Below are 72,089 nucleotides of genomic sequence, written 5' to 3'. Positions count from 1 at the left end.
TAAGCGCCACGGCAGTCTGCGGGACGGTATCTGTGGGGTAATATCCGTATAAGACCCTTTAAATTTAGGACTATAACGTAAATTTAACATGTGAAATATGGTCATAAACGAAATACAATGAAAAACGATTAAGCACAAGAATTAACCTTCGGTCCTAGTGCAATTCGGCAATGAGAGATCAAAGTAGACCTCCTCCTAATTGTTGCACCCAAGATCGTCTAAGAATATGCCCTTGTGCTAGAAATGCGTTCTCTAATTGCCTTGCAATATTGAGAGAACTTGATGTGAGTTTTTCGAGATGTGAGATCTAGGTTTCAGAGAGAAATAATCTCCAAAACCCTAGTTTCTTTGCAAATGAAATGACTAGGTTACAAAGGAGAGGGAACCTCTCCTTTTGTTAGCCTCGGTCCGCGGGTCACTAGAGGAGGGAGTGGGCTTTCCACTTTCTCCTCATTTAACTCGTGATCCGACTCGTCTCGCTAAAATGTATATGACGCGGTTTTTATTATAAACTGTCATCGGTTATCGGTTATTAATACATCGACTAATAACACGGATTAGTTGAAATATTAATACATGTCCGACAAAGACAATATTGTATAATTAATTCAATATACATTAATCAAATATAAATCGTTTATATTTAATTTACGAATTAACTGTTTAATTCGCCTTAGCCCATTTTATTTAATCCGTATAAAATATCTCAACATCACATTTTGACTAATTACTAGTCAAATAACTCAGACTAACCGGTTAGTCAAATTTGGCATCTACATGACTGTATTTTCATATCGTCACGTCTCTCAAACGTATCCTATAGGTGTGACTTTTAGGGACCAGTTGATCACCGCCATCTGTATGACAATAACGTCAAACTTATCTAGCAAGCCAACCGTTATTGATAAACGTGGATCAACTGATAATAATACCAAAAGTATGCCCTTTGATCCTTTTAGAGATTTATAAGTCCTTGCACTAACTGTTAAGGACACCAGCCCCAACAAGCTCCCACTTGTCCGTACAAGTGTATGTGCAATGACGTTGTCCGCACTAACTGGAGGACACAGCTCCAACAAACTCCCACTTGTCCGTACAAGTGTATGTGCGATAACCGATTCTCATATTCATTTAAAATTTCTCCCACTCAATGTAAAACAATTTGCAGATCCGGATCCGCAAAGGTCGTATTTTACAATCGATCTGTATCATGAGTAGTTTCCCCGACTAGAGAGTAACTTAACCGATAAAACGAATCCGTATCCGAGCATGGCCATGCATTTCGATTCTGACTCCTCGAGTGGTCCCGAGAAATATCGAGTAACTGATAAAGGCTGAATATTTCCTTCAACTCGACTCCTTCCGATCTAAGCACACATGAAATGACCCGAAAAAATCTACTTGGCCCCCTGTTACGGATGACCGTGAGAAAGAAACCAAAGTCACCCAAAATCTGCCTTAGTCTCAAGAGAGGCACAACGATAGTCAAAAGAATCGACTCTTAGGATCACCATGGAGGTCCTATCCACGACCGGGCACCGAATGTTATAAAACATTTAGGACTCCACGTCGATGTCACAATTGTGTCCTATGAGAAATCCGTATAACTCGCCTCTGTGATTGGTCAGTCAACCGTTTGACTTATGGCTCGTTGAACCCACCATCAACCAACGTCACAAAATAATTACCTTGAGTTATCAGCTCACGTGGGCAATTAAGGACCAAAAATATAATGTTTGTTCAGTTCACTTTGTGGTGTTCAAAAATTGTCATACAATTCCACATGAAAAACAAAATATATATAAATATCAAAACGATGATGTTGTATAGAGTACAAAAAGAATGAATCTAATCCATAAAAGAGTACTACAACTCAGGAACACGTTTAATTCCCATGGAAAGAACGTGCCCTTCATGCTTATCTTGTCGTAATGGTTTAGTGAGAGGATCTCGCTATGTTATCATCTCGTAGCAATCTTTTCTATCACTACTTCCTTTTGCTCCACGTAATCTCAGATTAGATGAGCTTTCCGTTGTACATGTCTAGACTTGTTGCTAGACTTTGGCTCCTTAGCTTGGAAGATGGCACCACTATTGTCGCAATAGATGGTGATCGGGTCATTCGAACTAGGCACTACAGATAGTCCATGTAAGAATTGACGCATCCATATCGCTTCCTTTGTAGCTTCGACGCGGCATAGTACTCGGACTCGATCGTAGAATCTGCTTAATGTGATTTGTTTGGAACTCTTCCAGTGATCAGCGCCATTAAGAGTAAAAACGAATCCAGACCGAGATTTCGAGTCATCTCGATCCGTTTGGAAGCTAGCATCTGCAAATCGGCGCATAGCTTTTGAGGGCCTCCATAAGTCAATGCCCAATCTTTAGTCCTCCGTAGGGACTTAAGAATGTTCTTGACAAATGACCCAATGTGATTCACCTGGATGCTGTTGGAATCGACTTGTCATACTCAATGCATATGCCACGTCCGGACGTGTGCATATCATGGCATACATCATTGATCCTATAGCCGAAGCATAAGGAATCCGTGTCATGCGCTCTTTCTCTTCCGGTGTCTCTGGTGCCTGAGACTTGCTCAAATGCACCCCTGGAGCCATAGGAAGAAACCCCTTTTTGGAGTTAGTCATGCTGAATCTCTCTAGGACTTTGTCTATGTAAGACTCCTGACTGAGAGATAACATTCGACGTGATCTATCTCGATAGATACGGATGCCCAAAATTCTTTGTGCCTCACCCAGATCTTTCATCTGGAAATGGTTCTTCAACCATACTTTCACCGAAGTTAAGAGAGGTATGTCATTCCCAATCAGGAGTATGTCGTCAACATACAATATTAGAAAGACAATCTTGCTCCCACTCGACTTGATATACAGACATGGTTCCTCGACCGATCGAATGAATCCATTTTCTTTTATCACTTGGTCGAAGCGATGATTCCAACTCCGAGATGCTTGCTTAAGTCCATAAATGGAACGCTTAAGCTTGCACACTTTCTTAGGATTTTCTGGATCAATGAAACCTTCGGGTTGTACCATGTACAACTCTTCCTCCAAAAAGCCGTTTAAGAAGGCAGTTTTCACATCCATTTGCCAAATTTCATAGTCATGAAAAGCGGCGATCGCTAAGATAATCCGAATGGAACGCAGCATGACTACGGGTGCAAAGATCTCATCATAGTGCAAACCTGACACTTGGGTGAAACCTTTAGCAACTAGTCGTGCTTTATAGATATCTTGTTGACCTTCCACATAATGCTTTATCTTGTAAAGCCATTTGCATTGAAGGGGACGAACCTTAGCAGGTAAGTCAACAAGATCCCACACGTTGTTCTCATACATGGAGTCCATCTCGGATTGCATGGCCTCAAGCCATAGCTTTGAGTCAGAACTAGTCATGGAGCCTTTATAGGTTGCGGGTTCACTACTCGTTAAGAGTAGAATGTCATCTATGTCATGTTCCTCGACCATACCAATGTATCTGTCCGGAGGAATAGAGACTCTTCCCGACCTCCTAGGTTCCTCAGGAATATTAACCGCAGCCGGGATTGAAGGAACTGGTTCCTCCAATGGTTGCTCGGTAGTTGGTTCTGGAATCTCCGACAGTTCGAAGGTTCTATCACTCTTTGCATTCTCGAGAAATTCCTTCTCTAAGAATATCGCACTAGCCGCAACAAAAACACGTTGTTCGGTTGGCGAATAGAAGTAATGACCAAGTGTTCCTTTAGGATAGCCTATAAAGTATGTCTTGACCGATCGCGGGCCGAGCTTATCCTCGTGTCTCCACTTGACATAAGCCTCGCAGCCCCAAACCCGTATAAAGGACAAGTTAGGGACCGTTCCCTTCCATAGTTCATATGGAGTCTTGTCAACAGACTTTAGACGGACTTGATTAAGTATTAGAGCAAATTTGAAAGAGCATAACCCCATAATGAATCTGGTAATACCGTGTGACTCATCATGGATCGAACCATATCAAGAAGTGTTCGATTTCTCCGTTCGAACACACCATTCAACCGAGGTGTTCCAGTGGAGTTAACGTAAGGCAATCCCACAGTCCTTAAGGTGTTGATCAAACTCGTGAGAAAGATACTCGCCACCACGATCCGAACGCAGTGTTTTAATCTTTCTACCCAGAGGTTCGTACCCTGTTCTGGTATTCTTTGAATTTCTCAAAGGATTCACTTTTGTGCTTCATTAAGTAGACATAGCCATATCTACTTAAATCGTCCGTGAAAGTGATGAAATACCTATAGCCTTCTCGTGCGGTGATTTACATAGGCCCACACACATCCGTATGTATGAGTCCTAATAGGTCAGCAGCGCGCATTCCAACACCTTTGAAGGAAATACGAGTCATCTTACCGATGAGACATGATTCACACGTGCCAAATGATTGAAAATCAAAGGCCGAGATAGCTCCATTTTTGATGAGCTGTTTTACGCGTTTCTCATTAATGTGTCCCATACGGCAGTGCCATAGATACGTTTGATCTTTGTCACCAACCTTTAACTTTTTATTCATTACGTGTAATATTTCGGTGGTCTGATCTAAAACATAAATTCCATTCATGGAGACTGCCTTGCCGTAAATCATATCGTGTAATGAGAAAATGCAAGTATTATTCTCTATTACAAATGAAAATCCAAGTTTATCAAGTGCAGAAACTGAAATAATGTTTTTAGAAAGACTGGGTACATAATAGCAGTTATATAAAAATAACTCAAATCCGCTAGGAAGCTGGATCACATATGTTCCCCTCGAGACGGCAGCCACTCGTGCTCCATTCCCGACACGCAGGTCCACCTCACCCTTTACGAGGGGTTCGATGTTTCGGAGCCCCTGCACATGATTACACAGATGAGAACCACAACCAGTATCTAGTACCCAAGTTCCGTAACTTGCGTGGTTAATCTCAATCATATGAATAAAAGTAGAAGGAGAAGACATACCAACAGGTTTAACGCGACCTGCTTTTATTTCCTCATGATAAACAGGACATGTACGCCTCTAATGCCCAGTCTTGTGGAAATGATGGCATTCCATGTTTTCATTCCTGCTCTTTGTCGCGCCTGATGAGGTGCTCGACTCACCAGGCCCACTCTTGCCTGAACCTGACTTCTTAAACTTCGCCTTACCTACTGCTAGGTCTCGCTTTAGCTTTGCCCTTACCCTTGCCCTTGTTTGACACAACGAGAACATCCCGTTTCATGCTCCCACCGAACTTCATGTCCTTCTCGGTGCGTACGAGAAGGGAGTGCAGTTCATGGGGACTTTTCTTCAAATCATTCATATAGTAATTCGCTCTAAAGAGCGCAAAACCATTGTGGAGTGAATGAAGCATGCGGTCAATCACAATGTTCTCGCTGATTTTACAATCAAGCGTCTCCAGCTTCTCGACATTCTCAATCATGCTGAGAATGTGTGGGCTAACTGGTTGGCCCTTCTGGAGTCTCGCATCAAAGAAGCGAGTGGTATGCTCATAGGTCACGATTCTCGGTGCTTTCGAGAATTCCTTAGTGAGCGTGGTGAAAATCTTGTTTGCACCATGGGCTATGAAGCATTTCTGCAAATTGGGTTCCATTGCAAAAATGAGTACGTTTTTAATCGCACCCGCTTCCATACAGAAATCGTTAAACTTGGCGATCTCATTAGCTCTAGCCGTGGGACCTGGGTTTGGCGGGATGGGCTCAATTAGATATTTGAGCTTTCCGTCGCCAGCGGCGACATTCCGTAATGCCGCCTCCCGGTCCGCGAAGTTTGATCCATCATTCTTCAGTCGAGTAGACTGATTCATCTGATTCATGAAGATCCGAAGCCAGGACTCACGGTCCAATGTGGCACTTGGCATTGGGTCGTTAGTAGGACCAGCCATTTCGTTATAGCAGTTTAAAAATTCGTGTTCTACACTGAAAAAGAAAGAAAAAACAAAAACGAAATAAGCAACTCATCGAGGTGATTTAAGTCTATTTAAAATGTATTTTAACGTGTAGACTCAAGCACTTGCATAATTGATCTTCCTCAAGAATGATACAAGTGATCCCAAGACTCAATTTCCGTAAATTGATAAGCCAACTGTTTAGCTAATTCTTCCGTAAGAACTCTTGGTCGATAGATTTCCGTAAATCCTATCTATAGTCCACCATGATCACAGGATCGTTTAGTGACCATAGTGTTGAGATAAAATAGGTCAATCGGTTCCAACTTACCCGACGTAGAAGGGGTCATATTATGCCTACCGACGAAGAAGGGACTCATTGGAGTTTGACCTATAAAGACCGTTCTCAATTTTGTTTATACGAGGAAGATCCCATCAACTTAATTTTAATTCATTTTAAGTGAACAAATAACTAGCGTCTGCGTGAATGAATTAATTTAGGTGATGGCTTAGCATAGATCGTGTGACATGAGAATGTCAAAGAAAACTAACTCGTGACCTCTATATGTGTCAGTTTTCATGCAATAATTAGGTGGTTTGGTTTTAGGCGGAATATGATGCAAATTATCGTTACGAAAAATCAATAAAAGAATGCAATACGTAAATAAAATTCCTAGTGTGGCCTATCCTAGTAAAAAAAAATATAATACAACTTTGGAATCCACCGTTGGACTTGAAAAGCTTGTCTTGATGTTCCATCTTTGACCTTGCAGCGGGAGTGAGCATCCGATCTCCATCTTTGGTCTTCTCAAAAATTACAATTTAAAATTTACAAATATAAACCTATTTACATTCTAAATACGAAAACTGTAATTACAAGTGAAAAATCCAAAATCGGAGATACGAGATCTCAAAATACAACCAAGACCGTGTTCCATCATTACGGTAACACGTTCTACTAAGGCCACACTAAGTTACAACCGTTTTTAAAAATAAATAAATACGTAATAAAAGCATTCAAAAGCATTCAAAATTAACGATAAATAAAATGCATCAACTAAAACAAATTTATTCGTGACATAATTCCGTAATTATGTTAAATTTATCCAAACCACCTTTTAACGATTAAAATTTATGTGATAAAACTGCTTCTATCAGTTTAATTTTAATCTATTACAATCCGTTACTTTAAATACGCTTTAAAATGACTCAATGGTACGTGTGTGAACCGTTTCACAATCATAGCGTGTGTACAATATCCGTATAAAGTACATATTAAGGCCAAAAGAAAATTTAAAACAAAAAGAATAAATTTTCAAAGTCGCTGAATAAAAATCCTCGATCCGAGAGACATGAGTGCTCGATCGAGGAACAAAAGGGCTCGATCGATCGAATCGCTAGTCGATCGAGAGGTATGCTAATCGTAAAAGTACTCGATCGACAAGATCGGAGGTCGATCGAGGGCCTTTATCAGCAAATATGCTCGATCGAGTACGAGGACTTCTCGATCGAGCAGTGGGGTTTTAAACAGAGGTCGATCGAGTACTGCAATTACTCGATCGAGCAAAAACAACAAGGAAGGGCTCTCGATCGAGTAGAAACATGCTCGATTGAGGGCAAAAACATTCTGAAAACATGAAACCCTCGTGAAAACAGTTTTGACGAAACAAAACCATCTCAATTTTGATCAAAACCGCATCAAAACAATTTTACAATCTGACAAAACTTGACATATTGCTATAATCTCCGTATAAAATAACAATATGTAAAAGAACAAATCGAAAATAAGATAAAACAACCGTGTAAAAACATGTCACGGTTTCAACAAAAAAACGAAACAGCCGTGTATACATGGCACGGTTTTCGAGACAAAACAATCGTTTCAAAATCGTTTTATGAAAAATCACAATGAAAATTTACGTGGCCTCGCTCTGATACCACTTGTGGGGTAATATCCGTATAAGACCCTTTAAATTTAGGACTATAACGTAAATTTAACATGTGAAATATGGTCATAAACGAAATATAATGAAAACGATTAAGCACAAGAATTAACCTTCGGTCCTAGTGCAATTCGGCAATGAGAGATCAAAGTAGACCTCCTCCTAATTGTTGCACCCAAGATCGTCTAAGAATATGCCCTTGTGCTAGAAATGCGTTCTCTAATTGCCTTGCAATATTGAGAGAACTTGATGTGAGTTTTTCGAGATGTGAGATCTAGGTTTCAGAGAGAAATGATCTCCAAAACCCTAGTTTCTTTGCAAATGAAATGACTAGGTTACAAAGGAGAGGGAACCTCTCCTTTTGTTAGCCTCGGTCCGCGGGTCACTAGAGGAGGGAGTGGGCTTTCCACTTTCTCCTCATTTAACTCGTGATCCGACTCGTCTCGCTAAAATGTATATGACGCGGTTTTTATTATAAACTGTCATCGGTTATCGGTTATTAATACATCGACTAATAACACGGATTAGTTGAAATATTAATACATGTCCGACAAAGACAATATTGTATAATTAATTCAATATACATTAATCAAATATAAATCGTTTATATTTAATTTACGAATTAACTGTTTAATTCGCCTTAGCCCATTTTATTTAATCCGTATAAAATATCTCAACATCACATTTTGACTAATTACTAGTCAAATAACTCGGACTAACTGGTTAGTCAAAATTGGCATCAACATGACTGTATTTTCATACTGTCACGTCTCTCAAACGTATCCTATAGGTGTGACTTTTAGGGACCAGTTGATCACCGCCATCTGTATGACAATAACGTCAAACTTATCTAGCAAGCCAACCGTTATTGATAAACGTGGATCAACTGATAATAATACCAAAAGTATGCCCTTTGATCCTTTTAGAGATTTATAAGTCCTTGCACTAACTGTTAAGGACACCAGCCCCAACAGTATCGAGCTTCGGGATCGTCTGCTTTAGTCCAACCTGTCTCATCATCCTTTCCGGGGAGATGCACACCATAAATTCCAAGCCAGGAATGTGCACAGATCGGGTAGGATCCAAAGAAGACACTCCAGTGACAGATTTGAGGTGCCACCACGGTACAACCCACCTAATCAAAGGGCCATCATCACTCTTCAGTTTGTTCTCCCAATAATTGCAGACTCAAGTGAAGTCCACCATGTAAAGTCTGGTCCTCATTGCAATTGAACGAGCGTGATAAGAAGGAACGTGAACTGGGGGCTCGATCAATCGAAGCCGTTCCATAAGCCAAACCTACCCAAAAGCAGGCATTAGACGGAAAAAAAAACGAAAAAAAAGAAGAAAAAGAAAAATAAGCGTTCTTTTACCTGCAGAATGACGGGACTTCCCAAATAAGGTAGGTCGCGGTTGGCTTTTCTATTATCCAAGCCCAACAGGATCTCTCCTAGACATAAGCAAGTTGGGCTCCTGCGCAACTCCATTTGCTCAACAAGGCCCAGAAGACGGGGATCACCTCTCAAGTCTTCATCAACATGCCCTTGGAAGACATACACATGCACAAAACCCAAATGCCCTTCGCCTAGAAACTTAAGAAACGGTGGGGTCGGCTTTGTTAATAAATCGGTCAATGAAGTCCAACATTTGCACTCCCTTCGAGGTCACTAGACGGTCCACCTCGAGTCTAGTCAACCCAAGCAAGTCTCTAAATTTGCTTTTATACCCTTGAGAAGTAGAAGGAATGGCAGGCAAGTGTTCAGGGTCCCACCCACCAATCGCAGCAATTTCTTCAGGAAATGGGCAAATACCGCCTTCAGGGAACGCAAAACGTGGAAATTCGGGTCCCAATAATCAAGACAAGCATCCAAGAATGGTTTGACAACCTTGATAAGCTTCAAACTCAACAATGATCCAAGATTATAGGCGCCCATATCATATTTCTCCATGTTTGAAAATTTGTTGGTCCATTCTTTCAGGCGAATCTCCAAAGTATTCATGATGAGAGATTATTTTGAGAATTTTATGTAATAAGACGAAGAAGAGACGGAAGAATTGTGTGAATAAAAGCTCCGTCGACGTCTCTATTTATACTAATTTCTGTTTCCAAAAATCTGCCAGAACGGAACCACCTGGGAACAGGCGCAGCACCTGCTGCGCCTCTTCAAAGGGACGCAGCTCATGCTGCGCCTCTTCCTCAGCTAAGCTTATGTGATTTTCCGCGTTGGATCTTTCCTAATTCCGTGATGAATAATTTCCTATTCCTACGGGTTATTATTTTGGTAAATACGTGGAAGTTACCATATTTCGTGTTTCCTAATTCCGCGAGCACGCATCTCGAGACGACATCGACATTTTCGCCATTTTACCACACTTGTACATATTCATTTTAGGAAATAATTTTCATTATAATATAATTCATTTCAAAATTTATATATTTAAATCATTTATATTTCTTTCATTTGTTTTTTAATCATTTCATTCCTAACTTATAGGTTTCTATTTTTCTTTTTTTTTTAGGGGTAACCCTCCCTACCGTCCGGTCATTTCCGGCAAAATTTTTGCATTTTCTTTCACACTCTTTTGAGTCTTTCGTTTTGTGCTAATTCAGGCCATGTGTATATACAAATGTATGTTTTGCGTAATTTCTATGTAAATTTCGGCAGCATGACGGCGTAAACCGTCATCTACCAAACCTATTCAAAGCTAACCTGCAGATACAAGCAACACAACCCAGCAGCAAAGGCACTCAGGCCATCTTATATACAACCAAAAAGGGAAATGTACAACAAACTGGGGGCTCGAGCCCCAAGCAAAGTCCAAAATGTCCAAAATGAAGGTCAAAATGTACAAATGTACAAATACAAACAAAAACTACACAAAACTACTGCTGGTCGCCCTCCAGCTCTGCAACTATTGCCGCAAGAGCAGCAATCTCGGCGTCCCGAACCTCGAGCTCCCTCAACAAGCGAGCTGTCTCCTCCCGAGACTGAGCCAACTCTCGCTCCAGCTCACGGTCCCCCTGTAAACAACAAAATTGGCTCACGTCAATCATTTCAAGCAATTACACGATAAGTTGGAAAATCAAAATTCAAAAATGGGACAGGCACAAGGTTCATACCTGACGGCCTCGACGGCAGTAGCTCGCAGCCGGTTGGCCACCCTCCATAACGCCACGAACCGAGACGGTGCAACCTTCATTTTCATAAAAAGAAGTTCTCAATAATTGAACAAACTCAATCAAATGTGTTCCTACACAAAAATTATGCAAAACTAGAGGCTCACCCTCCGAATCGATCTTTTCGATCGTCCAGGCCAGCATCCGTCACAGCCACGTCAAAGTCACGCAGCTCGGAGATCGTCGTCCTCCCAGTCGCGTCAGTGTACTCGAGGGTCTCAGGGTACTCTGGGGGCTCGATGCCCGCCGCCTCAACTTCCTACAAAGCCAAATATTTCTCATTAATCGATGATCTTTCATCGTAGTCTCAAAATCAAGAATAAAAAAGAGTAAAGATGCTCACCACTACCGGCCAGTACGCCAACCTCCCGTTGAGGAACGCCGAGTAGTCCTCGCCAGGAAGAAGGAGGGCGTCACCACCGACGCCAGCCAAGTCAGTCTCCCTCTCAGCCTCAGAAGGCTCCCTGAACATCGCCCTAGGAGGATCGATGGGAACCGTCAACACGTCCCGGGAGCACTGACGAGCCAAGCGCTCGCCCAAGTACCACACAGGACCCATCGACGTCCTTAACAGCAGCCGGCTCGAGCTCCTAGGTCGAAGGACCTCAGCCGCAAAAGGAGGCGCTCCAGCGTACTCCGCCCAAGGCCTCGGCACCCACTGGGATAAGACAAACAAGGAATCATCCTTATGATCAATTTAAAAGCAATGAAGAAGCAAATGAATATAAGTGAGATGCTTACGCTTTCTAGCTGAAGAACGTTCACGTCCCGCCGGTAGACACCGTGAGAAGAACGCTTGCTCTTCGTCCTGCACATCACCCAAATCCCTTACCACGGGATAGGCTCTCTCCAGCGGCTCCGTCCTCTTGGGCGCGAGGCCCGGAAAGTAGGAGTACACCCACGCCTGTGAAGCAAGATAGTTAATAACGATCTTTCGTAATTTGACAAAGAAAGGAATTGATTTTAGTCTAAATGAAAGTTCATACCTCCAACAGTAGTCCAGGTCCGACAGCGCCTGGAGAAGTCCCCTTCTCCATCAACTCCGGACGAACCATGGCCCTCATGAAGCGGATAAAGACCGCAAAACCAGCAGTGACCCAGACCCAACGCCCTAGGGAGCTCAGGTCAGAAAGGAAGGGAAGAAGCTTCGTCGACAGCCTCTCTCCCTTGTCTCCGAGGTAAATCGAAGACAGAAACCACCAGAGCCACAAACGAGCCCTCTGCTCACCAGACAGGGAGGAGGAGCCGTCTCCCTCCGTCAATCGTCACCGGTAGCGAGATCTTTCCCGCAAAGTAGTCTCGAACGTAGGAGCTGGTACCAAACCCAAGATCGTGACACCTTCGGCGACAAGTTCCAGCTGATTAACCTCCTAGCCTCGGCCGAGTCCACCCTCATGGCGTCTCCGACCACTCCACGACCTCGGACCCACACGCACCGAGAAATCATGCCGTAGTCCTCCAGAGTGACTCCCACCTCACCAAAAGGCATGTGAAAAGTGGAAGTCGTATCCCAGAATCGGTCCAAGAAAGCGCAGACCAGGCTAAGGTTATCCCGCAGCTTCCTCTTCGTGATATCCCTCCAGGCCTGCACCAAGGCACCGAACGCTCCGCGCTCGATCATGGCGCGCTCCTCCGTCGACAGCCGCTCGTAGCACTCCATCGCTGTCGTGTAACCCGAGAACGACCTGATGTTCCCAACCTTCTATTGTGATTTGAAACAAAAGCTATCTTTAGTTTTTGAATGAAAATTGGAAGAAATATGAACAAATAAACGAAATAAGATGAATAATGAGTAGTGAATTCCTATTTACCATCCTCTTCACCATCCTGTAGGACAGGTGACCCTCTGTCGCCCAAAGTAGGTGCCTACTCTCCCAGGTCTCAGCCCACGCGGGTGCTCCCCTCAGCTGACGACCTCCTCGTCCAACGTTGGCCCATCTCGGGCCTCCTCCTCCTCAATAGCTTCCTCCTTATGGACCTCGTCCCCAGCAGCCATCACCGCAGTGGTGAAGGCCTGCTCTAAAGCCTCCTCGACAACAGCAGCATCTATCTTTATGGGAGTCCTCCCAGAAGTAGAAGCCTCATCACCTGCAACATTAAAGCAAATTTAGGCCGTGTCACGTGACGACGAGCCTCGGTTAAGGGATTTTCGAGCCTTCAGAAGCCCTGAAATCGCTCTTTCTCGCCATCTTTGGCCATATTCTCACAAACCTAATCACTCATGTCGTAATTTGGGTCAAGTCAAGCCTAATTTGAAGCCTAGTCATGGGTTCGAGTCGAAATTTCGGCAGCATTTCGTTATAACGGCGATTATGCCATAAAAAGTGTCCTGAAAAAGCTGTCACAAACCAAAATTCCGAGATGGTAGGAAGTTTACCCATCATCCAAGGATCCCAAATATCAATTTTCATCGGAAATGGGCAATCCGAAGGCTATTTTCGAAGCAATTTACGGTTTAGCTGTGAAACCGTCTCAAATTCACTCAAATGCTCAAAACTCAACAAAAGTTCGAGACAAATACATGTTTATGTTCCTTATATTGCCAATTATCCGTTTCTAATACCAATTTTACAAGGCAAATGCATTTCGGGGAAAAGCCCCAAATTTTCGATTAATTGGGTCATAAACCCTAATTTTTTGATCCAAAATTGAACAAATACAGAAGATTAATGCAAGAATGAGACACATACCTCGATTAGTCATGATTAATGCAAGCTTTTGGATCAAACCTTGGCGGAAACGGTTAAGATTTGAGAGAGTATTGTGTGATTTATGTTTCGAAACAAATGAAATAATCCCTCTGTTTATCGCGTTTTTACGCAGCAAATACGCCCTTAGGAACAGACGCAGTAGGCGCTGCGCCTATTCCAAGAGACGCAGCTCTTGCTGCGCCTCTCCCTGGTGTTCCCTCCATACGAGTTTTCAAAAATTCGTTATGAGTTCGTTATTTGTGGGCCCATCTTTGGTGCGCCTCTTCCCCGATGCAATTTTATCCTTTTGGTCCATTTGATGATTATCTTTCGTTCTGACCCGCATTTCTAAGCCAGCAGCAGACTATTACACGTTATTTATTGCTTCCAAGACCCCTACTTGTCACAACGAGCAGATATTCCTTCACAGGTGTTTCGACACGCCTTCATTATATTTCCCCAACGAGAGTAAGCGAATAGACTTTCCCTCTGGAGACACGGAGATTAATTCCCGATTATGTTCCCCAACGAGGGTAAGCGGATAGACTTTCCCCCTCGAGAAATGGAGATCAACATCAGCCCCTATTTTCTTCCGAAGTTTGTTCGAAGCTGAACACGAACAGATTTCTCCCAGCAGTTCCCGACTGTGTCCTGTCGTCTTTTCTCAGAATCATCATTTTCTTTTAATTCTTTAGATACCCCTTTTCAGGATAAACCGTCATATCTTCAGACACCAAGTTATCTTCATGCCCAAGAGTTTCGCCGAAGCACCTTCAGTCCCGTTTCGTCCGGAAGTCTCAGGTATGGTCTCTTCTTATGGCTGGCGAGCCTCCTTACGTAGTCTAATGGACTTTAAACGACCCTCCCCGATAGTCGACAGACTCTAAAATGTTCCCGACGACAGATCCTTGGCTCAGACCCCTTGAGCCGCCTCGCGTCGCCATAGTCGTCAGGTTGTAATCTTTGACTGACCTGATGGCTATACTTTGACTTTCGCCTTGTCCAAGCCTCAGTCAAAGTGGGGGCTCTGTATATACCTCATTTCTGCACCTCCCGCAAACCACCCGGTGATGATTGGGCCGCATGTTTGTTACGCGGAACGATTTGTGACAGTTCGTAAGTTTATCGTCAAGTGATTGCTCAAATACTAATGTCTACCTCTTAGTTGTCATCTACGTGCCGATACGGTCGTTTTAGCAGTAATTAGAGTACATTTGGAGTCCGGGCCTAAAACCATCTTCATTTTCTGATAACCGTTAAATCCCGAGTCAGAATGTTTTGGAATGTTCCGGATATTTCTATTCCATATTTTATAAATATTTCACAATCTTTAAATCTTTGGTAAACAAATTCCCATAATATTCACACAAAATATTAAGGAAAACCGAATTATTCCGTCCTTCTATAACTCAAACACAGAAATCTTTCTTCCGCAGGAGGAAATCACTTGGGAACAGACGCAGCAGTTGCTGCGCCTCTTCCAAGAGACGCAGTGACTGCTGCGCCTCTTCCCAAGTCCTTTTCTGCGTAATTTTCGTATCTTTTTCATATCTTTCCGAGATTCACTTCCAAAGACTCTCCGAAACCATAATTCCTTCACGTGATTAGTAAAAATAGGAGCCTTCGCTCCTCATATTTCTCAGGCGAGTGTCCACCCTTCTCTTCTCCCTTTGCATTCTAGACCTTTGTTCTTACTTTTTGGCGTCTACGTGCTTGAACTTTCGACCACGTAAGCTCGGATCCTTCTGAGTATCAGCCTCGTTTGCATGACCGACCAATTTGACCAACTCCACAATCAATCAACTTAATTAACTTAATCGTTTTCCTCTTACGAGGGCACTTTCGTATTTGCATTATAGTTCGAGTCGAGCATCGCTAATCGATAACTTAGTCCTTCTCGTTTCATCAAACATGTAAATCTGAGGGTGTAAATCTCTCCTTTTATTTATTGTTATTTATCTTTTTGTACCACTACTGTAAGGTTTATGTCAAAAATACCAATTAAAACCGATTTATAAAACCGTGCTTTAAAACCTCTTTTTACGGATTTCCAGAAGACAGACCGTCGAGAAAGGACGCAGCAACTGCTGCGCCTCTTCGAAGGAGCGCAGTTCCTGCTGTGCCTCTTCGTGAGGCTGCCGCAGTTCCTGCTTCTTTTCTTCTTCCTTCGTCCTTTGTAATTCGTTCGTCTTTTTATTTGTTTCGTTTGTTTCTCGTTAATTCTTTGACATAATAACTTATAATTTCACATGTATATTAATTATCGTCATTAACATGTTATATCCATCATAAATCCGACTTAAATTGCTTATAATCTCATATTTGCGGGTTTTTGTCAATAATTCAATCCGGGTTGTAGGAATTCGATTTGTTCATATCGGGTTTCTGGAATTCGATCTTTGATATATTTTTCATCTGTTTACTATCATGTTTGTCATTAATTCATCATGTTTAGTTTATTTCATTCACCCATGTCACTAATCAATCATTCTTCCATGTAAATAATTAGTAATATTCCGTCTCATCCATGTTTATTGCTTTTATGACCATTAATCACATGTAAATAGCCTGATAATCAATTCTATCCGAGTGAATATTATAAATCAATCATTAAATTAACCCACGAACATTAACGATTTGCAGTTCCGGCTTCACAACCAGAACTCACCCTTGGAACAGACGCAGCAACTGCTGCGCCTCTTCTAGAGGGCGCAGTCCTGCTGCGCCTGTTCCAGGATGATTTCTGTCTCTGTCCGTTGTTGCCTGACCTAGTTTAATTAGCTTACGTATAATTAACTATTATCCGTATTATCACCTTCTGACTTGTTCGTTAATTTATTCTTTATTTTATTCGTTTTTCCAAATTATCCGTTTTAAAGATATTTTCGACATAAATCGCCTAATCCATTGTAATTATTGTAATTTTCATTATTGTAATTTTCTTTTATTGTATTTATCATATTTCATGTATCATTTGTATGCCTTCACATATAATTGAACATTTAATCCCTACTTCGACCCAATTGTATAATTAACTTACGTGTTAATCGACTTAGTCTAATCTTCACATGCTAGGATTAAAACTTGGATGTTGCATTGCATGCATATAATCGACGATATATCGAGTATAGATGATGTCCATAATCATTAGTAGAGGCCGCTATCGAGGCGGGCGGGATTAGGTGTTCGATCAAAAGAGCTTCCTAATACGTACCCTCACACCTTACTCCAGATCTCTGTGAACATCCGTGTTCATTGGCATCCACGAGAGTCATTCTAAACATAGAATGCTAAGGGTAACGATTGCTTGGTGTTCATGTCTCTACTTTGTGTCTTAACATGGCACGAGGTATTCGAACGGTTCCAATTTCTCATAAAAATTGGTGGCGACTCCAACAAAAATGCAAACGCTTGTTCTCTTCCTCCCAAGCGCCCCCGTGGGCCCCCCGCTGTCCACACACGGGAACACATAGCAAGTAGTCATTCGCATAAGAGTATGAATGCATGAGCCTAGACTCGACTAAGTCTCGGTCGGTCTTCTAAATTGGGTTTATGCCAATGATCCCACTTTATCAAAGAAGCCAAGTCCCCCATAATCCCGTAGCAATATGGTAGAACACGTACTTGAAGATTCAGTAAATACCACCTTGGTACTTAAACCGGGCATAATGGACGTCATCTGTTTACCTTGAAATCGACCCAAGGGGGAGATGGTCCGAACCTAAAGTCTCAATTGGGTTATGCATGCATATGAAGCAAATAATAATTCATTCGGTTAGCCATCATTTAACTTTTTAAGTTACACTACTCCCCAGCGGAGTCGCCAAAATGTGGATGTGGGAATTTGTATCCACAGGGGTTTTGAAAAAGGAGTTGCCACTAAGTTTTAAGGAAAACTCGGAAACTATTTTAGAAAAAAAGGTACATGTATGGGTACGTATTAGGATGTTCGTTAATAAGACACCTAACTCTGCCCGTCGTAATGACGGCCTCTACTTCGAAAAATAATGGCTTGTCGAATGAATTGTATTTGTTGAAATGCAAACAATGTTTTAACCCTAACATGTGAATTTGTTCCTATGTCATTTTAATGCATGAATTATTCTAATTCGTCAAAGGTTTATTAGCATGTGAAATTTATTCGAAAGTAATGTGTTGCAACAAGTCACAAGATGGCCTAGAGGAGAGGGGAGCCGTTAGGAGCTAAACTATTAGAACATTAACAATTGAATAAAACAATGAACAAGCAAGTTTAGTAATGCAATAAATACAAGAATTAAACCAAACATAAATAATGTAATTAATTTATCTCATATTCTAGTCAAGTCAATTAACTTATCGATTTGAATTTAAACTAAATTCATTGCATGCATAACTAAAATAAATTAACTAATTATTTAAAAAAACTAATTAAAACGACAGAACTAAATAATTTAACTCGTATCCTAATCAAACCAAGTTAAATCTATGGATAATGATAGGGCGGCACCGAGATTGGCTGCCACCCGGTGGCGCCAGCTCATTTTCCAAAATCTATTACCCTAATTCAAATTTCATGCATAAACAAAAGACGATTAATTAACTAGTTATCTACATGTTAACTAATTAATTAAACAAAAACATGATTTATGAACAATAAAACACTACTAGAAAAAAGGCCAAAGAAACCATTGCAAATTGACCTAAGAAACCAACATAGAGATGGTCTCAAGCTCAAAGGTCTCTTAGGGTAAGAGACCATGTAAATAAAAATGGTTTCTTTGAATAAAAGTTAGAAAGCATTCATCCTAGATAAATGGTTTCTTTGTCCATTAAAAAAGAGACCACTAAAGTCAAAAAAATGGTTTCTTAACTCAAGATTAAAAACCATGGAATAGAGAAAAATGGTTTCTTTACCCAAACCAAGGATTAGAGAAGAATGATCTCTTTGATTTTTTTATTATTATTTTTTCGCCTGACCTATTGCGTTGTTGTTATACGAGTATTACATATGATTGCCACAATAAGTCGATTGTGTGCATACTCATGTTCCACGCAACAAAACACACATACCATAAAAAGATTTCATATATATAAAATAAAGTGTATTCTTTTTTACAATCACTTGAAGCAAGTAATATTTGGTGGACAAATACAAAAAAAGATGACAATATTTTCCTAAAAAAGTACGTAAAAAATAAAAATCTAACTCCCATTGATCAGCTTTGGTCCATCTTCTTCCTCCTCTACTTCCTTGCGTCTCAGAACAAATGAAATCCACATTTTCCTAACCAACAAAAAAAAATCATAACTGAAAAACAATACTAATAGATGAATTTCAACTTACTAGACTAATCATGTTTAACAAAGTAACACCAAGTCAGCAGCCAATAAGCCAATAAGTCATCTGGTACAATATATCAGTGTCCCTCCAAAGCGCACTATAGTACCTGGAAATTGTTACATGTAAAAACATGGCATCGTAGATTCAAAAGTGTTGACATATTTCATGCGCTCAATGTGATTCTCGACTGGCAAATCACCAAGAAACCCGAGCAACCTCAAAAACGACACAATAAATCAAGAAAAAACAAAAAAAAAGGCAGCAGTAGTAATCGAAGATGTAACAACCCAAAAAAGGCGTGTAATAAAGTAGTAATAAGATGAAAAGGAGTGCAACCTGACATCAAATGTAAAACTTGTAAAAAATTGGAAGTAAAATAAATCACATAGCTCACAGACACGTAACCATTCATATGCTATGCAGCAGAAGAGAAAAATGCATTTGAGGCTACATCAAAACAGTTACAAGCAATAAACGTGTTAAAAAATATAGCAAACGAAACTTGATCATAACAGATTACAAGCAGCGATGTGATAAAAAAGGTGATCGGTACCACCATAAATAACGCAGCGTAATTGGATATCAGCCTAGGAAAATTTAGGATTTTTTGGAAATTGTTACTTTAAAAAAGTAAGATGGTCTCTCCCAAGAGTTTGTTCACAAACAAATAGAAATGCAAGAACAAACAGGAGAACAGAATGCCTTTCAAGTTCCAAATGACTTGTTACTCTAGAACACAAAACAAAATTAGGACGAAAAAAACAACTGTCTCAATCAACATCATTTAACTCAGTGAACTTATGCTTCAAATTTTTCTTACCCAAAACATGATCACAAACACTCAAGGTCACCTTCTTTTGCTCAAACAAAGACACATTTCCACATAGATAATTCCAATCTAACCATCCCATTGTCTACTCAATTGCATCCTCAATTAATCTCTTTTCATCTTCGCTCATTACATCACATGTTGGGTTATTATGGATGAAAAATAAGTAGAAGCAACTTCTCCCGCTGCTATTTGTACAATACTCCTTAAGAGCGATAAAATGAAAATAAAAATACTACCTACATTGATTCAAATATTTACGTTGGACCAATGTCAAGGAGATAGAAGATATGTGAGGGACGTTTTGAAGTGACAAAGGTTCTTTGGGAATACCAACCTACATACTTAGACTACCCAAAGACTCCAACATTGAATAGCATTTTCCGATTGTTCAAAAATACATCACAGGGGTGCGAGTGTATCAAAATCATAGAATTACCTCAACTGTAGGGGTAATCGGGTTGATCAATCATCCTGCATAAAACATAATAGTTGAACATCACTAGTAACTGATGCTAAAACTAAAATATCTAAACATGGTTAAATTCCAAAAACTATATGAATTCACATTCCCAATTAATAAACTCCCTTCGGAACCTCATTAACTAAGATGTTCACTAAAATGCAAAAGCTAAATGAATTACCTTCCTACACTTGCCGCCGAGTAAAGTAACACGTCCTTGAGCACAGGCGGCATATGGGTTAGTGCCAATCAAGTAACACACAACCTGTTCTTCCTCTCCCATAAAATCAAACCAATCCAAATTAGACACAGTCTTAGTACAAATTACTTAATGTCCAATTATCCAAAATGAAAATGAAACTGAAATTAATTACTGAGTTAGGGTTCGAGTAATTAATAATTTTAATTTACCTAAACAAAAAAATCAACCCAGGAAACTTAAAATTAGGGAAATAAACCAAAAATATAAGAGTAATTAGTCTAAAAGAAATTATATAATTCAATAAAAGGATCCTATAACCTAAATAAAATTGAAATTTGAGGGGAAACAAACCTTGCAATTGCGAACTCGCAGCATCCACGGAGTTGAGGACATTGTGATTTGCTCACAAAAGTCGACGATAGCGTATCGCGTGTGGTGGAGGTGGCCTAGTGTTGGCGGCGTATCACGGGTCGTTGGCCGGAGAGGAGGCGCCTGGTGTGAGGGAGATCCGGAGAAGTAAGTAGTGAGAGAAAAGGGGGTTGGGAGAAATGGAGTATGGGAGAAGTAGCGAGGATTTGGAAAATGAAGTCTCTAGGTCAATTATTGATAGCTGTTTTGATTTTTCTTTTTTCTTTTTTTTTTCTTTTTTCTATATGGAACCATTTTTCAAGTAGAGTGGTTTCTTTGATATTTTCTAAGAAATCATCTATCTTTAAAAACTGGTTTTTTATACAAAACAAACCATCTCAATACTTACATGGTTATTTATTGATGATTCCTTTTCTCCTTATTCTAGTAGTGAAAAAATCGAGTAAAAAAGAGAGAGATGAGAATTTGTTCATCCTCAACTTACTTGTATGACAAACTCCGATCCGGATCGATGCATGTAGGTTTTAATGAGGGTACGTCATCGGCGGTTTTCAACTCAAAACAAAAGATTAGATTTTTTAATTGAAAAATCAAAAGATTGATTTCGCGGCTTTATACCTCTTACGCAGCGATTTTCAAATTGTCACCACGGGCTCGTTTCTCAACGAAAATTCGATCCGAAAGATGTTTTGGAATCTTGGGGCTCCAAAGATTTGATATGTAGCAACAAAAAGAAGTGAAAACGAGATTAAAACAACTAAAAACGATCGACAACAGAAGCAGCGCGAAACAGGAGCGAAAGTAACTATTCGAGCAACTTAATGCTCAAATCTTTACTAAAACTCGTGGGTGAAGGTTTTAAATGATTTATGAGTTTGTTTATATGGCATATGATAAATTTGTGAAGGAATAATGGAGGTTTTATCGTGGTTAATGGTGATTTTCGAAGATGATGTTACTACTCTGTTTTTGCGGGTTTTCGGGACTGTTTTCGTGTGTTTCTCTCTGATTTTTGGTGTATATTTGTTGGGTAATTACGTCCCCTATGATTGTTGATGATAGGGTAGTATTTATATGAGAGCAAAGACTAGGTTTAAGTCGGTTTTAACAGCTCAAAAGAGAGAGATTTGGTATGAATGCAATCAATATCTATCTATCTATCTATCTATATTAATAAAGGAACCTTTTTTTCGAGCGATTTTAGAGTCTCCAACTTTAGCGAACTACCTAATATATATTTTTAATGCAGAAATATTTAGAGATAATAATCAAGATGTAGAAGATAATATTTTATCACATCATAATAATAACAATAAGATAAGAAATAAAGTCAACTACTCGATAAGAAATAGAGTTCTACTATAACAATATGATAAGAAATAGAGTTCAACTACTCTTGAAATAACTTTGTAGTATAAATACTACCTTGTATTTATAGACTTCACAAAGAAATAATTTTTCCTGTCCAATTTATTTTTAGTTGCAAGCTTAGATGATTTTTTTTTTTTTTTGTATGCGTGTTTAATTATTGTGGACTTGCTAATTTTTAGTTGCAAGCTTAGATGATTTTTTTTTTTTTTTTTTGTATGCGTGCTTAATTATTGTGGTCCAGAAGCAAGTCGTATCTTAACCCCCGTTTAGAGTTATCATTTGTAAATTGTACTAATGGTGTTTTGTGTTTAGATTTCAGGTACGAAAAGAACTAAGAAGATTGCTAAACTCATGTATGGAAATTTATCAACTAATCTATTTTGAGGTATGGTCGCTTTTCGATATTGATGTACGTGATTATCCCTAAAGCATGTTTACAGTTGCAAAGCTTGGAGGTTCTTTTGTACTTAGAAGATATCATAATTCGTAAATGCAAGGAATAATCAAATTGTAAGTATAGTCGTATGACATACTATCTACTTTATCAGTTGCCATGAATCCATCACAATGAATCAGTAATGGTTTTTGATCAAATTGTAAGTACAGTCATATTTGGCATACTATCTACTCTATCAGTTGCCATGAATCCATGAGAATGAATTAGTATTGGTGTTTGCTTTGATTACTACGCAATCATTGATCAACGGGAGTATGGTGGATAAATATTAATAATATTGTTTTTTTTGGTGCTAATATTAATAATATTGTTGACTCAAATTTTATTGTATGACCGTTGTATATACCTATCTACGATAAAATAAAAAGTGACCACTTAAATAAAAAGTGACCACTTTTTACTTTTTAGTAAATATATGATTTAATGTTCGATGATCAAATTATCCATTAGAGAAATGCATAATATAGAAAGGTAAACAAATGAATGAGATATGTAAGAGGAAATGGTAAACAAATGAGCAGAACAGATAAAGTATGAATTGGCTCTTATTATTGATGTTTCAATTGGTTACAAATTGGAAATGTTTATTTAAGAATCTGAACAAGTGTAATTCAGTGGAAAGAAAGTATTATTTCTGGGCTGAAAGAAATGCTAGGATTTTCATGGAGCACAAGAGATTTATTGAGCAATTATAGTAAACCATATCAAATATGTAATTAGTGTATGTAAGCATACTACATAGAAACTTTCATGTAAAGTCACATGAGATTGTAAATAGTTTAAACGGCTACTAATAGTCACAAATTTTAAACATTACGAAAGACTATACAAAGATCAGAGAAATTTTGGACCTATTTCTATTTTAGCTTGCAAATTTGTGAACGTAACAGTATTTAACGGAAAAAAAAAATTGTTAGGGGTCGTCCTTAATGCATAGCTTGGCAGTAAACGTAGCAAAAGCGTAACCGAGTCGGTTTCAAGTCGAGTAATTTCGGGTCGAGTATTTAGGGTTAGCAAAAGTTCGGGTCAGGTCAAGTTATTTCAGGTTTGGGTTATTTTTGGATTAATTTGTTATCAAGTTATCAAGTTATTTGTGGATAAACATTTGGGTCGAGTTAAATAGAGTCATGTTGATTCGGGTTTCAAGTCCTTTACTCGGGTGGGGCCAACTTCGAGTCAAGTTTTTGGGTTGGGTCAGTAAAGTCGGGTAATTCATAGAATTAACTTTAACTAAACATATTGATCAATGTATTAGAATGCGTGATTCAATTAACACACAGTAGAATTGAGTCCTTTCAGGACAGGAATAAAGTTTGTTATAGTATGTATTCAATATCGTTGTTTGCTAAGTAAATTATGTTTTGGAAGTATAAATAATGCCCTTAATTGCTCTCTTATGTAGCCATAACAACATGCCAACCCTATTCTTGCTTATCGTTAGTGTGATTCATGCATACAAGTTTTTTTCCATTATCATTGTATTCGACGAAATAAGACATAAAACGATTTGTGGGAAACTTTTCTAGAATACGACCACAATTTTGGTTATCATTAAGTTAATAGTTATACTCTTTATTCGTATTAACAAGTCGTAGTACGTCATCGTTGTTTGTCTTACAATTCCCAGCCCTTGGATAATCGTTGAGTACATACGGCAATCAATGAGCAAATCAATTCGCATCTTCTTGGTTCATATTTAATACGAGTTATTTCAATTGGCCAAACAAATTAAATATCAATTGCTCCGATGATCATGGATCATTCCGCGTTTCTACACATATTTTAATTTTGTCAAGTGCGCTTTACCCGAATATAGAGATAGATGGGGAATGCAACTTATATAATGTAATAGTAGAACACTTAAGTTAATCAAGAAAGAGATGATTAAGATTGAAAATTTTGGTTATACAAACATTTTTCAGTCACTACATCATACATGATTGAACATTACAAATAGGCTCGTGCATCGAACGGGCATTAAATCTAGTATATAACTAAAGGAGCCTTTTTTTTCTAATTATATTATTAGCATTAGAAGTAGGAGATAATTAATTATTTACATTTTTTCTATTATAATTAGGAATATAATTTTCCTATTAGAAATGAGAATTAATTAATTATTTTACCATTTTCCTATTAGAAATAGGAAATAAGTTAACAATTTATTAAGGCTTTTTTTTCCTAATTATACTATTAGAATTAGGAGATAATAATTATTTAAAAAATTTCTATTATAATTAGGAATACGATTTTCCTATTAGAAATGAGAATTAACTAATTATTTTACAATTTTATTATTAGAAATAGGAAATAAATTAATTATCTACAATTTATTAATATTAAAAAATTATTCATTATTATTTGTTCACTTTTTATTAAATTAGAAGGGAAAAAAAACCTTTGATATATTTATAATATCCAATTTTATAACAACTTCCGATTAAAAAAATGAGGTATTATGAGGCTAAAGGCCCTAGGACGAACTTGGTTGTGACAAATGTGCGTGCATAATACGTACTATATGGAATTTACTCATGTAAAGAGTAAAATGAACGCTGAAATATGCCCCTACGTATTTAGTTATTTCTAATGTCATATTTAATTATACATAATGCGAAGTTTATTTTTCAAATGTCGTATGTATTTCTCCTACTAATTTTAAAGTTATTTCCCTCACAAAACACTTCAACTTCTATTGATAATTTATTATTATATTATTTACATTCATTTGTCATTATATAAAAGTATATTAATCAAAATTTAAATAAAATATTCACAAATTATTGATAAGTACAAAGTTTGATATCTATTTTTCAAGGAGTATTAAAAGATAAAGAAAGTTGTTGCTAATTTGCGAATCGAAATATCATATTATGACAAATGAGTAAATATTTTGAAAAACTTTATTGTGCGATTGTTTTACAATTTAAAGTAAAAATGGTACCATGAGTAATAAAATAGATCTGATGAGGCTTGAAGGTAAATTAGATACACTTATTATAGAAATATATATAAGGTTAAGATTCAATTCAAGCAACGATCAACATTTAAAAAAAAGTCATGAAAAACACATAAAAGGGTAAGAGTAATCTTTCCCTAACATAGTGAAGACCGTATCTCTCAAACTTTTCTTTTGACAAATTTACATGCATAAAAAACGGTACTATTCAATTATATGGAGCAAACTAATTATTGTTGATGCTATATATATTTTTTTTGTGTAAATTGAGCACATCATCATGATAATTTAGGGAGAGATACGAATTGGGGAAGGGTTCATATTCGTCATGCATAATACGATCCCTTAACCACCATTAGGCAAAATTATAAAAATAAATGAAAAAATTTAAACCTAAAAGAGGGTCACGTACTTGCCAACTCTTCTATAGTTCTCTACCGCATTAATATTCTCATGAAGTTTATGACATTTATTTCATATTAATAAAAAAATGATTATACTGCTTCGTACAATTTGTGATTTATAACTTTTAGCTAACTTATTTGAACTTGCTTAAATTTATATATTTTAAGTGAATAATATTAATTATAAATATGATAAAGAAAAGTTTCATCTTTAATTTCTCCAGAGATAAAAAAACTCAATTTTTATTTTCTTATAATATACTAATTAAAGGTGATAATGTAAAACAGAAAACTACACCACAGTCTATTATTTCAATAGGTCGATGATCAACACTCAAAATAGCACATTTGTTATTTAAATAGTGCAAAAAATCTCAAAATGCTAAAAAAAAATGTTCAATCTGTCGTTATCAAACAAAACCTAAGTTTCTGTATTTTGTTGTCATGTTCAACTTAATCTTTACGGAATGTAAAAATGATGAAGTTCAGAAAGTAGCGGTTAGTTTTCTGTTAGTTAGATGGACTTTTCAAGAGAGAAGTGAAAGCTTTACATTTTAGACCGTTTTATGTGTGAACCGAAGGGATTAAGTAGTGGGCTAAAGGTTGTTTCGAATAGGAATGCGGTTGATTACGACGAGTTGGTTGACTAAAGTTTTTCCTACTAGATCTAGAAAGGGGATAATAATTATGAGATAATAAAATTTAAAGAAAAAAGGACAATAAAAATGAGATGGAGGTAGTAAGATTTATTTATGCAAAATGAAATAAATAGCAAAATTCGTGTATATATATAATATTCAAACTTATTCAGTTTATAAACATAGTACCCAAACACTTTGTCTAAGTATCTGGAATGGAGGTAAGGGAGGGGACGAGAAAAAGACTAGGAAGGGAAAGAGAGAGAAATAAGAGGGAAGATTGTTTCTTAAACTTTTCTTTGTTGAAGGAGAAATAAATTATTTTCGATAAGGGAGACGAGGATCCATATCATCTGGAGTAAAGATTGGTATTTCATGGAGGTGAATGTGATTTATGACTTCTTAGATGTAAAACGTGACAGAAAGGTAGTGATAGGGATAGTGGATTGGAGGTTGTTTCAAGTAGTAAGAACTAATCATAGTGGCTGATGTTTTATTTTGCGGGTGAATTAGTTGGGTGAAGGGAGGCTGCATTTGTGGAGGGTGATGAGTTTAATGAGGATAGTGATAATAAATAAGGTTATTTATTAGCAAAATATCGCTTGCATTAAAACATATAGGTAACATGAATAATAACAAGAAATCTCAAAAGATCATACTGATAAACTTAATCTTGATCCCATCAATCCAAATTAAAGTAAAATCTTAATTCTAACAATATTATTGAAGAGCAAGGGTTAATTTCCATTGGATTGTGGATTTTTCTAGAAGTAGGGGTTTAGTTTTCCACTTGTTTGGATAAATTTGAGAGAAGTTTCGAAGACAAGGATCGATCTTTCAAGGGATGAGATTGTTTTAGATCATGTGTGTGAATAGGGAAGAAAAATAGGGTCTGCGTGAAGGATTTTGTTTCAAATGAGAAGATGGGGGGCAAGATTATTGTTATAGGGGGTGTCATAAGCAGCCCCAGTCATATAGTATTGAGTTAGAATTTGGTTCACATTCAAAGGTACGTCTATAATTTGACCGGGAGATATAACATTTAACTACCTAGAAATGTTTTTACGTAATTACCATTTGACCCAACAATGATTAAATTATGTTGTTATTCTAAAGGAGTTTTGTTGCATCATTGAGTTGATCATGTATAGTAGATATTATTGTTTTCCTTGACCAATTGAAAAACAAACAGGTATTTATGAAAAAAATCTAAAAACTCTCAATCCCAAGTATCATATATATAAACTTCATGTTGGTTTTATTTTCCTAAAAAAACAACATTGTCGAGAGCAAGGGTTAGTTTCCATTGGATGGTGAATTTTTCTAGAAGTAGGGGTTTAATTTTTCACTTGGTTGGATAAATTTGTGAATTTGTTAATTTTGACAAATCCACTTTTCAATGCACTAGAAATATTGAGCGTTCTCTTTGTGAATCCTTTAGAGGGATTCTTCATATGAACGAGGAATCTCATTTGGGTAAGTATTTAGGATGTCTTATAATTGATAGCACAGTGACTAAAAATACTTTCGAGAACATTATTCAATCTTCTTGCACTCAATTATCGAAATGGACAGCGAATTCTCTATCTCAAGCAGGTAGACTAGTTCTTCTAAATGCTAATTTAGCTGCGAAGGGAACTTTTCAGATGCAAAGCTTCCTCCTCCCCTCATCGATCCATAATAGATTAGATAAAATTAATAGAGACTTTCTTTGGAATAAGAATCCTTCCCGGTGTTCTCCTAATTTTGTTGGTTGGCATAAAGTTTGTTTACCAAAGTCGGTTGGTGGTTTAGGAATTAAATCTTCTGAAGCAGCTAATAAAGCTCTTCAAATGAAACTTTTATGGAAAATTCTTATGGATAAGGAAAGTATATGGGTCAAAGTGGTATCTAAAAAATACTTGAGAAATTGTTCACTCTTTGATCATAAGCCTAATTCAGCCTCTTCTTGGCAATGGCGTAAACTAATGAGTCTTCGGACTCTATTTAGAAAAGAACTGAGATGGCAGGTAGGTAATGGTAGCAACATTAAGTTTTGGTCTGATAATTGGGATTTTTCACACCCACTTACAAGCAGTATGGTTGATGATGATAGTAACCGTAATCTTAATCCTTTGGTTAAAGATTTCATAACCTCAGACAAGCAATGGGATGTTTGTAAATTATCTAGTTTAGTGAATAACGATATTATTAATCAGATTACTAACATTCCAGTGCCACATAATGATATTCCAGATACCCTCATTTGGGGGTTGTCCGTAGATAGAAATTTCTCTACCAAAACAGCAACTTGGTTAACGCAAAGTTTGATCGATCAAGCTCTTGACAAATGTGAATTTCAGTGGATTTGGAAATTGAATATTCCTCCTAACTTGAAATTTTTTCTTTGGAAAGCCTGTGTTGACGGCCTTCCAACGAAAAGTAGACTTCTCAAGAGTCATATTGATGTCCCGCCTCATTGTGTTCTGTGCAACAATCCTATTGAAAACAAAGATCATTTCTTTTACGAATGTCCCTTGATTGGGTCTGTCACCCAAGACCTGAACATTATTAGTTTCAACGAGTTTTTGTCAAATTACGATACTATTACAAGTCAAAGTTTTCTAACGAAACTTAATTATCTCAAGGATTTAATTCCAAAAGATGATTTTCATTAAGATTATTTTTATTTGGTGGAATGCATGGTTTCATAGAAACGATATTATATTTAATAATGTTAATTTAAGTATTATCAAACTTATTACTTTATATAATAATAGCACTAAGACCTGGAATGTGACTAGATTTAAGGATCTCAACAATCGCGAGATAGAAGAGTCAGCTAGAAACAACTCTAGTAAGGAAGAAATTTGGTGGGAAAAACCTAGAAACGGTTTCCTAAAGCTAAATTTTGACGGATCAAGAATAGAAGGTAATAAAGCTGATTTAGGATATTCTATAAGAGATCACAATAGTAAAGTCATTTTGTTGGGAGCAAAAAAGTGCGGATCCAATAGTATCCTTGTTGCGAAAGCTCTGGCTTTAAAAGAAGTTATTTTAGCAGCTAAATACTTAGGAATCTCAAAGTTAATTGTGGAGGGTGATAATTTATGTGTTATTAACTCAATTCGAGGTACTTGGCAAATTCATTGAGAAATTTCTATTATTATCAAGGATGTAAAATTAGACCTTCATTTTTTCTATGAAGTGATAATTAAACATTGCTTTCGTGAAGCCAACAAGGTTGCTGACTTTATGGCTACTATTGGACATTCATGTCCAACTCTTTCGAGGTGGTTTGATAGCCGGTGGCTTCATCTTACCTCCTTCAACTTAAATCATTTGGTTCAAGTATCTATCTATCTATCTATCTATCTATCTATCTATCTATCTATCTATCTATCTATCTATCTATCTATCTATCTATCTATCTATCTATCTATCTATCTATCTATCTATCTATCTATCTATCTATCTATCTATCTATCTATCTATCTATCTATCTATCTATCTATCTATCTATCTATCTATCTATCTATCTATCTATCTATCTATCTATCTATCTATCTATCTATCTATCTATCTATCTATCTATCTATCTATCTATCTATCTATCTATCTATCTATCTATCTATCTATCTATCTATCTATCTATCTATCTATCTATCTATCTATCTATCTATCTATCTATCTATCTATCTATCTATCTATCTATCTATCTATCTATCTATCTATCTATCTATCTATCTATCTATCTATCTATCTATCTATCTATCTATCTATCTATCTATCTATCTATCTATCTATCTATCTATCTATCTATCTATCTATCTATCTATCTATCTATCTATCTATCTATCTATCTATCTATCTATCTATCTATCTATCTATCTATCTATCTATCTATCTATCTATCTATCTATCTATCTATCTATCTATCTATCTATCTATCTATCTATCTATCTATCTATCTATCTATCTATCTATCTATCTATCTATCTATCTATCTATCTATCTATCTATCTATCTATCTATCTATCTATCTATCTATCTATCTATCTATCTATCTATCTATCTATCTATCTATCTATCTATCTATCTATCTATCTATCTATCTATCTATCTATCTATCTATCTATCTATCTATCTCTATCTATCTCTATCTATCTATCTATCTATCTATCTATCTATCTATCTATCTATCTATCTATCTATCTATCTATCTATCTATCTATCTATCTATCTATCTATCTATCTATCTATCTATCTATCTATCTATCTATCTATCTATCTATCTATCTATCTATCTATCTATCTATCTATCTATCCAAATCTTTGGATTAAGGAAATAAAGGGTCAAGATTAAAACAAAATGGAAGGCTAAGATTAAATTAGAACAAATCCTAACTCTCCCTCACATTCACTCACTCTCTTTATCTATAAAAAAACAACTCCCTCACTTTCTCTCCTATCTTAGCCGCCACTACCCACCACCTGCTGCCGCTGCCACCACCCACCACCTGCTGCCACAGACGACGCCGACCACCCACCTCGCATCACCACACACCATTCCTATCTCATTTCTCTCTTGTTCTACATATCTAAACCGCACCGCTACCACCACCAAAACCAGCGCTGCCACCACCATGTCCTCCCCCTACTCGCACTGCCTCAACCACTGCCCCTCCCTCTGAACACTGGTGACTTTCGTTTCTCCTCCTCTTCGCATTTCGTCTTTCTCTTCGAATTTTGAAATGGGTTTGGCGGGGCTGCGGTTGTAGGGAAGGCGACGGAGTTGGTTGTGGATGGTGGAGGTGTGGTCGGTGGCGGCGAAGGTGGAGGTTGTCGAGTGGTGCTCTTGCGTGACTGGTGTCGGTTGTTCATTTTCAAATTTCCAAACTGTTTTTTTCTTTAAAAAAAAATTAGGGGCTGGCGGTGGTAGGGTTTCGGTTGGTTATTGTTGGCGGTTGTTGTGGTAGTTTTTTTTGGTTTTGTTGTAGGCGTGGGGTGGTGGCGGTGGTTAGAGGATAGAGGGGACGCATTTTTTTCTTTTTTTGGTGAAATTTTTATCAGATCTAGATTGTTTTTTAGGTGGTGGTTGTTGGTGGTGTGGCGGTGTTTTTGTTGGTGGTGTTGTTATTGTATGTGAGAAAAGAGTGAGAAACGATGGTGGTGGTGGTGTCTTGGAGGCGTTGGTGGTAATGGTGGTGGTGGCATTCGTTGTTTCATAGTTGTGGAGATTAAAGTTACATCGACATGGACTAAAGTTACACCCTTAAAAGAACTAATGTTACACAAACATGGATTAATGTTACACCCTTAAAGAACTAAAGTTACACCTGCATGGACTAAAGTTACACTCGTAAAGTACTAAAATTACACAAATTCAACATATAAAAAAGTTACGTAAATCCAAATTTTTACATATAAAATATGACCTTAAAAAACAAAAGTTACACTATTAGAATACTAAAGTTATACTTATAACACATTAAAGTTACACTCCTAAAGTATTGAAGTTACATAGACAGTTAAAATTACATAAATTTAAATTTATACATAGACAGTTAAATTTAGGGTATTGATTTCCGCATTACACATTTTACTCATCACAGTACATTATTGACAATTATACCCCTTACACTTCCTCTTTCATTTTCTCTCTCTAATTTCTCTATAACTATTCTCTCTAATTTTACTCAAATAATTAAGTCCTGTATTTAAACACATATTACACTGAATTTTTTCCTGGAAAAACTCAACCAATCAGATTAACATTATTGTATTCGTACTATGAAACTACATACTAAATTGAAAAAATTCAATCAATTTCTACATATTGAGGTAGTAGCTAAGTAGCACCAAAACGGACACGGACACGGGACACGGACACGACACGGACACCTGACACGGCATCCCTTGAAATTTAGGACACGGGACACGTTAATTAAATTTAATAAAATATATATTTTATAATTATAAACGTTCGATTTTATTTTTGTAAAAGTATTTGATATTAAATTTAAACAAGCGACAGCTCATTTCACGCTTAAGGAATATCATTCACCCCAAATGATGTCCAAATGTCATGGACACGCGTCGGACACGGCCGAAATACCATGGACACGCGTCGGACACGTGCCCGAATAAATGTAGAAAGTTAGACACGGCTTTATAGGTATCCGACACGTTTCGACGTGTGTCCGAGGAGTGTCGGTGTCGGACACGGTGTCGGACACGGGACGGCTGATTAGGAGAAGTGTCCGTGCTACCTAGGGTAGTAGTAGTGTAGTACAAACGTACAATACATTGAAGAAAAAAGAAAAAAAAAATCAAACAAGGTACTAGTTTACAGTACTACGCTTCTATTTAGCATGCTACTCCGTACGTACTTAACCACCAACATGACCTCCAACGGCAGCCACCCACGCCAATTAATCATATTTACTCGCCGGCCATCGCTACTGCCGGCCACCTTCACTGAATTAATGTCAGTACGCCACCCCATGCACTTCTCCTTCCCGCACCACCCGCATCTCCTCCTCTCCCTTCTCACCAGCCAATCGAACAGAATCCGGCGATGTCACACGGTAACACGGACGTCCTTCTCGCCGGCAACGACATCCCATGCCTGGTGACATCCGACTACACCAATTTCCCTATCATCCACATCAATTAACAATAACTAATTTGAACATAAACCCTAATTAAAAAAAATACAAAACTATAATTTGATTAGTAATAATTGATTAGTGAATTAAATACTTGTTCTATATTGAAATCATTATTCATAATTGAATAATTTGAAGGAGGATGAAGATAATTAATGGATGAAATAATAGAGAGAAGGTAGAGAGAATTAGGTTTGATGTTTTTTCGATAAGGGTAGAAAAATGGAAAACTTAGTGATAAAGTACTGAGATGAGTAAAATTTGTACGGCGAAAATAAATTATGTAAATTTATATCTCATGTATTTTTCCCGCTCACTTTACATGCTAAATGTAGATGAGTAAAACACAATTAAATGAGTCAACGATTTTATTAAATCAGTTACACATATCTTATACACAATCCATTTTTACGGTTTCACCGCCTCTTTCATCTAACCCTCTTCCTCTTTCTAACCATCACACAATAGTCAATTTTCCTGCTTGATCTCAGCCTCCGCAGCGAAGAAAGACAATCAAATCTTATCTTTGATCCTCTCAAATTCCATAGTGAATCATTTTGTGTGTGGAATGAAGTCATTATATTAGGTGATGTGCTTAAACTCCTAAATTTTTTTCGTACTTCAATTTTACTTTGATTGATTTATATTTTTCATAGGTTTTTTTAACTATTTTGACATATCCTTTGATCTTTCATATATTTCTGGACTTAATTTCGTTTGATTTGCTTCCTATTTTTACCCGGAACAAATGAATTTGTTCACAATTTTCATCTGTATAGAGAAAGAATTCGAAGATAAGAAAGATTCTACCATGAATTTATTATGTTATTATTTCAAACAAGTTGTCTTCGAATATCTTATCTATGGTGTTGTGTCTCAATTGAAGTAAGAGATACTGTAGATTTGTACTATCTCAATTCTATTGATTTTTGGTTGGTGAAATTGCAACAGAATACTCATTTCTTCTGAATCTTATGTATATATATTTCTTCCTCTTAAATACATCATGATATCAGGATCATTATAATATCTTTAATTCGTTGAATACGACTTTTCTATTTCCTTATCAATGTCACCTTTGTACTGTGTAATTATCATTGTTATGAAGTTGATTTCAATGTGTCTTTTGGCATTTATTTACTAGATTATTAGAGAGCAGAATTGACAGAGATTAAGCTTTTGTATGGGAGTTTTTGACACTAGATAGGGGTAAGCTACATATAATTTTTCTTATACTTTATCTCTTCGAAAAATGCACGCGGTGCCCTTGAACTTTGATGTTTTGCCCGAAATATCCAATTTTTTTATCCGGAAAACTTTGAGAAGCTATAACCCGTGTCTACGAGTTCAGAAAGTGATGCTTTTTTTTTTTCAAATCGATTATCTTTTCGAGAACTACGATTTGAAAAAAAAAAATTGTCGCGTTTGGAATTCGTGACAAAGAGATATGGTCACTCAAAGTTTGTTCGGTAAATAAAACTTTAACGTACAAAAACTCCTAGCTACGCGATCCAAATACGACAATTTTTTTTTTCAAATCGTAGTTCTCGAAAAGATAATCGATTTGAAAAAAAAAATTATCACTTTCTGAACTCGTAGACACGGGTTATAGCCTCTTTAAGTTTTCCGGAACAAAAAATTGGGTATTTCGGGCAAAAATCGAAAGTTCAAGGGCACCGCATGCATTTTCCCTTATCTCTTTTTACCTTTTCATCTAAACGTATCCCCTAAATCATTTTTTTTTACTTTGTATATTTTTAAGTTTCATGATATCAAGGTAGTTGAATCTATCTATCTATATTAATAAAGGAAGCTTTTTTCGAGTGACTATAAAGAGTCCAACTTTTACAAATGACTAATATTATTATTAATAAATATTATTATGTGAATTTGATATGAGATATACAAATTGGTAAATACTAGAATTGGATAGACAATAAACCTCTAATAGATTAACACTAGAAGTTGAGAGTGACTTAAATACATCACCTATGCTTTATATATGCCTCCCTAAATTCATATTGCCTCTCACCATCCTCAAGTTTTACATAAATCATACATTCTAAAACATTAATATATTATCGTTACTTTGAGTTATGCCATTTGTTTTACCATGCTTTTTTTTGTAGTTTTTTCTTTATTATTTAACTTTCGAGTTATTTTAATTGTGTTGCACTCCGTATATAGATTCATTATATTTTATTAATTTCATATTAATTTGTTTGCAGGTTTGCTTTTTTTAGATTATTAGTTTTGTTGAAGTTGATCTATGTTTTCGTTTCATGTGCAGGTTATCAATAATTGACTGTAAGACAACAAAAGTATAATAAGATAATCATCGTGGCGGTTTTAATCGTCCTTTTACTCCTGAGCGGCGAGCGCAATCGCTAGCACCGTACAAAAAAGATTTTGTGTTTATAGTCGTACACATGTAAGTATTAACCATAAGACAACAAAAGTATAATAAGATGATCGCTGTGGCGGCTTTAATGGTCCTTTTCCTCCTAAATGCAATCGGTATCGCTGTTACTGTCTTATAAGGTATCAAGCAGCACCCTTTGTGAGATACTTGATACAAATAACTCAATTATTAGATGTTATTGTATTAATTCATATTTAATAAAAAAACAAAGATTAAATTCATGAGCACCTTTCCTATGGCTCACGAATTTGACGGACTCGGAGTAAGTGCACTAGGGAAGGTCTCCTATGGCTTACCGGAGTAAAGGGACTTAGGAAGGTCTACTATGGCTCATAAATTCGATGGACCAATTGAAGTTGACTCGGCAAGACAACGGAAAAAGGCATGGAGATGGCGGCGTTGGTCGATCCTATCGTGGTTAGCTAACTCGATGCCTTGATCGAACAGCGGAACGGACATGAACGTTAAGTTAGTTGTAATAGTGGTGACGGGTGTGTTACTATGGCGGGCAGAAGATGATGGTGATTTAGTTGGAGGCTTCAGACTTGGAGCTTTATCTTTTATGGATGGTGTGGAGTTAACGTAATATTTAAGTAGAAGGCAAAAGGCATTGATTTAACGGCAGTCAAGATAGATTGCCTTAACTGTAAAATTATATAGTTCAAGTTATTAACTGGAAAAAATACGAAAGTTCGGGTAATACGAAAGTTCGGGTCCTTGTCATCGTGTTAACTCGATTGGAGGCCGAGGGAGTATATTATCGATATCAGTTAGATTTGTTTCATGTAAGTATTGCCTGAATTTATCATATGATTGTAGAGAAGATATATATTTTAAACTTTTTACAACTTTTTCTCTTATAAATAGGGGCCTCTTAAAGTAAATGAAGGTTGGTGTACCAAAAAAAAAAGTGAGGCCCCGAATATGAATGTATAAGTGTAATACACATTGAGGTTTGTATTGAATTATATTAGTAAAGCTTATAAATTCGGAGGCCAAAACCGAAGGCCCGTTTCTGCCGCCCGTGGTCGCCCGGGGTATTAGACCCCCCTCATAATTTAAGCATAGATGAAGATGTTGTCACATTTAGATCGTTGTTTCTTAATTGAGCATTGGAATTAAATTCTCTTTTATAATTTTCTTTTTACAACTCTTTCTTTTATAATTTATGCATATATGGTGATTATTTAAAAGATGAATGTACGGGATTTCTTAAGATGTATCATAACAATCAATGTGCTAACCAGTAGCCACCCTTAGCCTCGCTAGTACAATCTATGTAACATGGTTTATAATTTGTATTAACTCTTGGCAACGTACTTAAAATATTTTTGTGGTTAATTTAAGAGGACTTTCAAAGTGTGGCTAAGGCTAACTTTAGTTATAAGGAAATTTTTGAAAGTAGCTTAACAAAGCAAATATACAAATTATTGTATTATATTTCCTATTTAAAATTTGTTTAATATATGCTCTCTGCAGAGAAGTAAATTCTGTAAACTTTTTATTTATATGTACTTATTTATATATGATTATATTTTAATCAAACGTATAAAATTTATTTAAGAAGAGGGAGTAATTTAAAGAGAAATATATGCGAACTCAAAACACATAATCAACTTAAAATGATAAGAGCCTCATATGTGGAAACTTCAGAGAGACGGTCTTTTAATAGCGTTATTGATAAACCTTTCACATGATGAGGGGGAGGGGTTATTAATTTCCAGTAAGTGGATTATACATCTGATATACTACCACCAGTTTATACTTTCTGAGCATTATAATAAAGTTTTTGAGCTTTGTTTTAAAAATTATGAGTCTTACCATAAAATTTCTGAATCCATTTACTAAAACATTAAACTCAAAAAAATTACAATAAAACTAAAAAACATTACATATAAAAGTTACTTAAATTTGAGTTTTGACGGAAAAAAAATTAAAATCTAAATTATAAACTTTATTAAGCTCAAAAAATATACACATATGCTCAAAAACAAATAGAGTTTGAGGTAATAAGCTCAGAAAAAAATAAAAAAATGCTCAAAAACAAGTAAAATCTGAGGTAATACATCCGATGTATGTTCCTTTTTCTCTTTAATTTCTATATTCCATGTTATGTCTCCCGCTAATTTAGTAGTCGACGAGGAGACCTATTGATGTTTTCCTTCTTAAAGAAATTATGGCACGAGTTCGATTTGCTAAGTCATGGTCAACGGCCTAACTAACTACGAGTACTTTTTAAAAATTGCTATTTACTCTATCCTGGTCAATTGTTATCTAATTTTCTTTTTTGGGGTGGATTATTCAATTGTAATCAATTTTTATTTTTGGTAAGTTTACACAAGTGAGCAAGTGGGTCTTAGAAATGGACATGTGAGAGAAGTCTTTAGTTATCAGTATTCTTCTCTCCTTTTGTTTATTTCTTTGATCTGTGTGCCAAAATGAATAGATTGTAAGTTGATTAAATCCCTGAGTAGGGTTTCATATTATTAGCCAATATATAGATACAAAAGATTAACCGTATCCTAATTACAAGGAGAGTATCTCATTAAATATAGAAACATGCTATATCAAAGATATACAAGATCATAAAAGGATATATACAGACTAACTAATAATATTTACTAATACACCCCCGCAGTCTAAGCGGCAGGAGAACGGACACTTAGACTGGAACGGAAGCGTGTAAAGAGGTGCCTTGGAAGTCCCTTTGTGAAAATATCGGCATATTGGTATTCGGCCGGAACATGAATAACTTTGATTTTCCCAAGGCGAACCTGATCGCGGACGAAATGAATATCTATCTCAATGTGTTTGGTCCGCTGATGTTGTACCGGGTTTCCAGATAAATATACCGCAGAGACATTATAACAATAAACTATGCTAGCTCTAGAAATAGGAACGTGTAGTTCGGAAAGTAGGCTACGAAGCCAGCTAGTTTCGGCAACCGCGTTTGCAACACCCCTGTATTCTGCTTCCGCGCTGGATTTGGACACAGTAGCTTGACGCTTTGACGACCAAGATACCAGGTTATTGCCAAGAAAGACACAGTAGCCGGAAGTAGAACGTCGTGAATCGGGACATCCACCCCAATCAGCGTCGGAGTAGGCCGTTAAAGAATTCGTGGCTGATTTGGCGATGGTGATGCCATACTGAATGGTCCCTTTAATATAACGTAAAATACGCTTTAAGAATTGAAAGTGAGGTTCACGAGGGGAGTGCATGAAAAGACAAACCTGTTGGACCGCATAAGTGATGTCGGGTCTTGTAATGGTCAGGTATTGTAAGGCTCCAGCAAGACTTCTATACAATGTCGAATCAGCCATTAAAGGGCCGGCTGTGGAGCTAAGCTTAGACCCGGCTTCAACAGGTGTTGAGACGGGATTACACGAAGCCATGGACGCACGTTCAAGGAGTTCACGAGAGTACTGATGTTGAGATAAAAACAGTCCATTAGAAGAACGTGTTACCTGTATCCCGAGAAAATGATGGAGCTTTCCTAAATCGCTCATAGCAAATTCCTGTGACAAATTGTTAATAATGCGACGAAGAAAGGAGGTGCTAGAGGCTGTTAATACAATGTCATCAACATATAGTAGCATGTAGGCCATATCAGACCCGTGAGAATAGATAAATAAAGATGGATCGCATATGCTACTACGGAACCCTTTGGAGATTATAAAATTCGCAAACCGCTGATACCAAGCTCTAGGAGCTTGCTTAAGACCGTATAGTGACTTGCGGAGGCGACAAACATGATGCGGCGCATTAGGGTCCACAAAACCGGGGGGTTGATGCATATAAACTGTTTCGGCCAAGTCCCCATGAAGGAAAGCATTTTTCACATCCAATTGGTGGATGGGCCAAGCCCTTGAGACAGCAAGACTAAGCACGGTTCGTATTGTTGTCGGTTTTACGACGGGGCTAAATGTTTCATTGCAATCGATGCCCACTTGTTGACATTTACCATTTACCACAAGACGTGCTTTGTATCGTTGAAGGGTGCCATCGGATTTAAATTTGTGACGGTATAGCCACATACAACGGATCACATGTGCACTTGTCGGACGAGGTACGAGTTCCCATGTATTGTTGTTAATTAGAGCACGAAACTCGTCGTTCATGGCGTTATTCCAGTTAGGGTCCTGTAGGGCAGCCCGAGGGGATTTGGGAATGGGTGAAAGGGTGGTTTGGTTTGTGACGGCAAGAGCGCGGGGTTTGAAAATCCCGTTCATTGCACGTGTGGTCATTTGGTGTCCACGATATGAGACAGGGGGTGGGTCTGGGGAGGCATTGTAGTAGCTGGGTGTGTGGGATCGTGGTTGGGTGGGGGGAGAATGCTGAGGTGTCGTGGTGGCAGGGGAAGTAAGGGGAGTGGCTGGTTGTGTTTGCGGGGTTGATGGGGACAGTAACGGTGGCAGGGGATGGGGTAGGGGAGGGAGGAGGTGGTGTTGTCGGGGTAGGAGTAGGCTGCTGCGGGGTTGAGGACTGAGCAGAGGGTAGGGACCCTGGTGCCTCGGGTTGGTCAGGGGGGTTCGGGTTGGTAGGGGGATAGCAGGTTGAAGGAAGGCGTCAATGAGGGCTGGGGTTAGATGTCCAGTGAGGTGGTCAGGGGTCGTGGTTGGGTTCGGGTTTGTAGCGAATGGAAAAACCGACTCGTCGAAAGTGACATGGCGGGAAATAATGAGTTTACCACTAGCTATATCTAGACATTTGTAACCACGGAATTCTTGAGGATATCCGAGGAAGACGCATTTTGTGGAACGGGTAGCGAGCTTGTGTGGAGACTTCGCTGTCAAGTTTGGGTAACATACACAACCAAAGACACGGAGATGAGTGTAGGAGGGATTTTTGTGAAAAAGTGCGGAAGTTGGTGAGCTGAATTTTAGTAGTTTGGTTGGTAAAATATTGTGAAGATGGACAGCGGTGTGAAGGGCATCGACCCAGTGAATTAAGGGAACGGATGCGTGAAGAAGAAGAGCTAGAACAATTTCATTTATTCTTCGAATCATACGTTCAGCTTTACCGTTTTGTGACGAGGTTTGAGGGCAAGAAAAGCGGAAGACTAGGCCGTGTTGGTCACCAAATGTTTTAAATTCATTATTGTCAAATTCTCGACCTAAATCGCATTGGAAAGTCTTAATGGGACGATTGAATTGGGTTTGTACATAGTTCCGAAATTTAATAAACTTGGAAAACGTTTCGGATTTGAATTTCAAAGGATAAACCCAAACAAATTGTGTGAAATTGTCAATCAAAATTAGATAATATTTATAACCTGCTTTACTTTTGATTGGCGAGGTCCACAAATCACTATGAATAATGTCAAACGGGGCAAGAGTATTTGATAAAGACTCGGAAAAAGGCAATCTCTGATGTTTGCTTATTTGGCATGAATGACATAAATGAGAATGTTGTGTGCGATTACAATCAATATGACTATTAGATTTAAGCAATTGTAAAATAGACGAACCCGGGTGGCCTAAGCGAGAATGCCAAACATCGGGTGAAAAAGCAATCAAAGAGTGGCTGGACGCGGGAGGTGGGGATGCGGCTGACACAGCTGACACAGGGTAAAGATCGCCGTCACTATTGCTCCTCAGAATCAGATTCCCATTCGCTAAATCCTTCACAGAAAAACCACGGGGATCAAATTCAACGGACACGTTATTGTCTTTGGTAAATTGTCGGACGGAAATAAGATTTTTAATAATTTGAGGTGTGTATAGGACGTTGTTAAGTCGAAGGGGTCGGTGTGGTGTGTCAATTTTGGTCTGTCCTGAACCGTGTACCGGAATACTGGCACCATTTCCGACGTAAATAGAACGAATCGTGCTATAATTAAGAGGGGAATTGAGCATACCTGCGTCCGCGCTAAGATGAGAAGATGCTCCCGTGTCCATGTAGAACGGACTATATGGCTGCATAGTTAAAGCATTGAATGCGTGTCCCATGTCCGTCATTTGTGCACTGTCATTAGTGGCTGCGACATAGGCCTGAGCAGAACCAGGAGAAGGTGTATTCCTGCTTTGATTGTTGCGATTTGAGGGACGAAAAACAGGGGCCTGTTGCATAGGCCACGGAGGCGACCATCCTGGGTATGTGGGATACGGGCAAGGCGGAGGGACTCACTGGTAGGACGGCCACCCCGGCATAGGGCCCCACGACTGAGCAGGGGCAGGAGACGGCTGCTGGTGTTGTTTGGAATTGCGATGTCCACCCTTCTGATGACCGGAATTGTTGCCTCGTTTACCGCCATGGCCACGGTTATTTCGAGGCTGGCCGGACTTGGGTGCATCATCCCAAGTGCGAGAATCAGGAGGGGGAGAGTTAGGAACTACTAGAGCCGTAGGTTCTTCACGGCTCTCTTGTCGATGATTCTCAAGCTCGATCATGCTCCTTGCATTTTCGAAATTCGGTAGCGTTTGGTTTATGTAAGCCGCGACCGTATCGTAGTCCTTAGGGAGGCCGCGAACTAATTGTAACACCAATCGCTGATCGGTGACGGTCGAGCCGACATCCGACAAAGCAACTGACAAATCCTTAAGTTTTTGACAATAGGAATCGAAATTAGGAAATTTACCGAGTTTGAGATTAATAAATTCATGCTCGAGACTTGCGGCACGGGCACCTTTGTTGTTGAGAAAAATGTTCTCCACACGAGTCCAGGCTTCGCGAGCAGTGGAGTCACGTTTGAGAACACGGGGAAGGAGATCGTCTGACATTGTGCCATAAATCCATTGCAAAACAATGGCATCTACTTCCGTCCAAGAATCATACAACGAATCCGACTTTGCCGGAGGAGCGGTACCGTCAATATGATGCAGAACCTTGTAACCACGAGCATGAAGCTTAAATAGGTCGACCCAGAGCGAGTACGAGACCTTAACGCCGTCTAAGACACGGACCTTGTTTTGAATGTTAGTGACCGTGTATACGGGATGGAGGGCGGGTTTCTGGTGGTCAGATTTCTCTTCACCGGGCATCTTGGCGTGAGGCTAGACCGGTGATGGGGAACGATTCTTTGTGATGCTGTGAGCAAAGGGAACGCACAAAGAAAAGACCTAGACACTGATACCATGTAAGTTGATTAAATCCCTGAGTAGGGTTTCATATTATTAGCCAATATATAGATACAAAAGATTAACCGTATCCTAATTACAAGGAGAGTATCTCTCTAACTATAGAAACATGCTATATCAAAGATATACAAGATCATAAAAGGATATATACAGACTAACTAATAATATTTACTAATATAGATAACAATTATTGGGACATATTGAGCATTAAATTAAGACCAAACTAAAACACATAGGACAACTTTAAATTATACACGACAGAACGTTCCAACTAGGCCCGTGCATCGCACGAGCATTAAATCTAGTTTATATTATTAAAGTAAGCTTTTTTCGAGCGTTTATAGAATCTCCAACATCGCCAAAACACCTCAGCTTAATAAATAATGCTAAATAAATCTATAAGAAAATTATATCCCAACCAAACAACTTTTTTGCAATTCATATGAATTGCAAAATCATATGAATTTTATTTCATGGTAACTCCATCTTCCCATTGTCAACCAAACAACCCCTTACTAACACAAGTTTTACTACGTGAAATTGGCATCAGAGGAGCTAGACGTTGTTAGCAAATTATAATACAACTGGATTTTGTCTTGTGATAAGTGCAATACAAAGTATACACACTACAACCTTGCGATTGTGTCTTGTGTCTTGTGTCTTGTGTCATACGTCTTGCTGCCAAAAAAAAAAGTACAATAGATGATTTTGTAAAGTTAGGCTGCGGATTCAGTGACGTTTAACAAATAAGGGCCATGTCTGCCCAATAGTCCTAACTTTTCACATACTTTCCGTCTTTTAACCAAGCTGACTGAGTAAGAAAATATATTTTTGATGGTGTGGGAGAAAACTATACAAAGCGAGTGTACTACATATATGTAATACATCACAAATTATCATATAGCACAATGTTTCCCTATGATTTATATATAGGCAAAGAGCCAAAGAGTATGACACAGCGCAAAGATAGAACGAGTAATACAATGCAACTGTGAGTTTATGATAAGACTCTACTAATTATACGATTATAATAATATCTTTATGAATTAAAGTATAACTCAATTAATTAGTACAATATGAACCCCTTAGAACTCTTATACTCCCTCTTCGACCTTCCTAATAATAAGTTAAACAAATGAATAAGATATTCTAAAATAGAATAGATAAATAAATGACCGAGACAAAGGATGAAATAGATAAATAAATAACCGAGACAAAGGTAGTTATTGTTATCTTATTTTGCCTATTATGTATGATCTTTTATCCATACGTCGCTCCGCCACATACAGCTCAACGTCCTTAATTTTCACGTTTCAAAGAATCATACTCTAGACACAAGTCAAAAATTTTATACGAGTTTGTTTTTCGTAAGAACTATTCGACTTGCTTGGGTGTTTATGTATGTTAGACTATGGACTACATGCAATGTTTAAGGGACACATACTCCTTACGACGCTAAACAATATATACTTCACAGAATTAGAAAGTCCGACTTTTAATAATTGTCCAGTGCCCCAGTCGTAAATAAAGAGTCTAACTTTAATATAGTTTAAATGTTGTGGAAGGTTTCAAACTCTTTGAAATTTGACTAATTTGTACGGAGTCTAATTATAGAAAGATCTAGGATTTTTTGTCAGAAACTACCTTTTATTTAGGGTCAATTGTGAACAACTACCTTTCATTTTATTTTTGGCTTTCAACTACCTTTCATTTGTTCATTTTGCGAGAGACTACCAAAAATCCACTTCCGGCGAAAAAAAGTCAACTTTCCGGCATTGACTTACCATTTCATGTTGAATCTAACTCTTTACTTCATAACCCTAATAATCGATGATAAAGATTGATTAAACCCGATATTAATCACCTCAATTTGTCTATCTCTTACCCGAATCAAAGTCCTAATCACCGAAACAAAATCATCATTGATATTAATCTTAACATGCTAAATAATTCTTCAACAATAATGATCTTTTATGGCCTTGTTGGCAAAATTAACTCCTAGTGTTAATTATTCGAAAATAATCATGGATTCACTCGTAGGATCACTTGTGTGCGAGTATCTCATTAGTTTTCGTATACCTACCATCTTACCATGAAGAGAGAAAGAAGGTACTTTAATATGACTTGGATGGACAGTAGGTTGATGAATCATGAGTAGTCTATAAGGTTGTTGAAATGTAAGGGTGAAGGTGAAAGTGGTGGTAAAGGTGATTACGGAGACGGAGATGGAGAGATGGTTGATGCATTGATATTGCTTTGAACAAACTTTTGATAAGGTGTTGGGCATGGAGAGGAGCTTTTTCGAATTTTGTTGGGTGAACAAAGGGAGAAATATGCGTTATATGTGTGAAAAAGGGAGAAAAAGAGTAAATCAACACCGGAAAGTTGACTTTTGTTCGCCGGAAGTGGATTTTTGGTAGTCTTTCGCAAAATGAAGAAATAAAAGGTAGTTGAAAGCCAAAAATAAAATGAAAGGTAGTTGTTCACAAATGGTCCTAAATAAAAGGTAGTTTCTGACAAAAAACCCAAAGATCTATAATATAAATTATAAGTTTGCGATCTCTCACAAGTTAGAAATGAAAGAGTAAGTGAAGAGCAAGTAGGAAATGGCGTGTGAGAGGTTACAAGCTTGTGAGTCGTGTACGGTCGGTCAGTAAGACTTATTGTTTATGTAGTTAAATAGGTTAGGGTTATGCGGAATTAGTTTACAGAGGATAATTGCATATGATTGGATGCAGTACTTTAACAATATGATATCGGAGTAGTAAGATTACATGTATCAAATCGGCTATAGTCAAAGTTGTATCTCGAAGTTCAGTATACATGCTTAACAACTTATAATGATTTTGCTTTTTTTTTGTAAAAGTATTATGCATATACATGATACACGCTAACTATATCATGATTCGTGATGCTTATGGAAAATTGGATGAGAGACATTATCAGATTGTTATACAAATTTACACAATACGAAAGACTCTGCTAAATGGCTTGTGCATCACACGGGCATTAAATCTAGTTTTGATATAAAAAATGACCTTAAAAAACTAAAGTTACATTCGTAAAGAGGTAAAGTTGCATTCATGGACTAAAGTTACACTTATAAAACATTAAAGTTACACTTAAAAAATGATTGGCTGAGAATATAGGACTTAGCGACTCGACCTAAATTGTGGAGTCTCCCTCTCTCTCTTTCTCTCTCTCTCTCTCTCTCTCTCTCTCTCTCTCTCTCTATATATATATATATATATATATATATACATATGGGATCTAGTGAGAGCCACCAACCTAATGAGAACCTTGAGAACTCCACCTTACATATTTTGTTTTATGAAAAATAACGACATATTTGGATTCGGCATAGAATTTTATGGCTAAATAACATATTTCTTGGTCCAAAAAGTATAAATTATTGACGGAAATCGAGACGAGAAATATTTTAATCAGGTGAGTCTAGGTATCTTAGGTGAGTCTAGCATTTTAATCTCATCTATTAGATCTACTCCTAATCAACGGCTGAGATTAAATCTCAGAAATTATAACAAACCTATAAAAGCTAAGAATTCAAACCTCCCCCTCATAATTCAGTTTCACTTTCTCTCTCCTCCGTCTCTTTCCCTCGCTTTCTCTATCTCTCTCTCTCTCTAAGTCAAAATAAGCCTCTTAATCAAGCAAACAAACCCTAGGTTCCTGTTTTTTACTCGCTTTTATCAATTCATTCACAAATCAATCAAATTCGTCTGTTTTCCAGGTTTTCGTTGCTACAATGGATGCAGATTCTACCGACATTAACATGCAAACAGGTAATTTCCGTAATCATTTCGTTTTCAGTTTTCCTTTTCGCGATTTCATCTGGATTCTATGTCGCTGATCATTCGCTATTGTAATTTCATTATTCCGTTGCTTTTCAGTTTTTTAGGTTAATCGATTTTATGTTTGATTGAATTTTAATGACATCCGTTCACTTCTACTTCAATTTTACGGTGTCCTTTCCTTTGATTATTCTCGTATTTGCTTTTCTCTTAAATATTAGGTGAAATATCCTTGTATTTGTTGTTTTTCCTATCGAATTTTCATATTTGCGTTCTCCTCTGCTTCTGCTTACAATCGCAGTTGCTTTATCGTCACATTCCGTCAATTTTGATTATATTTGTCTTTATTTTGTTGCTTTTCAGTTTTTTAGGTTAATCGATTTTATGTTTGCTTCAATTTTAATGAAATCCGTTCACTTCTACTTCAATTTACGGTCTCTTTTCCTTTGATTATACTCGTAGTTGCTTTTGTCTTAAATATTAGGTCAAATTTCCTTGTATTTGTTGATTTTCTCGTTCAAATTCGGTCAAATTTCATTATATTTGTGGACAAGGCACTCGGGAACTGCGTCCGCGGGATCCACACTAGGCATAATCGACTCGAGGTTCTTTTGAATCGAATTAAGACCAATTAGAGTCGCCACCAAGTTTTTTGGGAACTTGGAACCGTTCAAGTCAACTTTACACCTTTCATCGAAAAGCATAAAGCCAATCGACTACGAGTGATTAAAGATAAAGACTTGTACCCTATATCACTCGATTTGAATGACTCTCGTAATCCAATGGTATTTAGACGGATCCAGAAACCATAGATCTTGAGTAAGGGGTGAGGGTACGTGTTAGGAAGCCCATAAGGACACCTAACCCCGCCCGTCAATAACGACCTCTACTAAGTCAAGTGTCGGATTTCAAACAAGGTCATAGCTACTACGATATATGATATGCAAACATCGTTTTAAAACCCTAACATGTGACAACAATTTCTATGTTGTTTTAGATGCAACTAAACTAACTTTGTCAAAGTTGTAATTTAGCATGTGGGTTGATTGATCTAACAACATACAAAACAAAGCAAACAAGGCTTAAGGGGGAATGGGGGAGCCGTGGGATCTACCTATTACAAACCAGGCATTTCATGCCGACACAACGATAAATTAAAGATACAACTCGATCTAAATACAATGTGCTACATACAAAACCGTACACGGTACATTACACGGCCATTCGGCCTAGGAAACCGCGCACAAGAGGGGTGGCCCACGGCTTACATGACTCACGGCCTTGGGTCACTCCTCGTGATGTGTGCTTTCACTTAATCTCATCGAATTAGACATAGGGCTACGCACCAAAGCATGCATTAGCATAAACCGGGCCATGTTGCTTTAAACAACATGCGATTTACTACGCTCTTACATGCATTGGGACACAACCATCTAACCAAACAAAACTAAGGTTTTTGAAAGAGGTTTTGACTCGATAAAGGGAAACTAACTTGAAAATTACAACTCGATGACCAAACGATAAATTACAAGTTATAAAGCGATAAAGAACAAGCGATTCATAAAACGGACGAAACCAAAAGGACCAAAAGACACGGCCAAATCACGGCCAAACCAAACACGGCTACCCTAGGTCCTAGGTCAGGTTCATTAGTTAGATCAAATGATTGCGAAAAGAACTCGAAACAAATTAGAAAACAAGTTGAAAACGACGTTGATCTGTTGAGATGATGTCGCGCAAAGGGGCATTCTACACGGCCTAAAAGGGGTCAAGTTAGGTCAAATTCGCTAATTAATTTAACTCATCGAGTGTCAATAAGAAGGTGCTAATCACGCACTCTCATACTAGCGAGAAATTATGTGAAAGAGAGATGCATTCGATTGAATTACAGAATTGTTAGTTGATTTTAAAGCTTATGTCGAAGCCACCTATCGTGTCTAATTAGGTTATTAAATTGATCTAATGTCATCTAAATAAGTTATATGTTAACAATCAGAAGTCATACTAACATGCAACGGGTCCTAAGGTGGGTCGAATTGGCCGAGACAAACAAAGGGTCAAAAACGAGGAGCGAAGTTAGAAATTCGTTTTATTTATGCCCTACCTTGAACACGAGGATATGTAAATGAGACGGGGTGTACGACCGACTGATGTAGCGGTTTCTTTCCCATCTCAAGTCAACGCGGTGTTCATGGTGGTACTTTAACTCATACTCGGACTAAACTAGTTTCATAGTTAATTTAAACGATAGATAAAAAGCGATAAACAAACAAAACAAACTATAAGAAAAACAAACATAAAAACGAAATAAAAAAGGAGAAAGAGGAGGATTTGATGCACCCTCAACCTACATGTATCGTTGACACCGTCTTGGGTCGTAATCGATGGTAGATTTTATCTCGAGAGGCCGTCGTCGACGAAGAAACAAAGCAAACACGCGTTTTTATCGAATCTGGACAGCAACTTTCAAACAGCGATTTCTCCCTCGTTTCACGATGAAAATTCGATTTAAAAGATGTTTTGAAAACTAGAAAGAGAGGAGAACAGAGATCTTAAAGCAACCCCTGCTCGTTTTGAGTTATTGGGCACGAAAAACGAGCAGAAACAGAACTGGACAGACAGGAAAAGCCGCGAAAACAGAGTGTATAACACTCTGTTTTACGAGGGAATTCGTGTACTCTCAAGGGCAATTTGGCTCGTAAATCTTTGTCTAATGTGTAGATGAATGTTGTATGGTTAATTTGGAACAATAAACTCGAATTTTAATGGATGTTTGAAGGAGGAACGAATTGTATTTCGAAGAGGACACACAAACTGTTCCAGTTTGCAAGTCAGTTTTGTGGAGGGTTTTTGAGAGGCAATTAGGGTTTGTTTCTGAGGTTTAAAGCTTGTGAGTGACGGTAGGATGTAAGTAGAACTTAGAGGAATGAATGTATGGTGAAGGGTGGGTATTTATAAGGAGTTAAAGTAGGGTAAAAGGGAGGAGAGGCAGACGGGCTCGGCTGAACATAGCTGCTGTCCAGCAGCTTTTGGGGGGTTTTCTAGGGTTCGTTTGGGGGTTTTTCTTGGTGATTAAGGTAAGGTAATATGGGTAGGATATTAGGGTATGGGTTAGGGTTAATGGGCACGGGTTTTGGTGGTGTTTGGAGCGGGTTTTGGGCTCGGGATTTAGCACGCAAAACAGGGGGTAGGCTGTTTGTATGCGGGCTGTTGGGGGTGATTTGGGATGGGATTTGGGCCGTGGTTAAGGGGGTTCGAACTGGGTTGGATGGGTAGAGGCTTAGGTTGGTTAGTGTACTCGAGATTCGTGCCAACTCGTAAAGGAAACGGGCTTAAAAATCGAGCTAAAATCGAGCTCAAAAACGCATGTTCAAAACGAGTTCTTTTCGATTTTCAAATCGATTTTTCAAATCAATTAACACATTAAAATAAATGATTTTTCAAACCAAATATACTCATAAAATGATTTTTCAAATCAATTATTTATTTTATTTTCAATAAAATAAACTTGGGAAAATAAATTCAAAATAAAATAAAATAAATTGAAATCACCTTAAAAAAGACTTTAATTTAAATATCATTTAAATTAATAAAATGAACTCACTTAAAAAACATTAATTTAAATTAATAAAATACTTCATCGACGACGCCCATTCTACATCGTAAAACGAGCTCCAAATAATGACAATGACAACTAAAGAATACATGTGTCCTATCATCATCGGGTGTTTGTCGGGTTCTCTATAAATTCCGGATCGACGGATACGGGTATCTACAGAGCCCCCACTTTGACCGAGGCTTGGACAAGGCGAAAGTCAAAGTATACCCCAGTCCCTCTCGACCCGAGGATTCTTCGGTCGTTTATAGTCCATTAGACTTGCGTATATAAGCTACTTGACCATAAGAAGAGACCATACCTGAAACTTCGTTGGGGATTGACTCTTGCTTCTGTTGTTTCAAATTATCGTCGTTGGTCGTCGACCCATAAAATTGCATATATGGTGAGTTGAGCCTTATCCTTAGGCGCCTACGTATCCGTTTCTCGACGAATCAAACCAGCGTCGTAGTTCGGCCATTTCTTTGACACATGCCCAAAGTTTATCATCTGCTGGCATTTGTCCAAAATTCATCATCTGTTGACATTTGCCCAAAATTTATCATCTGCTGGCGCTTGTCCGAATGGGACGGGACATTTCGAGGAGGTTGCCGCCGCTTTCATCATTTGCTTTCAGCTACGGAATTCTTCCATTTCATACTCTTGTATTGAATTGAATTCTGAGTGGATGTCATCCTTTTCTTCTTGATAATGGTCTCTGAAGCCAACGGCTTCAGAGCCCCCAGTTTGCAATGGCTCTAAAGTCGAAGACTTTAGAGCCCCCAGTTGAAGCATATCCTGCTATATTTGAAATTCAAGAAACGTACTAGCAATAATCATCACATAAGCACATTTGGATCATCGATCTTGAAATTGGATCATTTGAAATACTGGGTCATCGACCCGAAAGTTGAATTTGAAAATTTTGAATAATTGGGTCATCGACCAGAATTTTGAATTTGACATCCGAAATTTGAATTTGAAACGAATCATTTGGGTGTTGGGTCGTCGACCCAAAATTTGATTTTGAACTCTGAGGTTTGAACCTTGACTTGGATCATCTATCCATAATGCGCAAAAAGTTTTTGAAATTTTGAAATTTTGAAATATTTGGCATTTTGAAATCGAACCTTGATGGGTGAGCATGAAATACGACTCAGACACTCTGTATGACTCGTAAACCACGTGGGCGTAGCCCGCTACCGTAAAACAAAAAAGAAAAATAAAACCGTAAGTGTGCACGGGTTTTAATTCAAATATTGACTTGATGGGGATAGAAAAGTAAATTGGCCGTTCCGGCGCCCAAAAGATGGCAAATGGGAATCACAAGGTCGTCAAACTTGGGACGAAGATATCATATGGCATGGTCATGCTCCCGAGGGCACATGGGAATCAAGATCACTTGGCATTGACAGGGTGGATTAAACTCATGGAGCAACAACGTTGGCTTCGCCCAGACACTAAACACAGACTGATTTTATGAGAACAGTTGGACATCACACATCACTCTTGTTGGGAACATTCTGTAACTCTCCTCCTCGCCTCCTTTCTTTTCAGCGAGTTTCATCATTTCTTGCCACCGCCTTCTTTCTTTTCAGCGGGCTTTTACTATTTTTTCTTCCACGCCTTCTTTCTTTTCAGCGGGTTTTTCATCTTTTCTGTTCCCAACACAAACCCACATCTATGTGCCTCAGCATCTTTGCCTAAACCGTTAGATAAAGCTCATTCCGAGACTTGACACTACTCATCTGAACCTATATCCTTATCCTAGCCTACATCGAGTGCTAAGACCGACTCAAACAAAGGTGGCTTCATTTGGACTTGGTTAAGACCCGTAAGAGACCGACAAGATGATAACTTGGTTGATGAGTGGATTGAATCCCTTATTCTGAAGGACTGCCTACGTATTCGCGTGGAGCGAAATCAAATCCGACGTAGTTCGATCATGGTGCATAAACATGGCATTTTGATTGTGTGTACACACTCGAAGGTTTCACCTAAGGTATCATGTCGTATCCTATTCTAGCCTGTAAGGTACTGTTAAATCCCGTGTCTAGGGTTGGTACAAAAGGTTGTGGTTTTTTGAGATGTGGAGCTTGGTAACAAAAGGCTTGAATAGTGGACCGTCATTCTGAAGGTTCATTTTCTGGTGCTAAGGGCAAGGGCTATGGCTTATAACGTGGTTGGAAATGGTGTCTCAGGTTTGATGAAACCCGAGTACAAATGGGTTGGGAATCGATGTGGGTTCAAATTTCCATATCTGGACCCTAAAGGTTGGGTGTACTAACACAAACTGATTGATTCTCATAATCCCTAACTATTCCCTCGTAAATGCCTCGGGACGGACTTAGGAGTATGGATAACTGCTGATGGTACTACCTGACCATTTTGGCTTCGCCTTTGAACATCGATCAACATTTTGACATCTCTTTTTCTTTTTTTCTTTTCTTTTCTTCTTCTTTTGTTTTTTCTTTCCCTTTTTCTTTTTCATATCTTTTCTCTTTCATTTTTCATTTTTTTTCTTTTTTTCTTTTTTTTTTCATTTTTCCAATTTTTCTCTTTTTCTCATTTTTCATTCTTTTTCATCTTTTTTCTCTCTTTGAAAATGATCTTCTATTCATTTTCTTAGTCATAAATGGATACACCTTGAAAACTGGGCTTCGCCAACTAATTTGGGTAAGAACTAACAATTCCTTGTTAGAACGGGTTGATATCTTCTCTTTTCGAGATGGGATGATTTTGTTGGGGAAAAGGCTTGCCTTCCATCATCGATAGGGGAAACAAGGAGCTAGTCCGGGTTTTACCATAGAATCATCTAAAGGCTTGTGTTAAGCATTGGATTTGATGGAGGTTTTCTACCGCCAAACATGGAATAGGTAAAGGAATCAAACACGGGATCCTAGTGTACCTTACATTTTGAAACGGGACATATTTCCACCCCAGGGATGCCTTTGTGTGTGTTTTATCATACTTTCAGAATGATCGAGGATTGAAAACAAGACAAATTTGGAAACGAAACTGCAACTTTTTTTATTGGAAAGACAAATGCTTAACAGACTCGAAGGAACGATTCCTAGGACACACCCTAGGTCATCGCAGAACAAACGACTCAACTTCAAGAAAAGAAAGTCCTAGACTCGACTCTACTAAGATAAGAAAACAAATCCCGATTCATAATTTTCAAATTTGGTCTTGAGCTTTCCCTTGTTCAGCTGTCAGCTTAGATGCTCGGCTCTGGTCCTTGATCCCTTTGATGGTCTGCCTCCATCCCGAGGTAGTCCTCTGAGGATCTACGCCAGTGATGAAGGTTGGTGAACCGAATTGTCTTTTATTAACTTCGTTAACGAGAGGAGTACATTCTAGAGCAAGAATCCCGACTCGAATTTCATTCTTCGGGTTTGGCAAGAATTCAAAGCAATCCACAAATATTTTCCTGATAAACACCCCTTTCAAGTGACATGGGCGGATAAGATGGGAATAATCGACATTGTCTTCGACAGAAACAAAGTTGGCGTGATCGGCAAATGGATTGGTGATGTTATTGGGTTTAACAGTTGGGATCGGGAGTGTTCCATTCTCAATCATGTCTTGGATTTCGTGCTTCAGTCGATAGCACCTTTCAGTATCATGGCCTTTCCCTTGATGAAAGGCACAGTAGGCATTTGGTTTATACCATTTACCTTGTTGATCAGCTGGAGGGTCCGGAGTTGGACCAATAGGCTTCAGCTTTCCTTGGGCTATGAGCCTTTGGAGAGCGTATGTATAAGTGCATCCGATATCGGTGAATGCCCTTGGAGCTTGGCGCTGCGTTTTTTTCGATTGCCCTTCTAAGAGATTGATGGCTTCTTCAATATGGGCCGTTGCTGGGGCCTTGCCCTTAGACGATGAGGCCCCTTGGTACCCTTTCGGCTTTTCAGCCTCTGCCCTTATGACATCATCTTCTACCTTTATCCCGATTCTTATCAATTCTTTGAAAGAGCCAAAATTCTGGTATCTCAGAGCATTGCGGTAAATAGGTCGTAGATTCTTTACGAACTTATCTACCCTTTCAACTTCGTCAGGCTTCTTGGCTAATTTCACGCTTTCAGCGCGCCATCTTGCAAGGAATTCAGTAAAGCCTTCTTTGTCTTTCTGTGTCATCACCTCCAATGTTCTTATGTTGGTTTGAATCTCAACATTGTCAGCATAGTGCTTACAGAACTCCACCGTAATATCTTCGAAAGTGGGGAAGTTCTTAAGGTCAAGATTATAGAACCACGCCTTCGGGTGTTCATCCAGAGATTGGGCAAAAATTTCGAGAGAGCATGTCAAGTACTCCCTTCGATTGCTAAGTACCCTTTATAGGCCTTAACATGGTGGACTGGATCTTCTGTGCCCTTAAACTTTGGGATATCAGTGAGTACCATGTTCGTGGGCAACTTATCCTGAACCGGGGCATAGGCCCTAGCATTCTCATAGTGGATGTTTTTCCCCTGGGAGAGTTTCAAACGGTCCTCAATGAACTTGAACCATTTCTCCAGATCAGTCAGAGGTGGGGTAGATGAAGCGGAATCTTCACCCAGCTTAGATTCGATTGCATCCATTCGGGTCATCATGAGGTTCACGGCCTCAGTGAGCTTGTTAACACATCTTCCATTGCTTGACGTCGGGTTTACGCGGCCTTTCTACAAGAAAACCCCGTACTGAGTCAATATTTAAAGTAAGAGCCCCTGCACACTTAAGGACACGACCCCAACTTGACTCAAACAAAGACTCGACTTGAGATTGACTAAACAAGGGTTCGACTCACGGTTTGATTTAGACCTTGGTTCATTTTAGACTCGACAAAACGACATGACTCAAACTGTCATAAATCGGTTATAAACCGGACTCGGTGTGGCCAAACCCGTGATTGGACTAACATAGCCCATAGGTTCGGGTGAAACGCCCTAAATGGCCTAGCTTGGGCGTTTTTGTGGACTATCCTAGACCAAATGGTTGACCAACATGACTCAAGGCCCAAGAGGTGAGCTTGGGTGACCCAACAAGGTCGTGTTCTAGACTCTTAGAACGAAACACACCCGGCCTAACACGGCCATGACCTGGGCACGACTTGACGCATTTCATGCTTGGTTGAGGTTCGTGAGGCATTTTGGATTGGTTTTGAAAAAAACGAAAGATTGATTCGAAAATGAGATTTGAAATGGGCAAGATGCTGCTATAAAAGCTCATTTTGGGCCGAAAATTCTAGTCCTATTTGGGCAGCATTCCGCGTTTTTAAAACCATGCTATTTTGAAAGTAAGTTGTTCAAAAGTTCGGTTTTGAAAAGGACATGGGAAATTTCGAAAAGACTCGGGAAAACAATTTGCACATTGTCATTCTCATGTTACAAGGATGTATGCTCCTAGACATCTCTAAGTCTCGGCAAGTCTTCTACAAGAAGGTCTATGCCCTCCATCCTTTTGCGGTCTTATAGAGCAAGGTGTCTTAAGGTAGAGTACCTAGAAGATCGTCCCCACCATCAAGAACCACGCGAGGTGAAGTGGAAGCGAGCAATGTGCAGCTTCCTAGCATAGTGGGACGTCGCCCCCCACGCATCACAAAGAAACGCTGGGACGGCCCGGGAAAATCCTTAAGGGTTTATGCATGAATCGTAGCACTATGAGTAATGTTTTACTTTCCGACACTTTCTTTTCAAGTTTCACCTCGGAGGAAAAGACCCTAGAAACAAAGTGTAACTAGTCCTCTTTTCCCCAGCGGAGTCGCCAAACTGTGGACAAGGCCCTCGGGAACTGCGTCCGCGGGATCCACACTAGGCATAATCGACTCGAGGTTCTTTCGAATCGAATTAAGACCAATTAGAGTCGCCACCAAGTTTTTTGGGAACTTGGAACCGTTCAAGTCAACTTTACACCTTTCATCGAAAAGCATAAAGCCAATCGACTACGAGTGATTAAAGATAAAGACTTGTACCCTATATCACTCGATTTGAATGACTCTCGTAATCCAATGGTATTTAGACGGATCCACAAACCATAGATCTTGAGTAAGGGGTGAGGGTACGTGTTAGGAAGCCCATAAGGACACCTAACCCCGCCCGTCAATAACGGCCTCTACTAAGTCAAGTGTCGGATTTCAAACAAGGTCATAGCTACTACGATATATGATATGCAAACATCGTTTTAAAACCCTAACATGTGACAACAATTTCTATGTCGTTTTAGATGCAACTAAACTAACTTTGTCAAAGTTGTAATTTAGCATGTGGGTTGATTGATCTAACAACATACAAAACAAAGCAAACAAGGCTTAAGGGGGAATGGGGGAGCCGTGGGATCTACCTATTACAAACCAGGCATTTCATGCCGACACAACGATAAATTAAAGATACAACTCGATCTAAATACAATGTGCTACATACAAAACCGTACACGATACATTACACGGCCATTCGGCCTAGAAACCACAAGACAAGAGGGGTGGCCCACGGCTTACATGACTCACGGCCTTGGGTCACTCCTCGTGATGTGTGCTTTCACTTAATCTCATCGAATTAGACATAGGGCTACGCACCAAAGCATGCATTAGCATAAACCGGGCCATGTTGCTTTAAACAACATGCGATTTACTACGCTCTTACATGCATTGGGACACAACCATCTAACCAAACAAAACTAAGGTTTTTGAAAGAGGTTTTGACTCGATAAAGGGAAACTAACTTGAAAATTACAACTCGATGAACAAACGATAAATTACAAGTTATAAAGCGATAAAGAACAAGCGATTCATAAAACGGACGAAACCAAAAGGACCAAAAGACACGGCCAAATCACGGCCAAACCAAACACGGCTACCCTAGGTCCTAGGTCAGGTTCATTAGTTAGATCAAATGATTGCGAAACGAACTCGAAACAAATTAGAAAACAAGTTGAAAACGACGTTGATCGGTTGAGATGATGTCGCGCAAAGGGGCATTCTACACGGCCTAAAAGGGGTCAAGTTAGGTCAAATTCGCTAATTAATTTAACTCATCGAGTGTCAATAAGAAGGTGCTAATCACGCACTCTCATACTAGCGAGAAATTATGTGAAAGAGAGATGCATTCGATTGAATTACAGAATTGTTAGTTGATTTTAAAGCTTATGTCGAAGCCACCTATCGTGTCTAATTAGGTTATTAAATTGATCTAATGTCATCTAAATAAGTTATATGTTAACAATCAGAAGTCATACTAACATGCAACGGGTCCTAAGGTGGGTCGAATTGGCCGAGACAAACAAAGGGTCAAAAACGAGGAGCGAAGTTAGAAATTCGTTTTATTTATGCCCTACCTTGAACACGAGGATATGTAAATGAGACGGGGGTGTACGATCGACTGATGTAGCGGTTTCTTTTCCCATCTCAAGTCAACGCGGGTGTTCATGGTGGTACTTTAACTCATACTCGGACTAAACTAGTTTCATAGTTAATTTAAACGATAGATAAAAAGCGATAAACAAACAAAACAAACTATAAGAAAAACAAACATAAAAACGAAATAAAAAAGGAGAAAGAGGAGGATTTGATGCACCCTCAACCTACATGTATCGTTGACACCGTCTTGGGTCGTAATCGATGGTAGATTTTATCTCGAGAGGCCGTCGTCGACGAAGAAACAAAGCAAACACGCGTTTTTATCGAATCTGGACAGCAACTTTCAAACAGCGATTTCTCCCTCGTTTCACGATGAAAATTCGATTTAAAAGATGTTTTGAAAACTATAAAGAGAGGAGAACAGAGATCTTAAAGCAACCCCTGCTCGTTTTGAGTTATTGGGCACGAAAACCGAGCACAAACAGAACTGGATAGACAGAAAAAGCCGCGAAAACAGAGTGTATAACACTCTGTTTTTCGAGGGAATTCGTGTACTCTCAAGGGAAATTTGGCTCGTAAATCTTTGTCTAATGTGTAGATGAATGTTGTATGGTTAATTTGGAATAATAAACTCGAATTTTAATGGATGTTTGAAGGAGGAACGAATTGTATTTCGAAGAGGACACACAAACTGTTCCAGTTTGCAAGTCAGTTTTATGGAGGGTTTTTAGAGGCAATTAGGGTTTGTTTCTGAGGTTTAAAGCTTGTGAGTGACGGTAGGATGTATGTAGAACTTAGAGGAATGAATGTATGGTGAAGGGTGGGTATTTATAAGGAGTTAAAGTAGGGTAAAAGGGAGGAGAGGCAGACGGGCTCGGCTGAACATAGCTGCTGTCCAGCAGCTTTTGGGGGGTTTTCTAGGGTTCGTTTGGGGGTTTTTCTTGGTGATTAAGGTAAGGTAATATGGGTAGGATATTAGGGTATGGGTTAGGGTTAATGGGCATGGGTTTTGGTGGTGTTTGGAGCGGGTTTTGGGCTCGGGATTTAGCACGCAAAACAGGGGGTAGGCTGTTTGTATGTGGGCTGTTGGGGGTGATTTGGGATGGGATTTGGGCCGTGGTTAAGGGGGTTCGAACTGGGTTGGATGGGTAGAGGCTTAGGTTGGTTAGTGTACTCGAGATTCGTGCCAACTCGTAAAGGAAACGGGCTTAAAAATCGAGCTAAAATCGAGCTCAAAAACGCATGTTCAAAACGAGTTCTTTTCGATTTTCAAATCGATTTTTCAAATCAATTAACACATTAAAATAAATGATTTTTCAAACCAAATATACTCATAAAATGATTTTTCAAATCAATTATTTATTTTATTTTCAATAAAATAAACTTGGGAAAATAAATTCAAAATAAAATAAAATAAATTGAAATCACCTTAAAAAAGACTTTAATTTAAATATCATTTAAATTAATAAAATGAACTCACTTAAAAAACATTAATTTAAATTAATAAAATACTTCATCGACGACGCCCATTCTACATCGTAAAACGAGCTCCAAATAATGACAATGACAACTAAAGAATACATGTGTCCTATCATCATCGGGTGTTTGTCGGGTTCTCTATAAATTCCAATATCGACGGATACGGGTATCTACAATATTTGACCTCTTTCCCTGTCTTGTATATTCCTGTTCCCCTGTCTGTATATTCCTGTTCTGCTGTCAATGCTTACAGGCTCAGCTTGTTACAATATCAATGTTACTGTAACACAATCACATATATTCATTTTCCATTGCACATATAACATATGTTGTACCACTTCTGGACGTCCTCTTGTTCTGCTATTACTTCAATGTACTTTAGTTTCTTGTTCTAAATTGTAGTCCAGCCTCTTCGCATATTCCTGTTCTCCCGTCCATCCTTATGTCACTACATTGTCATAGTACTAGTATTACTGTAACAATGTCACTCTTTGTAATACCACCGTTGTATTTCAGGTCACTAATACTCGTATTTTCTTTTTGTATTGAGACTCAAATCTCTTGTCACTAAACCCCATTCTACGCCAATTGTCCAAGAGCAACCCAATCCTCAACCAAATAATCAGCTTGTTCTGTCTCACACGCCTAATGGAGGTGAGTGCTAGATGCGTGTGGTTGAGCACAAGTTTAGACCTACCATTGGTGCAGTTTTTGCCTCCCTTGAGGCTGGAATCAAGTTTTACGAGGTTTATGCTCGGGCATGTGGATTTACCCCTCGGAAGCACAGTACGAAAACACTGCGAGGTGGTGTTGCACACCAAAAATTCATAGTCTGCAACCGTCAAGGGTTCAGGGAATCTAAACCGAAACAAAATGCCCCCGTAACCAAGGATGATGAGAATATGGGTGATGGTTCGTCCACAGCTAGTACGATTACACGACGAGTTAAAATCACTAGAATTGGATGCCGAGCGTACGTCCGATTTGCCCTTCTACATGGCCTTGATGGCCCAGCTATGATTGACGAGTTTTCTCAAGTCCACAATCATCGTCTCACCTCTCGTACGTAATAGATCTCGATAAGATTTCACGATCCCTTGATATGTTCCAGAAGACGCTTATCTTGGACAACTCCAAGTTGAATATTGGCGCTGGATTGACCTTTAGACAGGTTAAGGAACTTGTCAATGGGTATGAAAATATCGGTGCTACATTGATAGATTTTAAGAAATTTTAAAGAGATATCAAGTGCTACATTGGGTTAAGAGATGCTGACCTTTTCATCGATTGACTCGAGAAACTCAAAGCGACCCAACCCCAGTTCTACTTCGCCTATGATGTTGATCCGCAAAACCGTCTAACAAAGTTCTTTTGGGCTGATGCTACATGTATTAGAAACTACTCATTCTTTGGGGATGTTTGTGAGCTTCGACCCTACTTACTTTAACCAACAAGTATGATATGGTTTTTACACCATTCACAGGTGTTAATCACCACAGAAAGTCGGTGTTGTTTGCCGGTTGTCTCCTGTTACACGAGGATGACATCTCCTTCCAATGGACCTTTCAGCATTTCTTGACTGCCATGGGACAAAAAGAGCCGCAGTTCATGATCACGAATCAATGCCCTGGCATATAGAAGTTAATAGTGTGACAATGTTACTATAACAGACTTACTTAAATTTATTGTACCACAACTTTCTGACTCCAACTACCACTGTTCCATCTCTTCCTCTTTTACAAGCTTATTCAATAACAATGTTACTGTAACTAAATTACTAACATATAATTTACTCACTTGCTCTTTCCCTATCACTGGTCAATATCACGTTCGACTTGTTTGTTTCATTATGACCGCATACAACAGCTTTCCCTTCGTTTTCAAGACAGCTAGGCATCGTTATTGTATGTGGCATATTAAACAAAAGATCACGGACAAAGTTGGTTCAACACTCTGCAGAGACACGAACTTCCTTGCTCGCTTCAACGCTGTTGTTTGGGACCCTGATATGGAGCCGTCGGAGTTCGAAGAGAAGTGGTAGAAGGTCATTTCAGATTTCCAGCTGGAAGATAATGATTGGTTGACTACAATGTTCGACGACAGACACCATTGGATTCCTGCCTACCATCGTGACCTTGCCTTGGGCTGCATATTAAGAACAACACAAAATGATCGAAAGTACAAATTCGTTTTTCAAGCGCTATGAGAATCACTTTGGTACACTGGTCGAATTTTGGATGAGGTAAACAACTCTTTTTCATTCCTTACAATGCCGGAAACAAGCATGTATGTTACAGTACCATTGTTTCATTGTTACATAAATAATTTGATGCCGAATCCTTGTTGCATTAAAACCAGGTTCCAAATCTGCTATGGACCAAAGAAAGCTATACACGAAGGTGCGATGATTATAACAAATGACCACTCATTCCCCGAGCTTAAGACAGAATTACCTATAGAAAAGCATGGCGCTATTATATACACACATGCTGTGTTCAAGGTGTTTCAAGAAGAAGTAATGGCTGCCGATTCATGTGGTGTTGATGACTTTGAGAAGGAGGAGCATGTGCGCATAAATCATGTAATCGATGCTGAGATAGACAAAATTTTCAAGGTGAGGTTTGACCTTAGAAGCACAGATGCAGTATGCGAGTGTAAACTGTTCGAAAGAATTGGATTACTCTGCAGGCATATTGTGTGGGTGTACAAGGTCAAAGGAATTGGGCGAATACCAAGCAAGTACATTGTAGATCGTTGGCTAAATAACACACACTCAGCGAACAGGTTTGATTCGAAAACATTATTACAGTGACAATTTTGACTTGTTATAGTAATTGTTTTACAGTAACATTGTAACCATAATTTCTTATAGTAACATTGTCACCATGATAAACAGTAACCTGCTATTTTACTTCCAGGCTTGATTCAAATGGGAATGTCATTGAGGATTCATATATGGCTACATCTGATAACAGTCATTTGTGCAACATATGGTCAAAGTTCCGTCAGATAGTTAGTGTTCTCAAAACTTTACCTGCTAAACACACGGAAGAGTTAGCATCCCTCCTAGTTGAGTTCCGGCAGAATTTATGTATTGAACCGCTTACAAAAGACCAAGAGATGGAGATTCTGTTGGGCTGCAGCTCGTCGTCTGAAGTCACTATCCACCCTCCGGAACAAGCACGCAACAAGGGCAGCAGAAAAAGATTGAAGTCAGCTAAACAACAGGCCATTGAAAAAGCAGCCAAGCCAAAGAGGCTATGTGCATACTGCAAAGAAAGAGTTACCCACGACAGGAGAACATGCCCTCTTCGCATAGCTGATGAAGCTGCTGAGAAAGCAGCTAAAAAGAAAAAAGTTTGATATTGTTATGATGTTACAGTAACATTGTGACCTTATCAATAATTAGTACGATTTTGTGTTGCTATGACAATAATATGTCACAGTAAAAATAAAAAGTAGAATTGTGTGTTGCTGTGACAATAACATGTCACAGTAAAAAGTCATTCTATTTTCCTACATCATAGTTAACATTTTATACAGCACTTACAACATTTTATACAGCAATAAATATTGTTTGAGGACCATTTTCCGTCCCGTTTTAGGATCATATTTCCTTAGTTTTACAGTAACAGTGTTATACGATTTATTTTGTAAATATGCCCTTTGTTTAAGGATTTCGCGGTGTCGCCTAATCCAACCCTAAACCCTTTTCCGTCCCGTTTTAGGAGCGTTTTTCCCCAAATTTAAATCTTGTCGTACGTTTTAGGAGCGTTTTTCCCCAAATTTAAATCCCGTCCACGACAGGGTATCACCCGTCCTTCCCTAGGGTTTAGTTTTGGTTTTTTTGCACCACGGTTTTTAAAGGAAAAGGGTTTAGGGTTGGATTAGGCGGCTCCGCGAAGCGGTGCCGCCTAATCCAACCCTAAACCCTTTTCCGTCCCGTTTTAGGAGCGTTTTTCCCCAAATTTAAATCCTGTCGTACGTTTTAGGAGGGTTTTTCCCCAAATTTAAATCCCGTCCGCGACAGGGTATCACCCGTCCTTCCCTAGGGTTTAGTTTTGGTTTTTTTGCACCACGATTTTTAAGGAAAAGAGTTTAGGGTTGGATTAGGCGGTTCCGCGAAGCGGTGCCGCCTAATCCAACCCTAAACACTTTTCCGTCCCATTTTAGGAGGGTTTTTCCTCAAATTTAAATCCCGTCCATGACAGGGTATCACCCGTCCTTCCCTAGGGTTTAGTTTTGGTTTTACTGTAACAGTGTTGTACTACAAACAACCTTTGTTTAAGGAAAAGGGTTTAGGGTTGGATTAGGCGGCTCCGCGAAGCGGTGCCGCCTAATTCAACCCTAAACCCTTTTCCGTCCCGTTTTAGAAGCGTTTTTCTCCAAATTTAAATCCCGTCCACGACAGGGTATCACCCGTCCTTCCCTAGGGTTTAGTTTTGGTTTTTTTTCACCACGATTTTTTAAGGAAAAGGGTTTAGGGTTGGATTAGGCGGCTCCGCGAAGCGGTGCCGCGTAATCCAACCCTAAACCCTTTTCCGTCCCGTTTTAGGAGCGTTTTTCCCCAAATTTAAATCCCGTCCACGATAGGGTATCACCCGTCCTTCCCTAGGGTTTAGTTTTGGTTTTATCTTTATGTAAATGAAGTGTTGTACTACGAACAACCTTTGTTTAAGGAAAAGGGTTTAGGGTTGGATTAGGCGGCTCCGCGAAGCGGTGCCGCCTAATCCAGCCCTAAACCCTTTTCCGTCCCGTTTTAGGAGCGTATTTTGACAATTTTAAACATAGTTACATAATCGTTGTTCAATTTAATATACCACAATTCTATTAGTAAATTGGACAATTAACCGAATTAAGATGTCATTCATTAAACACAAGTGTTACACACACTAATTAAAAACGAAATACTTTCATACAGTAACAGTAGTTAACTTAAATATAAGCTGTCACAGTAAGCATAAACTGTAACAGTTAAGGAAATATTAAATCTTTTACTCCCTTCTTAGCCGTTTGTTCACAGGAGGAGAATGAACGCTGCTTTCGCCCTCTAGCAACTCCTTTTTCAGAATACTCCTGTAACCTTCCATCTCTTCAATAGCTTTGACAACAAGAGGCCACTTCATGTTAATCGAAGGGTTGACTTTAGCATATGACTCCCTAAGAGCTGTAACACCAAGGAGAAACTGACGATCTAAATCAGTTTCAGTGTATTTCTTCACCTTATTTTCTTCTAGCAGTTTCCCAATACACTTGTTTTCCGCCATTAGAAACTTGAGATGAGCTTCAGCATTGTTCAAGTCTTTTTCAAGCACTTGTACTCGTTCTAGCATTTCTATTACCTTACTATCAGATGATATATCCTGCTCAAGTAATGAATCTCTATGCCTTGTTATTTCTTCCAGTTCAAACTTGGTGTCTACCAGTTTCCTTTGAATTCGTTCCATTTTTCTCTTGCTGAAACCAAAAAAAAAAAAAAAAAACCTATTAAAACAGAATAATAAACTGTTTTCCCTAAATTAGAGAAAACAAAACCTATTTATAAACAAACATAAACTGTTTTCCCTAAATTAGAGCAAGGTAGTCATATAATAAATAAAATTTTAGCAATAATTGTAATATTAAACCATCCATAATCTTTATAGATATTTAATATTACAAAAGATTTAAAAAAAATTACATGAAAAACCTTTGAATTTGTCTTGGCTTATTTTTTTGTTTAGAAAATGAAGTGTAAATGTTGAATGAAAATGAGATTATTTATAGATAATTGAAAAAAACAAAACAGTTTTTAAAAAAAAAATAAAAAAAATAACTGCCTTGAAAAATGTCACTTTGAAGAAAGTGAAAAACTGTTTTAGAAAGATAACTGCTGCAGATTGTAGAATTCAAAGCGTCAAAACCGTCTGTTACAGTAACATAATTGTGTTTTTTTAAAATGAGATTATTTATAGATAATTGTGAAAAACAAAAACAGCTTATTTTTTTAAAAAAAAATTAATCGCTTTAAAAACCACTTTTATTAATCGCTTTGAAAACTGTTTTTAAAAGATGATTGATGTTAACCACGTGCCTGTTCCCCATAATTAAGTCCATTATAAATGCTTGCACAGTGGAGAATTCAAAGCGTCAAAATCTTTTTTTATAATTTTCATTTATTACTATCACAAGTGTTACAAGAACATTATTTTCATTTTGTCTCGACTTTTTTGTTTAAAAAAAACACTAACATTTTAAAAAGCTTTTCAAAATTAAATGCTTTAAAAAAACAGTTAATTTTTGAATTCGAAAAGACAAAATAAGTCATGAAATTTATCCAACCCATGTTTCGTTTTCCCTATGAAGTGCAGTTATAACAGCTGCAAGAGTGAAGAATTCAAAACGTCAAATTATGTTTTCTTTTTTCACTTTTGACACTCACACACACACATTCTGAACATAGTTAATGAATTCTGCATATAATAAGTTATTCTTATTCTGTAACAAACTTATTTGTAATATATTCCAAAATATTCCAAAATATGTTCCACTCTATGACCCACTATTACGTTGTTAAAGTAACATTGTTTTAGAGTACATCACTTGATTTTCACTTTAAAACGAAGTACAGGCATTTCGGTGTTGAGTGGCTTTGGTTCATTCTCAATCGATGGTTGTTTGTCTGACAATTCATGTTCCATTGCCTTCCCTTTGAGCATTCTAGCGGCTTCCTCCTTGCGGCTATATCGGGCAGATTGTTTTCTTTGATTTTTTGAAGATTTCAACAAATCATCAACAATTCAGCCCGTATTTTGTTGATGTCAGCCATGAGCAAACATGCATCAATTTGGGAAGCGCATGCCCGCCGATAAAATGTGTTGTTGAGCAAAGAAGACTTGTTTGAATATCCCAAAAATTGGAGACGGCATCATAGTGATACAGTGACTCTTTAAATACGGAAGCCCGTTTACGCCATTTAAACTTCACATTTACCACAGGATAGCCGAGCATTTCGATTACCCTCACGTCGCCCTTTGTGTCCAGGTAGTCACTCATGCAACCGGCTGTCGAAAGCAGAACATTAATTTCCTTTTACTATCAATTAAGAAATCTGTATAATCAACAATGTTACAGTATAGGTATAACAGTAACACTGAAACAACATAAAAATGTTATAGTATAGGTATTATCGTAACATCAAATCAAATCGAAATATACAATTTGACAACTCAGGGGACTTACTGCTGCCGTTGCGATGTCGTAAGTGAATGAAGACTCCCAGTTAGCATACGATTGACTGTCGATCACACTAATCTCTTTCTTGAGGAAATTGATACACACACAGAAGTAGTGATAGCCAGCCAAACAAGGTATAAAAATAAGTTCGGCATATGTAATTTGCCTTGCTCGCGTTGATGAAATTATCCCAAATTTCAAACAACTCGTTCTTTATATCAGACTGTTCACTATCCTCTTGCATCACAGCCAGTAGAGCATGCTGTAGTTTTAAAAAAAAAAATAAAAAAAAATGTAAGGGTTAGATTTTCCTTGTAAAAGAATCATATGTTATTGAACAGAAGCAGACATTTAACACCGATCCAACTTACCATGTGATCTAGTCCTAAGTAAAGTATGGTTGGCCCTGCTGCCCTTGTGCCTCTTTTGCTGTTCTCGACATAATTCAAGAGTAGAGACCAGCATTCAAACACCATCCAATTTGTGTGACTCCTAGGACGTAGTGAGAGTATATCAGCTCTTGTCAACCTCCTGTTGTCTCCAAACGCAGCCAGGATCTCACTGTTACAGAACCAAAAGAGTCAGATTACTCAAGAGTTTTTGCAAAAACAGTGTAACATAAACAGTGTTTAAAAAACTCTTTTACAAAAACAGTATAACAGTAACACTTTTACAGTAACAACAAGTATTTTACCTTTTGTGGAAGTCGATATCATCCATAAACGCATAATCAAGAACGTGCCTTCTCAGATTAGTTGTACTGGACGACAGTTTCTGATTTGCTCTCATAAATTCAGAGACTAGGAATATTTCACCGTCAATTTCACCGTGACCTAGAGAATATCTCATAGCATCATCCTTATGAAATTTAAATATTATCTCCTCATCTTCACCAATTGCTCTAGGAGAATGCTTGTAAGCAACCGACTTCACGCTCGGCTGTTTGGGCTCTTCCTCCTTTTGTTTTTCCTGTGGCTCCTTTGTTTTTTCCTCTTCCTTTTTTTCCTTCTTCTCTTCCAGCCTTCTTTTTTGCAGCAGCTTTTTTTCAGCTGTTCTCTTTCATTCCTGAATTTTGATATCCTCCCTTGCACCTCTTTTCGTACTTGATTCAAGTCGCTAAGAACAAGTATTGCACATATTTCAGCACGGTACAACATTCTTTTCCGTTCATCCCCCAGCTTAAAGTCAAAAACATTCCCCATGTAGAAAGCCATGTGCATCATCATGAAAAATCCACAATCCACATTTTTTTGCAATGCTCTACCATTTAAATTTCACATTCTGCAGTGGGAAACTTTCCACTTTGGAGCCTTTTGCAATTTGCATTTCTGACAACATTTTCCCCATGATATTTGCCTGCACAAAAAGTAATACTGTTACTGTATCTATGTTACTGTAACAATGATTTCCAAATTTTTTAATGGAAATTTAAAACTATAACATTGTTACTATTAGTAGAGAAACTTACCGCAGTTCTTGCCATTTTTGCTTTTCGGGATATGGCATATAAGGGTTTGTTGTCTAGGTAGTCAACGATTTGCGACATGAAATTTATGCAAGTACAAAAAAAGTGGTCCTCCAGAATGAGTGGAATGAATATCTGCAATTAAGCAGATATATATCATTGTTAAACAGAACTTCTATACACTCTATTTATATAAGAATAAAAAAAACTAACAGTAATGTGGTTTACCATATCACAGTTGAAATTCAGTGGACTCGGGTTGTATTTGATCCAATGTCTGAAGGACAGCAAAACTTCACCTTCTAAATGTCTGTTTTGAATGGGTTTTCCAAGAGCCATCGTTGCAAATGCGTCCTACAAAAATAAATATAAATACAAAGTCAATAAACATTATAGAAACACAAAATCAATAAGAATAAAAATTTATTTATTACAGTAACATACAGATTGAACCAAGCCCATGAAGATCCTCAATGGTGTATCACTTGCTACCTTTCTGAAGATGAGGTCATTGGGCAACATTGACCAACATTCAGTCACCATTATATAAATAAGCTCACCAGGAGCCAATGAAATTAAATCTTCCCTTGGAATGAAGTGATACTTCCCATACGAGACAAGCCTTTCCCTGTTGGACAGTGAGATGTAATAGTCGAACACCTTTTAATAGAGTAACGGTTTAACAAGAATAACTATTCAGTTTGAAACAAAGATTCACTCGCAAAGTAAAACGTTTTGTTTATCACAGTGCAAGAGTAAATAAAGTACTCACGTATCTGAGAGGTTCTTGTCATCGTCGATAAAACAATAGTCAATTGTTTCTTTCCTAACTTCAAGAATAGGCGTCATTATCTGCTTGTGTTTTATCATAGTCTTGGACACAAGTGTTAGATCCGGAGCTGGTAGGCCACATTCGATTGTGCAGCCGTAGCGAGGATCCATCACGCGCATCCAGTCTTCAGTTGTTTCGACATGTAACAAATAGTGGTCGCCAGTATCTTCGTCGTAATCGTCATACAGGATCTCATCACTGCAATCATCGACAATATCAACTTCATCATCGTCGTCATCTTCTGCTACCTGACTGCACTGAGTAGTTATTGGTTCTTCGTCGCCAACTGTCTCATCACCAGCCTCACTGGGTTTTTCTCCTTCCTCGCCTTTTTCATCATTCCCATCGGCGTCTTCATTACCAGTTGCTTCATCCTCCTTACTGTTATCTTCGTTTTTATCGCCAGCACTGTCTTCATCTTTATCATCATCGTTCTCTTCATCTGGTTTTTCATTGCCATCATCCTCTTCTTCATCTTTATCGTCATCTTCATTTTTATTTCCCTCACTGGTTGGTTGGTCATCATCCTGGCCTGATGCATCATCATCGGCCTCTTCCTTGTTATCTGTGGCACAAGTAATTGAATTGAATATAAATTACTAATGTTTTTCGGACCAACAATGCCTCATAGTTATTCTAACAGTGTTACTGTAAATTTGCTACTTCAATTACCTTCAGAAGATCCTTCTTCAGCTGCCTCAGTCGTTGGGTTCTCTTCAGCCTGACCCGATGGATCATCTTCGGCCTTTTCCTTGTCATCTGTGTAGCAGATAATTGAATATATATATCATTGTAAACTTCTGATAAAACTACAACACAGTAACAGTGTTTCAGTAACAGTATTAACAGTGTTACATCAGCTAATACACCGAGTGCAAATAGATTTCTCTATTACCTTCGAGAGATCCTTCTTCAGCTGCCTCATTGGCTGGGTTGTCTTCAGGCTTGCCTGATTCATCAACTTCCACCTCTTCCTCGTCATCTGTGTCATAGGTAATTGGATTCAATATATATTAACAATTTTTCTTTGAACCAAAAAAGGCACAATAGATACACTGTAAATTTTTGTTAAAATTACGTCACAATAACATTGTTACAGTTACATCCTATAACACAACGAGTTTAAATAGATTCCTCAATTACCTTCAGAAGATGCCTCTTCACCTGCCTCACTAGTTGGGTTATCTTCAGGCTGGCCTGATGCATCACCTTCGGCCTCTTCCTTGTCATCTGTGTAGCAGATAATGAATATATATTACTAAATTGTTTGTTAAAAAAGCACCCAAGAATGTAAAGCCTATAACAAAGATTACACTATTACCTTCACCAGATCCATCTTCTGGCTCGCTAGTTGTTTTGTCACCCTGCCCTGATGCATCATATTCATCAGCATCACCGTTTTCATCTAAAAGGAAATTGAATATTAGTAATTATTTGTAAAATGAAAACTTTATAACAGCGATGATGTAACAGTGTTAGTGCAAGTGATTAGATTATTGTAGTAGTGTTACTATATTACCGTCATCAGATGCATCTTTATCATCCTCGCCACTCCCCACTTTGTCGTCTTCATTTTCTTCGTCTTTATCATCCTCCTCCTCTTCATCTTCGTCATCCTCTTCACGTTTGCCAGATTCATCCTCTTCATCTGCATCATCGTCTTCATCTGCATCATCCTGTTCCTCTGCATCATCCTCTTCATCTGCATCAGAAGTAAGTAATTGAATATTATATTACTAACTATTAATATATATAACATATTTCAGTAACAGTGTTATTGTAAAACTATAACTAAAAGTAATAACAGTAACATTGTTACTCGATCTATTACCTTCACCAGATTGACTTTCAACATCCTCTACATCCTCCTCTTTGTCCTCTTTGTCTTCTTCCTCTTCATCCTCCTTTTCCTTTTCATCCTGTTCATCGTCTTCCTCCTCATCGTCACTTTCTTCATCGTTATCTATGTCCGTGACACCCTCTTGAAGGCTGATGTTTTTAAGACGACTCTCAACATTGCCGCCATCGTCATCCCCGTCCTCATCATCATCCTCCCCATCAGTCCCGTCATCATCGTTGCCATCATCAGTCCAGTCCTCATCCATCTCATCTTGCCTGCCCTCACCACCCGCCTCCTCGTCATGAACCTCCTCATCCTCTTCATCATCTTTTTCATGATGTTGCTCACTTAAACTGCTCAATACCTCATTTACCAGGGATTCTGACTTAACTGTCCTAGGACTTTTCTCTGTTGCAAATGGTTCCAACTTCCTACTGACTTTGGACCTTGTATATACCGGGAAGTCATTCGCCCTCCTCTTCAACGATTCAGCCTTTCGCACAACATCTTCGGCATATTTAAGGCATTCAGGCTTTAGTGGTGATTTCTGTTTCTGCTTCGATTCGAAAACCTTCAGTCGCTGAGCAAATCTCTCGTGAACAAGGTTGGAATCCCTTCTATACATCAGCAACATCAGGTCGGTCTCCTAAGTCAATAAACCAGACAGAAAGAAACGAATTAGATACCAGATTTGGGAGTTGTAACAATTGCACACAATTAAATTTATAAAAACAACTCACATCAACAGCTTTTTCCTTCAACTCGGCATCTGTTTCAATGCCAGGAAGCTTCTCCATCAAGATGTACTCCCTTCCCTCACTATTCTTAAGAAAAACTACATCGTCATCCTCACCCTCATCAGATTCTGCCCATCCTATTTACAGAAACATATTAGTAATTAGTAATTAATATTAATAATAAACAATATAGTAAGGTAACAGTAATGTTATTACAGTAAAGCCATTACAGTAACGATATTACAGTGACCATATTACAGTGACGATATTACACTGACAGTGCCACATTACCTTCAGTTGGGGATCCCTTGCCAAGACAAATAGGATAGACAGTTTCTGACATCTCATCAGCTCCTAGACAGCCAATCTTTCCTTCGACTTTTACTCTTTTTGAAAGACTATCATCTGTCCAATGTTGTATCAGAGGTAAGTTAGTTGGTTGTACCACGCCATGGAACTCAAACCGGTGAATGTAGGCCAACAGTAGCACCACAATACACCCACAAAGACACTTAACCGTTTCTGTCTTCAACCCCTTGACACCCTCAGCTACCTTCTCAAAGACATACTTTGACCAATTAAAACCTTTTATTTTTTCAACATCGTCCACAGCCTTCAATAGCCTGAAATCAACAGAATAATTTGGAGTCGGCGCTAAAAAAGTGGAGAGCGCATAAAGAACGAACACCTGCTTGAACTCATCACCGCAGACGCCCTTGTTATTCTTAAACCAACTAGTCACCAAATCTAGCTTATGTTCTGTGCTGTAGAGATGTTGAACTTCCTTCTCCATTTGTTTTTTAACTCAGTGTCCTCAGCCTGGGATGCGCGACCAGTCGCGGTCAGCACCACATTATTACCCTTCACCGGTAGTAAAAATAGGTCATGAACATCATACTCGTGACAAA

The 72,089-nt window shown here is 38.2% G+C and overlaps 3 protein-coding genes and 1 long non-coding RNA gene across 4 annotated transcripts; 3 read left to right on the top strand and 1 right to left on the bottom strand.

The window, feature by feature from the left end:
- The first annotated feature begins 33,743 nt into the window (after positions 1-33,743).
- On the top strand, positions 33,744-36,742 carry LOC141626384 (uncharacterized). The gene is made up of 3 exons (XR_012535964.1): positions 33,744-33,958; positions 34,517-34,581; positions 35,663-36,742. It is a non-coding gene; the product is annotated as an uncharacterized LOC141626384 (long non-coding RNA).
- Positions 36,743-41,919: 5,177 nt separating this feature from the next.
- Positions 41,920-42,777, bottom strand: LOC141630472 (uncharacterized). Its single transcript, XM_074443287.1, has one exon. It carries the CDS (start codon positions 42,775-42,777, stop codon positions 41,920-41,922), a length of 858 nt encoding a protein of 285 aa, XP_074299388.1.
- Positions 42,778-59,757: 16,980 nt separating this feature from the next.
- On the top strand, positions 59,758-60,162 carry LOC141630471 (protein FAR1-RELATED SEQUENCE 5-like). Its single transcript, XM_074443286.1, has one exon. The coding sequence runs from the start codon at positions 59,758-59,760 to the stop codon at positions 60,160-60,162; it is 405 nt and encodes a 134-aa protein (XP_074299387.1).
- Positions 60,163-61,361: 1,199 nt separating this feature from the next.
- Positions 61,362-62,455, top strand: LOC141630470 (uncharacterized). The gene is made up of 2 exons (XM_074443285.1): positions 61,362-61,876; positions 62,011-62,455. The coding sequence occupies exons 1-2, from the start codon at positions 61,362-61,364 to the stop codon at positions 62,453-62,455; spliced, it is 960 nt and encodes a 319-aa protein (XP_074299386.1).
- Positions 62,456-72,089: the final 9,634 nt, after the last annotated feature.

Source organism: Silene latifolia, chromosome Y, assembly GCF_048544455.1.
Source record: "Silene latifolia isolate original U9 population chromosome Y, ASM4854445v1, whole genome shotgun sequence".
In the NCBI taxonomy this organism is placed as follows: domain Eukaryota; kingdom Viridiplantae; phylum Streptophyta; class Magnoliopsida; order Caryophyllales; family Caryophyllaceae; genus Silene; species Silene latifolia.
The sequence above is the reverse complement of the archived record's forward strand: the minus strand, read 5'-3'. Positions and strand labels throughout refer to the sequence as shown.

Coding starts and splice junctions, on each gene's coding strand:
- LOC141630472 (XM_074443287.1), bottom strand. CDS start 42,777: ATGCCCGGTGAAGAGAAATCTGACCACCAGAAACCCGCCCTCCATCCC.
- LOC141630471 (XM_074443286.1), top strand. CDS start 59,758: ATGCGTGTGGTTGAGCACAAGTTTAGACCTACCATTGGTGCAGTTTTT.
- LOC141630470 (XM_074443285.1), top strand. CDS start 61,362: ATGCCGGAAACAAGCATGTATGTTACAGTACCATTGTTTCATTGTTAC. Junction 61,877..62,010: donor AACACACACTCAGCGAACAG/GTTTGATTCGAA, acceptor TTTTACTTCCAG/GCTTGATTCAAATGGGAATG.